We start from the raw sequence: 72,089 nt of genomic DNA on the forward strand, positions 1-72,089 counted from the left end.
CTACCTATGTTCTCCTCTAGGACTTCAATGGTGTCACGTTTTATATTTAGGTCTTTTATCCACCTTGAATTTATTTTTGTATGTGGTGTAAGTTGGTGCTCAAGTTTCATTTTTTTGCACGTGGCTGTCCAGTTCTCCCAACACCATTTGTTGAAGAGGCTATTTTTACTCCATTTTATGTTGCTGCCTCCTTTGTCAAATATTAATTGGCCATAGAGACTTGGGCTTATTTCTGGGCTCTCTGTTCTGTTCCATTGGTCTATGTGCCTGTTTTTATGCCAGTACCAGGCTGTTTTGATTACAGTGGCCTTGTAGTATAGTTTAGTGTCGGGTATTGTTATCCCTCCTGTTTTACTCTTCTTTTTCAAAATTGCAGCAGCTATTCAGAGTCGTATATAATTGCATATAAATTTTTGAAGTGTTTGTTCTATGTCTGTGAAATATGTCATTGGTACTTTAATAGGAATTGCATTGAATGAGTAAATTGCTTTGGGTAGTATGGACATTTTGAAGATATTAATTCTTCCAATCCATGAACACGGTATATGTTTCCATTTGTTTGTGTCTTCCTTGACTTCTCTCTTCAGTGTTGTGTAGTTTTCTGAATACAGGTCTTTTACCTCTTTGGTTAGGTTTATTCCTAGATATTTTATTTTTCTTTTTGCTATTTCAAGTGGGATTTTTTTTTCTTGATCTCTGTTTCTGCTGTTTCATTGTTGGTGTACAGAAATGCCTTTGATTTCTGGATATTGACTTTGTATCCCGCTGTTTTGCCAAATTCATTGATTAGGTCAAGCAGTGTTTTCGTAGAGTCCATAGGATTTTCTGTGTATACTATCATGTCATCTGCAAACAGTGACAGTTTTGTTTCCTCCTTTCCGATTTGAATGCCTTTTATTTCTTTTTCTTGATGATTGCTGTGGCTAAAACTTCCAGTAGTATATTGAATAGAAGTGGTGAAAGTGGACAACCTTGTCTTGTTCCTGATCTTAGTGGAAAAGAGTTTAATTTTTGCCCATTGAGAATGATGTTGGCTGTAGGTCTCTCATATATGGCCTTTATTATGTTGAGGAATGGTCCCTCTATTCCCACTTTGCTAAGTGTTTTTATCATGAATGGGTGCTGCACCTTATCAAACACTTTTTCTGCATCAATTTATATGATCATGTGGTTTTTGTCTTTGCTTTTGTTTATGTGATGTATTACATTTATTGATTTGCGAATATTGAACCATCCTTGCATCCCTGGAATGAATCCCACTTGGTCATGGTGTATGATCTTTTTAATGTATTGTTGGATGTGGTTTGCCAGCATTTTGTTGAGGATTTTAGCGTCAATGTTCATCAGTGATATTGGCCTGAAGTTTTGTTTCTTTGTTGTGTCTTTATCTGGTTTTGGAATTAGAATGATGATGGCCTCATAAAAAGAGTTTGGGAGACTCCCATATTTTTGGATTTTTTGGAATAGTCTGTTAAGGATAGGGGTTAGCTCTTCCTTAAATGCTTTGTAGAATTCTCCTGTGAAACCATCTGGTCCCGGGCTTTGTGTGTTGGGAGTTTTTTGATGACTGCTTCAATTTCTTTTGTTGTTATTGGTCTGTTCAGGCTTTCTGCTTCTTTTTCATTGGGTTTTGGAAGATTATGTTTTTCTATAAAGTTGCCCATTTCACCTAGGTTTTCAAATTTCTTGGCATACAGCTCTTTGTAGTAATTTCTTACAATGCTTTGTATTTCTGTGGTATCTGTTGTAATCTCTCCTCTTTCATTTCTGATTGTGTTTATTTGGGTCTTCTCTCTTTTTTTCTTGATGAGTCTGCTTAAAGGCTTGTCCATTTTGTTTATCTTTTCAAAGAACCAGCTCTTGGATTCATTGATCCTTAGAATTGTGCTTTTAGTCTCTATGTCATTTAATTCTGCTCTGATCTTGGTTATTTTCTTCCTTCTGCTTGTTCTGGGCTGCCTTTGTTATTGTTCCTCGAGTTCTTGTAGACGTAGGGTTAGATTGTTTGTTTGGAATGTTTCTAAGCTTTTTAGGTGGGCCTCTTTCACTCTGAACTTCCCTCTCAGGACTGCCTTGGGTGTGTCCCATAAGTTTTGGGTTGTTGTGAGTTTGTTTTCATTTGTTTCCGGAAACCTTCTGATTTCTTCCCTAGTATCATTCTTGACCCATTCATTGTTTAATAGCATGCTATTTAATCTCCATGATTTTGAGTGTTTTTGGTTTTTTTCCTTGGGGTTGGTTTCTAGCTTCAGTCCCTTGTGGTCTGAGAAAATGCCTGGTATGATTTCAATTTTCTTGAAACTCTTGAGGCTTGTTTTGTGTCCTATCATGTGGTCTATCTTTGAGAATGTTCCATGTACATTTGAAAAGAATGTATATTTAGCTTCTTTTGGATGGAGGGCTCTGTATATATCAGTAAAGTCTATTTCATGAAGAGTATTGTTCAATGCCACAATATCTTTGTTGATATTTTGTTTGGAAGATCTGTCCATTTTTGCTAGTGGGGTGTTGAAATCTCCCACTATAATTGTGTTGCTGTCCATATCTTTCTTGAAGCCCTCTAAGATTTTCCTTATGTATTTGGGTGCTCCTATGTTGGGTGCATATATATTTACAATATTTATATCTTCTTGATGGATTCTTCCCTTGAGTATTATGAAGTGACCTTCTGGGTCTCTCCTGTGGACCTTTTTTGGAAGTCTATTTTGTCTGATATGAGTATTGCTACCCTGGCTTTTTTTTTCCTGTCCATTTGCTTGGAAGATTTGTTTCCAGCCCTCCACTTTCAGCCTGTGAAGGTCTTTTATCCTGAGGTGGGTCTCTTGTAGACAGCAGATATGTGGGTCATTTTTTCTTATCCATTCAGCTATTCTATGTCTTTTGATTGGAGCATCTAATCCATTTATGTGTAATGTTATCATTGATAGGTACTTATTCATTGTCTTTTATGTACGTGTGTTCCTCTCTCTCTCTCTCTTTTCCCTCCCTTCCTTAAAGCAGTGCTTTTAGAATCTCTTGCAGAGCTGGTTTGTGGAGGTGTATTCTTTTAGACTTCTTTTGTCTGGGAAGCTTCTTATTTGGCCTTCTACCTTGATCGAGAGCCTTGCTGGATAAAGTAGCCCTGGTTGCAGACCTCTGGTTCTCATTACCTGGAGTATGTCTTGCCATTCTCTTCTGGCTTGAAGTGTTTCCATTGAGAAGTCAGCTGTTTGCCTTATTGGGGCTCCCTTGTATGTTACTTCCTTTTTCTCCCTTGCTGCCTTTAAGATTCTCTCTTTGTCTTGAAATTTTGCCATTTTAATTATGAAGTGTCTTGAGTTGGGCCTGTTTGGGTTCCTCTTGATTGGGACTCTCTGTGTTTCCTGGATTTGTGTGACTTTTTCTCTCATCAAATTAGGGAAGTTCTTCATTATTTGTTCAACTAGGTTTTCGATCCCTTGCTCTTTTTCTTCTCCTTCTGGTATCCCTATTATATGGATATAATTACGTTTCCTATTGTGTTGCATTTCTCTTAATCCCTCTTCATTCTTTCTGAGCCTCTTTTCCTTTTCTTGCTCTTTCTGGATGCTGTTTTCTACTTTGTCCTCCAGCTCACTAATCTGATCTTCTGCTTCATCGATCCTGCTTTTCATTCCTTCTACTGTGTTCTTCAGTTGAGAGATTGTATTCTTCATTTCCTCTTGACCTTTGTTGAGAGTTTCTATTTCCTTTTTCGTGTTTATGTAGTTTGCAGTGAGATTGATGTAGTTTCCCTCTAATTTTTGTTAGCTCATTGTGAGTTCATTGAACTTCCTGGTAATCATTGTTTTGAAGTCACTATCTGATAGTTGAGTTGCCTCTATTTCATTTAGCATTTTTCCTGAGGCTTCCTCGTTTCTCTTCAATTGGGGGTTGTTTCTTTGTTTTTTCATTGTTCGTGGGTTTCTTCTTTTTTCTTCTTGTTTGTTAATTTGATCTGTTCTGATTCCCTGTAATTATGGTGTGAACTTCTGTGGTCGAATATTTGTGAGATTCAGTGGTGCAATCTCCTTCGTGTATCCTGGTGTTCACAGCTTCCCCCTACTCTTTTTTGTGATCAGTTGGAGGAGTAAGGCAAAATGGTTTAAAACAGCAAGACAGTATACTATGATATTTACATTAGCAGCCAGTAGAGAAGAGATGGGTTATCCTTTGGCTCCTTATAGTGTTAACCGAGATCCTCCACCCCACTATCCACATTTTAGAAAGGATGTAAAGAAGGTAATACTCTTATTGGGGATGAGAGGATTGTTAGTTGGATCTAGAAAGCTGTGAGGCTGTGGGAGGTCAGATTCTAAGGTAGGGTTGGACTAAAGATTAGTATATAGGAGTAGTGAGTAAAAGAATAGAGACAACCCCCACAATAGTATAGTTCAGAAAGTTGCAAAGTGGGCTGAGATCAGGTAGGGGTATTGAGAAGCATTTCCAATTGTATAGACTAGGTCTTACTAGCAGCAATAGTAAAGTGACAGTCTCGTGGCAGAATCGATGAGGTCTAGATAACAAGAATAAAGAGTATAGAACCTTGAGAGGTGTATTAATGGAACACAGATGAAGGATAGTAACTTATCAACACCTTGTGACTGAGATACCAGGGGGAACCTATCAAATGACAGTATAACCAGCCAAGCAAAGAAGATTATACAGAAAGAAAAAGAATACCAAAATATTATTAAAATAAAAAATGTCAGAAAAGTGAGAAAAAGGTAACACAAATTTACAGTAACTTGCAAGATTAAAAAAAAAAGAAAGAAATGCAGAAGATGTAGTGCAGGAGAGATAAATTTGGAGTGGAAAGAATAATATTAGGCTGAATGGAAGAGAAACATAAGGGATTGCAAGATAAAAATAATAAGAATTGAAAAATAAAATGTCACATAAAACAGAAGATAAAATCAATCATCCAACAACAGCCACAAAAACAAAACAAAACAAAATTTAAAAAACAAACAAACAAAAAAACCCCCTCTTGTTGGTTTCTAACTGGCCAGACCAGTTTTTCTGATCTTGCTGGCTTCAGCTGGCTGAGGGACCTTTGAAATGCTTCTCTCTCTACCAGCCGGATCTCAGCAAGTCTGTTAGGTACCCTGGGTGCTCCCGAACACACTGGCTCTCTTGATCTCACTTTCACGTTCTTCCGGACTCCGGGGTCCTGCAGGGTTCCAGCTCTATGATCTCAGGAGGCACCTGCGACGTTTTGGAATTCACTGCGCCCTCCCTGGGGATCTAAAAGGGTGCGCCCCTCCCCCAAACTTTTGATATTTGGGGTCTAGAATCGCCCTAAGCTCCTCGCTGTGACCCTTCCGGGATCAAAACGCGCGAGAGTCAGTCATCCTGATGTTGCACAAGCCAAGCAGTTTCCAGCTCTGTGTTCCCCACCGAACCGCACACCAACCGGGTGTTGGCTCCTTTCCCTGCTCCCCTGGTTGGGCTGGCTGGAAATCTCTGAGCCACCACGGTAGGAATGTAGGAATGCACCAGGTGCCACGTCCCTCCCGGGATCGCAGTGCACGATTCAGGCCTTCCTATGGGGCGTGAGCGGAGCGTGGCCTGGTTCTGTACTCTCCACTGATATCCACTTCCACTGGGCTAGGGGGCAGGTGCCCTTCCAGGCTCCCCCTGGTCCTGTCGGCTAGAGTCCCTCACTCCTCCCAGGTCTCTGGACGGGTGTTCATAGTCCCTGGGCGACTTTTTCCCAGTCCAACTGGCCAGTCTGTTCCTTTTAGCAATGCGTTCTCCCCTGGAGTTGCTCACCCCCATATTCGGGGGAGGGAGCAGCGACTTCCCTCTCCTGGGCACCCTGGGGCAGATCACGGAGCACCAGGTGGGCCTGGGGTCTGCACACCCCTAAACCCCACGCTGATCCCTGGGCCCCTTTTGTCCTGTAGCCGTCTCCTTACCGTCTGGTTTTCTGGCGAGTGCAATAATTTTTGATGTCCTGCTTTCAAAAGTGATTCGGTAACCTGTCCCACTTGCTGTTTCTCCACCGATCCGCGAGTATCCCCCCTCTTCACAGAAGCCGAGAAAAACGCTGCCTAGAGTAAAGCCCCCATCTTCCCTCCCACTTTTTCCAGATGATTTTTCTATAATTTAGTTGTAATTCCAGTCTGGTCCTTGGAGGAGGTTAGTGTAGCTTGCGCCTACTCTGATGCCAGCTTGGGTCCTTGTCTTAATATATTCTGCTCATCCATATTTTCTTTCACTTTAGAATCTGTTTCTATTAAATGTTCCCAGTTATGAATCATATTTTTCCACTTTTTTGCATGCCTGGTAATATTTGATTGGTTATTGAACATTGTGAGTTTTATATTGTTGTTTACTGGATTTTGTTGTATCCTTAAAATAGAGATGTGCTTTGTCTGGTGATTGGCTAAGTTACTTGGAATCCATTGGCTCCTTTAGAAATTACTTTAATGATGGAATGTTCTGTAATTTGTGCTGTTCAAAATGGTAGCTACCACTCAAGAGCAGCTCTTGAGCACTTTCTCAAGAGCTGTGTTTAGGTGATGGCCACCATATTGGACACTGCAGCTTTAGAGGCTTGTTTTCAAGCTTTTTAATTTTTAAGTAATCCTTTATTTTAAGATTTATTTACTGCACTATTAAGGTGATGCCCTTCTGAAGAGTCTACCTCATGTCCTGTGTCTTAGGAGTCATTTTCATTCTGATTAGTGGGAGATGAACTATTCCCAACTTTGTGTAATCTCTTAGACTTGTTCTGTCTATGCATTTCTTGTGATTCTTTCCCTCACATTGGTGGTTTCTGCTTAAACATATGTTTATCACTACTCAGCAAAAGACTTGAGGGGACCCCTCTGAAAATTTCCAGAACTTTCCTTCTCCTTAGTGCCCTCCTTCCCAGTATTTTGCCCTGAAAATTCTGATTTTTTTTGGCTTCTCCAAACTCTAATCTCTATAGCCACAAAGCCAGACCACTGGGCTCTGTTTGGTTCTCCCTTGCTGTAGTGTGCTTGGCAATTGCCTCCAGACAAAGCTAGTAAGTTATAGGATTTATCTTGTTTGTTTTCCTTCCATTTGGGATCCCAGTCCTATACTGCCCATTGATCAATGTCTGAAATCTGCCTTTTAATGCAGAAAAATTCTTGTTACTAAGAGGGAAGGCAGAAGAAGCATGCTTTCACAATGTGTAGTTTAGTCAGCTATAATGGTTAATTTAAGTGTTTCATAAAAGCTCATTCATGAAATATGATAAAATTATTCTAAAGCAGATTCCTATTTATACCAAGTTCCTATGAAAAACCCTAAAGACTTTTTATTTAAATTAAAATGGCCAAATTGAATGGGCCCACTGAAATCACCTTGGAAGAATACATTTCTTTTGGTTTGCTAGAGTGGCAGAGAGAAGAGAATTGCATTGAGAGTTACTTTGACACATCTGCAGGGCCATCAACATTGGGCTCAGATTTACATAGAAAAACCATTTTTCTTATCATCTTCTGCCAACAGCCTGGAGGAATCAGGTTAGATTCAATATGTTGTGAGCATTTTTTTTCGTGGGGTATAGCATATGGCTTCTTCATTCCTTCCTCCTGGTTTCTTGTGTATTGTATTCTGCCTACCCCCTCTCACTGTCTTGCAGAGTACAAGAGGAAAAGTCCTCTCCCTGAGCTGGGTTAGCTGGTGAGGTAAACAAAGATAGAATGCTCTGGGAATACAGTGTGGTCAGCATTCCTTTAACAAAGTGCTTACCTGGGGTCAACAAGTTTTAAGTTGAAGCCTCAAGAACATGTGCAAAGGAAGCTTTTGGTACTTTCAGAGACGTGAAAAATTTCTTAGTGGCTGATTTGATTTCCCAAGGCCCTTTGGAGTCCCTCTGTTTCAAAACTCATAGAGAACTTGAGATGTGAAGATATCAAGCAGTATCTCCTCTAGAATTTTCTAAACCTCCTTCACGCTTGATAATATTTAAGTCCTACTTACAGAGTTAAACCTGGATATATGGACACTTTAGACAATGATACTATGTATTGTTTAGAGGTATTTTTTTCTGTAATAATATTTATTTGTTCATGTATGAAACTAAAATTAGACAGTTTCATTGGATTAAGGGGAAATGAGAAGACAGAATATAGGCTTAATTTACCCTCCTTGTCCTGAAGAAGAGTACTCTTTTTTTTTTTTAGATTTATTTATTTATTTATTTTAGAGAGATGAGAAGGGAGGGAGAAAGAGAGAGAGAGAGAGAAGCACATGTGTATGTGTTTGAGAGGCACATCAATTAGCTGCCTCTGGCATGTCCCCAACTGGGGGCCTGGTCTGCAACTCAGGTTTGTGTCCTGACCAAGAATTGAATCTGTGACATTTTGGTTCACAGGCCAGCACTCAATCCACTGAACCACATAGCCAGGGTCTGATGTAGAGCACTCTTGATTTTTATTTGGTGATTTGAGTTAAAACCTTATTGTACTAGCCTGGCCTTCCCATTTGGCAGCTGAGGTGATGCAGCACTTAAGAAAGCTGTACTCTGATGCCAGACTGTCCACTGTCAGTAAACACACAAGTTAGGTGTACTCACCACCTTCGGTTAATACAATTTGTCTAATGTCCTTATCATTTCATAATCACAAAATAAAATAATAATTTGGTCCCAATTTGGGTTTTGGATGTTGTTGTGAGTGCTGGGTCAGCCTTTGGGCCTCCTTTTGTTGGCAGGTATAGAATTTCCCATTAAAGAACATTAGTTAAGTGTAAATTCTGATTTATGAGTTACATTGTGGGACATCTGCTCTTGGGCCATGGGCCCCTGAGACCCCATGTGTGGGGCCATAGAGCAGCACCTGCTTGGGCTTGGACTGGGTTGACTCATATACATTATGTCAACAGCTAGTTTGGAAAGTAAAGAAATAAGATCAAAATGACATTGGTTGCTCTTTTAAATGATTCTTTTTACTGGCTTCAACACTTCAATTTAAAATAAGAATTCCACTGAATGTAATGATATTTAACTATTGCCTATCTTTGACTTGGCACTGTGTTAGCACTGGGGATGCAGCAATAATGCAGACAGGATAGATTCCTCCCTCCCAAACTGACTATTGAATAGAAAAGCAGTTAAACAGGCCGTTATCTATACACTGTGATTGAGGAAGTGCATATGCTGGTGCTTGGAAAGTGAGGTGCACAGTCAGAAGTTGGAGTATTGGGGCTGACCTCCTAGAGGATGTGGTGTCTAAGGTGGGTGACCTTAGGGTGACACAGAAATTAGATGAGAGAAGGTGAGGGTTTAGGGAAAGGGTGAAAGTGAAGAGAAAATGGAAATGGGAGAAAGAGAAGGCAGTGGTCTCCTGCTGGTACATAATAAACTACTCTGAAATTTAGTGCCTTAACACAATCATTTATTGCCTCTTACAGTTTTGTGGGTCAGGAATCTGGGAGTAACTGGTGAGGTGGTTTTCGTTCAGGCAGGAGCTGGAACAGTAGGGCTGAGATCTCTTTCTATATTTTCTCAGGTCTTTTCCAGGCCATCTCCACATGGGCCAGTGTTGGCTTCTTTACAGCAGAGTGACCCAGGTTATGTGGACTGTGCTGTGGCAGTTGGGGACTTGAAGGGAGTGCATTTCAGGAGCTGGTGGAAGTGACATGGTGTTTTCTGACCTGGCCTCAGAAATGTGCACTGAGTCCATTCTGTTGGGCACAAACCAGTGGAAGAGGGGACAGTTCCCCCTATCTCCTGTGCAAAAGGCTGAGACTAGTCCCTTAGGTCAAGACAAAGACACTCAGTATAGCTGAAGTCCGAGGGAGCTATAGGAATAGGAAGGTGATGAGACCATTGAGGACTAAGGACCCAGCATGTGGCAGCCATGCATGCTCTCCTCTGAAGCATGACTCTTTGAAAAAGTGAGCAGGATAGTCTAGAACATTCTGGGTCAAAGTGGAGCATTATTCTGAGTCTTGGGTTACCTTCAGGGAGGTGTGGTTTGGAAAGGGGTCATAGTAAAAGTAGAGACAATGAGAGGGCAGCAGTTGGGGTGAGGGATGAAGATGGTGTGCAGGTGAATGACGCATTGATAGACTCCTGTAGGTTGAATTGATAGGTTTGGGGTCTGACTGAATTGGGGTAAAGGATTGTGAGCAGTGGTGTTGGTGCCAGGGACTGTGGCTTGGGCCACTAAGGGGTGGCAACTAAGCATGGGAGACAGGAAGGAGACAACCTAGTTTGGGTACAACCCTAGAGTTTCCTCTTCCTCCATTTTTATCTGTGGGATCAGGCATAGTTTCCCTGCCATTGTGAGAAGTGGATCTGAGCAGGCCCATGTGGCCCACGATCCCAAATCCTGACTTATGCTGTCCCCTGTGTCCTTGTCTACAGGAGAAGGTAGAGCCCAGTCTGCTCCTCCCCACAGAGGCACTGTTTCCTTTAAACACCAAAGCTGTGCTGGAGTCTCTGGGTGAATGGGATGTTTGTGCTGCTCAAGAGGCTTTTTTTTTGGGGGGGGGGGGGTCTGTTTTAAAAATTGTGGCAAAAATACACATCATAAAATACACCATTCTAACCATTTTTAAGTATACATTAAGTATGTTCACCATCATCCATCTCTAGACTTTTTCGATCTTCCCCAATTGAAACTCTGTACCCACTAAACATCAACTCCTGATACACCCTTCCCACAGCCCCTGTCAATCACCATTCTATTTTTTTTCTCTATGACTTTGATTACTCGTATCTCATAAAAGTGGAATCATGCAGTATTTGTCCTTTTGTGACTGGCTTATCGCACTAAGCATAATGTCCTCAAGGATCATCCATGCTGTAGCATATGTTAGAATTTCCTTCCTTTTTAAGACTGAACAATATTCCATTTTATGTAAACAGATATACTTTGTTTATCCACTCTTCTGTTGACTGTTAGTTGATTTGCTTCCACTTTTTATTTGGCTATTGTGAATAGTGCCACTATGAACATGAGTGTACAAAGATCTGTTTGAGTTTCTGCTTTCAGTTCTTTTGTCTATCTAACTGAGTGGAATTTCTGGATCTAATGGTAATTCTATGTTTAACATTTTAAGGAACCATCACACTGTCTTCTACAGCAGCTCCACCATTTTGCATTCCCACCAGCAATATACAAGGATTAAAATTTCTCCACATACTTGCCCACACTTGTTTTCTAGGTTTTTAATAGTGGCCATCCTAATGGCTATAAGGTGATACCTCTTTGTGGTTTTTATTTGTATTTCCCTAATGACTAGTCATGTTGAACATTGGTCAAAAGGTTTCCATCATAAGGTATCTACCTTCTGGGAGATCAGCACATGTGGCAGTGGAGATATAGTAAACTTGTAGATCAAGACAGCTGGGGAGGTGCATTCATTGGATCACCTAGTTAGATGGAAGGCCTTTGGGTATACTCCTAACACAGGTATACAACAGACTACCAGTGCAAGGAAGGGCAGAGACAGGGCCTCTAATTATGGCAACATTTGTTGTGAGTCTTTGCTAGCAGACCATTTGCTTGATTCTTTACTTGGCTTGCTGACACTTTCAGTTTTGATCAGTAGGGAAGAATGGGCTGGTGAAAGTATAAGAATATTGAATGACTGATCAAGTAATCTAGTGTTTGTAAAAATTAAAAAAGAGCACATCAGCCTAAAATTTTCTATATTCAGAGGAAAATATAGACTGATGTAGAATACACCATCTATGTCATCTGAGAGACATTAATATGAGGGGCATGAGACTGCTCAAAGGAGAGCAAGGAGCGCCTGCCTATGAGCTCTGAAAGGATGAAAATGAGAGATAGGAGTCAGGGCTGGGACCCAGGAGGTAGACCAATGACATGGAAGGACCTGGAAAAATGGTGTCAGTGTGATAGAATGATCTAGGGCTTGAAAACGATGCTGGAACAGTAAAAATATTTTAAAAACTAAGCTTCATTTGGACAAACAATGAACACAGAAAGGTTGGCTCTAGTTGGAGATGGTGGCGGGTGTAGCTCTTTAGTCCTTCAACACTTACTTGCGTAGTTGGAGCACTAGCTTTACCACGTGAGAAGGGAGCCTTATTCTGCACAGTGTCCGTCCTCCTCCATGTGAGAAATATCAGTCCATGGCCTCCTTTGAGAGCTTCAGGCTGTGCCTGGGCCTGATACTGAGCAAGGCTGGCGGACTTGCTGGGCAGTCCTCAAGCCTGTCTGTGCTTTTTCTCATTCACAACTTTCCACCTGAAGAAGGTGACTCTTCTGCCTTCTCCCTGTCCACAGGCAAACCCAGATGTGCTCTTCCTCTACTGGGCAGAACTCTGGGTGTGGGCAGTGTATTGCCATGTGAGTTGGGCCCATGTGCAGGCAAGTTGCTATGGATGGTGTTTATGAATCTGGGTGATCAGAGTCTCTGGGGAGCTTTCCTATCTTTGGCTGCTCTTTCCCCACATTTGGAAGGTCTGATGAGGTGAATTAGAAGCAGGGCATGGACTGTCTTGTTAACAAGTGCCCAGGCATTTGTAAAACCCAGGTAAGCTTGGGCATCTTGTCAGGAGATGTGAGGGAGAGAACCACCACCAGGTTCAGGTCTCATCCTGGACCCACCCAGAGTCCTCATGACAGGGAGAAACTCTGCTTAGATGGCTCTGCTGGGGTGCTACTGAAGACATGTAAGCAGGTGGTAACAGGCTCTGGTGATGTGGTCTGCAGCTTTCCCTGCTCACCTTGTACTTTATATGTGAATAGTGTGGAAGGTCCACACAAGACAATGGTGTCTAATATCATGGTGTGATCTGGGCCAAAATGCTTTTGACATGAATACAATTCAGATTTTCCCAGAGCTCCTCTTTTATAAGCAAATGTGTTACTCATGTTTCACTCATGGGTCTTCCTTGTTTAGACTTTTGGATCCATGACATTGGCATAGAAGAGCACTACATGTAGACTAAGGTCTAAAAAGATGTAGTTAGGCCCCTTTGACGTCTTAGGAAAAGGGTCATCAGTTTCTATTGCACCTTTCCAGTGATGGGGAGCTTAGCTTTCCCAGGCCATTATCACCATGTGGAGACAGTTGTGGTCATTAGAAATGCCTTTCTTACAGTGAGTGTGACTCTACCACTCAGATGTGTGTCTCTTTTCTTGCCCATGGCAATGTTGTAGACACATAAAGACATGAATGCACCTCCCCTAAATCCTTTACTTTCTAGGCCAAACAGGCTACTAGCACTTCTCAAAGTTTAATGTGCAGATGAGTTACTGGAGAATCTTGTGAAAATGCAGATTGAAATTCTGGTTCTCTAACAAGGTCCCTGGTAATGTGAAGGCCATTGGTTCATGAACCACACTTACAAAAGCCTGGGCTGAGGGTTAGGAGTATCCAATAGTGAGGGAGGCCTGAGTTCCTAGCTTGGCCCCTCACTTAGTGACTGTGTGACCTTGGGATAATATGAGGCTAAAGAGAGCACCTCCCATAGGGTTGTTGTGAGGACAGAGGCCAGGCTCAAAACACCCTGCTCAGTGGTGACCTCTTGGTCATTTCCCACTGAAGAGCCCCAGTACCTTTGATCATTACCCTGGGATACTCTGTTTACGTGCCCCGCTCCAGGAGATATTTGGAAGAGTTATAACATAGTAAAGGGTTAGTACACTAAACAGAAGATGCATGGCTTTGACCTACAATTTCCACAAACAATATTTTCACAGTTCTCACCACTACCTTATTGAGCACAATGGTAGAAGTGCTGATTTTTCTAGGCACTATTAATTCAGAAGCTAAGGGACATATCAATAAAGGTCTATCCTGAGAGGTTACACTGGCTTCATTTTTGTGCTGATTAGAAATGCTAAAAAATCTAGCTAAACTGATACACTTTGATATGGTAAGACAATCTATTAGTATTTACCAAATGTCATAATTTTTGATACATAGATTAAAGCTGGGGCACTTCTGGTTTCTTCATAAGCTGATTCACTTCTTTGTGTTTCCTAACTCATCTTTGGTACCATCTGCCGTACAAAGCCCCCTTTCCTTCCAGGCTGTATTATGTGCTTCTTAGACCAGCCTATTAAATGACTTACCACATGGGACTGTAATGGATTTTCTTCTTTGTTAGATTTTAATTCCCTGGGTGCAGAGACCAGGTCTTATTATCATGGTATATCTTCAGTGCCTGGTAAAGTGCCTGGCACAGATCAGGGACTCTGAAAATGCTTGTAAGAGAAAGAAGAGAGGATTATTTGCAAATAAGTTGGTCTCCACTGACTTTTGTCCCCTGAAGGTAAAATTATCTGCTTCTTAGGAATGTAGAGACATAACACTTCACCATAAGTGAGAGACCTTCCTTTTAGCTGTCTTATTGGGGAGCCAGGTGTCCTTACTTCCTGATACGAATAGATGTTGCATTCCACCAGATGCCCTTCTCCTCTTTTGCATCCACAGGGGTTAAGAGAATTGAGAAGTTGACCTTGATTTTCAAATGCCTACCTTTATGTTTTCAGTTCCATCAATAGCCTTGCTCACATTGCTCTTAAGACAGAAGATTACTGCTTCCTCAAGTGTAAGTTTCCCTTATGTAAAGTGTATTTTGCCTTGTGGGGACATGGTTATTTTTAACTGAGGGATATTTCTTTTGTCAAAGAAATTATCTTCTTTGACCTTGAGAATTTTAAAATGAGATATTACTTTTCTTATTTAAGTAAGATGAAAACAGGCAAAGAGGACACTTGGCGATTTGGTGGCGGAGCTGCGATAACAACTTTGTTCTCTTTATTTGCACCCTGATGCGTGGGTGTGACTTGTCGGATCCAGGCTTCACGGGCAATGGCATGTCTACCTGTGCTCTGACTCATCATTTAGCTGACTCATCAGGTGTAGACAGAGCTTATGGCACCAGGCCAGGGGATTTGTGTGGTATTTTCACAATGAAATTAAGGTGTGACCACACTTGTTGAGATAAGAAACAGGTATAAAATCCTTAATCCAAATCACAAACTTGGAAAATGCTCAAGTGCTTGTGTTTGTGTGGTTCAGGGACTTGCTGAGCTGGGTGCCTCTCCATCTTCCCAGCCTGGAAACAGCATCTGTGCAAAACAGCCCCTCTCCAAAGACCAAACCAAACTGAAACAAAGCCCCAAACCCACTCAAGGACAACACAGTTTGTGTGGTCCCATCCACAGCTGCCCTTTTAAACAAAAAAGAAGGCGCTTTTGTCCCTATCTCTCCCAAATCACAAGAATGATGGGGCTTCAGAGGAAGCCCCCAGTGACAAGGCATGAGGACTGGCCTATCTTCCTTCCCAGAATGGTTGCTCACAGTGGGCCTCTCCTCACACACCTGCACTGCTCTTGGAGGTGCAGAGATAGTTATTATACTTTGTTCTCTTGAGTTGATTCAGACACTTTCCTCCAAATTCCCAAATGCAACTCCCTTTGAGCATAGAACATAGCTATTGGTCACCAAATTGGCATAACCAAGGCCTGACTCAAGTACCAGGTTATCCTCAATGGCTGTCTTGGGTCCTTCTCATCTTTGCCTCCTAGCAGCAGTGGAGATCCTGGCCCCAAGAAGGCATGGGCAGGGGTGGAAGGGTCAAGGAAGGTCACTGGGACTGCAGGGGATGCCAGAGCTGCTGATCTGTTTATATGTGAAGATTCTGCATGGCCTGCAGGCCAAGATGGAAGCTCTGGAGGGCATGTGACCCTTTATTCACCAGCTGAGACCCATCACTATCCACAGAAGAGACAGAAGTCCAGTGATAGAATCACGTCTATAAACTTGTTTCACTTTTTAAAAGGTAGCCTTTTCTTTATCAGGAAACAGCTTTCAGGGGAAAGTTTTCTCAGTAGAGAAAACCCATTCTTTCAGATAACATTTCTGCCATATTGCCTTATGTCAGTCCTCAGCCACTTCCACTTGAGCTGAGTTGGTAATGGCTGTTATCTCAGAGTAATAGGGTGAAGTCATCCTTGGTGCCATGTCTGACCCCGAGGGGTTGTGCTGGGTAGTCTGTTTGACCTGCAGGGTTCAGCGCAGTGTTTCTGGGGGCCTTAGCCTGCCTTTGAGAAGGAGTGGGCCAGGTGTTGGAGCTGCATAACCCTGATGAGTCAGGATGGATCCACCTTAATGGCAGGGCCAGAGGAGAAAGACAGGGAGGAAAGGAAGAGAAGGGAAAAGGAGTGGAGCAGATCTGGAGGCCAGGAAGGGGCTTGGAAGGTCCAGGTCATGCCAGCAGTGCCCTTCCAGGGAGGGGAGTTGTAGGGGTGCCCTTGAGGTGGCATGTTGTCAGGATCTTCACTTCCTTTGAGGCTTTAAGGATCTTAAATGCTAAGTATGTGGTGTGTGTATGTGAGCATAGCAATTGATTGTTCTGGGGGAGGGGGAACTAAGCTTTTCTGGGTTTATTGTGGAGGTGTTAGTCTGCTGTAATTCTCAAGAAATTCCTTCTGTGGCAAAGTCCTCTAGATCATTGGTAGAGATGATGCCCAGGCTTACAGCATCTGCCCCTTCCTCCCCTGGCATCTGGGGAGGCTCACTGGCAGCCTGGCCTGGAGTGCGCTGGGTGAGGTTGCCACGAGGCCCAGGGGTTGGCTGAGGGTCAGCATTGTGGGTAGTCTGGGGCCCAGGGCAGTCTGCGTCAGAGGTACCAGGACCCTGCCTAAGGAAGGTGGGGGCAGAGAGCTGAGAGGAGCAGCGCAGTGGCATCCAGGCAGTTGCAGGCAGGGGTCGGATTCTGGGGTACAGTATGTAGGGGGTAGTAAGCACATCCGGCAGGGGTGACTCGGGGGACCCCTCCTCAGAAGATGGGATGGGAACCTTGATATATTTGCCTGTCTCTGGGTCATAGAAGGTTTTGATTTTCACCTGAAGTGGCAGATCGAAGACAAAGTACTCTCCGGATTGGGGGTCTTGGAGGACCTTCTGGCTGGCAGGGTAAGGAAGTAGGGGCATGAAGGACTGGGGCTCCCCAGGCTGCCTCCCAACTGGCTCTGAGAAAGTGGACACTGAGTGTCGGTGCAGAGAAGGGGGCAGGGCACGGATCACAGGGAACCTGGGCAGTAGCCTCTCTCCAGGGGACCAGGGCCTGTGCTCTGAATCTTCCAGGCAGGGCTTTTCCTCCTGGGGTTTGCCATGCATTTCCTGTGGCTGGTCAGTCTTTCTCCTCTTGCTTGCCAGCTTCTTTGCCCTCCTCAGGGCCTTTTCTGTTTTGGGTGGGACTGCTGGTGGCTTGGTTGCCATTCTTTCTAGGTGAGCAGAAGGCTCTGCTTTTTCAAGGAAGACTGCTGAGCTGGTGGCTGAGTCTAGCAATGAACCTCTAGGAGAGAGTGTCCTGAGGTTTTCTGCTGATGGCTCAATCTGAGGGTCGGAACTTACTTTCCATGTGAAAGCATGTGTCAGGTCCTCCCTGTGGGCAACCCTGGCAGAGCTGCGGTTGGCCCAGGGGCTGGCACGGGAAGACTCCCCTGGCATCAGGCCCAGTTCACTGGGGTCCTGGGAAGCATCATCCCAAACACTGCTGGTGGCAGGGGAGTATGTGCTGCTCTCCTCTAGAGAGCTGGTGTTGGGGGAAGTTGCCATCTCACCAGGGGCCAGTCTTTTCCCTGGGGGACCTGCTTTGGGTGTAGACAAAAAGTGGCCTTTGAAATCTTGTGTCTGTTCTTCCCAAGAGGTCCCCAGCTGCTGTGGGGGTGGCTGGTCTTGTAAGTCACTTTCAGGCAAAGAGATCATGGGGATGCACCTTGGAGCCTCCAGCTTCCCCTGGTTTGTGGAATTGCTCTTGCCATCAATCACCACAACTTTCCATGTGGTATCTGGGGGTGGCTTCAGTCCTTCACCCTCTGCTGCAAGTAGAATAGATGAGGCATTTCCCTTTGTCTCCTTCCTGGCCACACTGGACACCCACCTGTTTTCCTCTGTGCCCTTGTAGGCCACACGCTTTAAGTGTGGGCCCTTCATGCAGACAGTGGGTGTCAGGGTGCTGGACATTTCCTGGCTCCTGGGGGCACAAAGACCAGCATCATCTCCCAAGCCTGGCCTTGACAATTCCTCTTCTTTGTGACCACTGCCCAGTGGTTCCTCTGAGGACAAGGTCCTCAGAAGGGGCAGCATGATAGGTTTTATCACAGGGGTAGCCCTGAGGGTGTTGTCTTTGATTGCAAACAGTATGTGCTTGTTTAAAGTGGAAGATGGTGAGGGGATAAGGTCTTTGGGATATGAGAGGGCTGCATCTTTACTTCCCCCAATCCAAGTGCCTCTGAAACTAGCTTCCTCCCTCAATAGCTTCCTGGATCTCCCTCCTGACACACTTTCCTCCTCTCCTTGCAATGCACCTTCCTTGCTCTGCTCCTCCATGCATGTTTGCCTATTACTGAGGGCACAGTACTGTAGCTCATCTTTGCCCAGCACTTTCTCTTTCTCATCCTTCTGACTGTCACTTGTACTCATATCATTCCTCCTGTCTTCCCACTGGCTCTCGGTAAACCACATTTTTTGCTGATCCTCAAATGAGGCAAAGGACTGATCTGAAGAGCTGGTGCTGAATTTGGCCTTACTTTTCAAGCCTGGAATAAAATCAGACTGGCTGTCACTGTAAAACACATCTTCCTCCTCAGGAGAAAGGGGCCCTGGGGAGAATTTCTGGCTGAAATTTGGATTTCGAAGTCCTTCCTCTCTCTCAGATTCTGTCTCTTGAGAGACAGACCTTGAAAACCCATTCTCTAGGCTGGCAGTCTTCAGTTGCTCCTCAGGCCTCTCTACCTCAGGCTCTCTGCTGCAAAGCTTCAGGGACAGGCAGTGTTCCCTGGAGTCTGGACACCAGCTGGACCTGGCAGCACCCAAATCTGAATCATCTTTGATGGCATCCTTCTCATAGCTGTCCTGGTTGGCAGCCTCCCCATCGACACAGAAGGGGGCTTTGGTGATAGCTGGAGGTGAGCTAAGGGTTAGATAATTGTCTACAGAGGTTCCATCAGGATCAGTTTTAGGGTCCTTCTGGGTACTGACGTTCACTAGAGAAGGGTCAGCTGGTCTCTCCTTAGAAAGCTCCTGTGGGGAGCTTTCCTCAAGCCCATTGGGAAGAATGCCATTGATCACAGGTTCTTGCTTGTCTCTGGTTTTCTCATCGAGGCCTTTTAAGAGAGGTGAGGGACTGCTGTATGTGCTCTTAACACGCTTACGCACATCCTTGAGGTTGAACAGCAGGCTAGGGGCTTTGGATTTGTAGCTATCCTGAGTGGGACACTCACTGGGCTCCTTCTCTTGATATCCATTCTGTTGCCCTGGGGGTAATGGGATTATCTCCACTGGTGGGCTGTTGGATGAATCCAGGACATGTTTGGTGGATATGATAGGGGTCAGAAGCTTACTGATGTTAAAAGGAGGATTGTAACAGTCATTGGGGTCCACAGCATTGTCAAGAACATCATTTTCTGGAAATTGCCCTTGGGGGTTGTGCTTTGTATACAAGGCTGGGCCTCTCCTGTTGTTCTGCTTCTCTTCTGAAGCATCTTGTGCACCTTCTTTCCCTCCTTTGAGAGTCTTTGGTTTTCTCCATGGAGGCTGGGTTGACTTCACCTGGTCAGGTTTTGAGTTGGAAGCTTTTTCTTCCATAAGGAATGCTTGAACTCCTGGGTCCCTAGATCTCCAGGGTTCAGATGTAGAGAGAGCTCCTGCTGTCAGCCTGTTCTTTTCTTGACCACAGTCAGCATGGAGTTGGCAGGGAGAGACTTTGTGCTCAGGGGCCTGGGACTCTCTTAACAAGGGTGTGTCCTCATAATGTTTGGGTGATTTGTTTGCAGGGATAGCCTCAGTAGGATCCTTTCTCTCCAGCAGCCTTGGTTGGTGGGTGCTCCATGACTTGAAAGCACTGTTTTCACTGTGAAGGAAAGTGCCTTTGCGAGTCCACTCCTTGCTTCTTCCAGGTTCTCCCATGACTGGTTTCTGAGGTGGAGAGGGGAACTTGGACTCCAATGAGTTATCTATGTTTTCAGGTGTTGGGAGGAAGCTACTAGAGCCCTGACAGGCCATTTCAGGACTTTTGGGGGACCCCTGCCCTCCATGCTTTCTACAGGGCTGGTGGCTATTCTGATGGGTGCTGGAGACTTCTGCAGGTACCCTTCTCACAGTCAAAAAGGCAGAATCAAAGCAGAAGTTGACACCACTCTCTGGAAGAGGAGCAAATTGGGGGGGATTTTTGATAGTTGGAGGCTTGTTGGTAGGAGGCCTGCTATTACATTGTTGGCTCTCAGTCCTGTCAAAAGATTTAATTAATGAGGACACTTTGGAAATAGGCTTGTTGCTGTTCCTCAGTCCAGAAATGGGCACCTCCAGCCTTCTCTGGGCTGGTGTCAGTGTGGGGCTGCTTTTGGGATACTTTTCCTCGCCTTGTACATATTTAGGTAGCTGTTGGAACGTGGCTGCCCAGCCTGCATGCTCTGTGCCTTGTGATGGTAACTGGCTCCAAATGCCACTTTTTCTGTGGGTGTGGCTCACTGTTCCCTGGTGAAAATTCCCAAACACCTGGCGGCTGATATCTGGGGACAGGGCCAGGTCAGAGTCACTGAAAGATGTATCTTCTGAGATGCACAAACTCCGAAATGCCCGGTCCGTGAGGCTACTCACCTCCCTGTCTGCATCATCCAGCACACTGCCAATGCTCGACGAGTCACTGAACCCATCCATGTACTTCTTGTTCCCTTGCATTGTCTGATGGCTAGGAAGCCTGTCCCTGCTCAGTCAATGAGCACCTCTAGGTAATGATTCTGGGGGGGTTAAATGTAGCCCTTTCCCCACAAAATTAGAGCTTCCCGTTGATCCAATGCAGTTGCAGAGTGGGATTTTTTCTCTCTGTGAAAGCAAGAAGAGCAGGATATGAACAAGATATCTGACTTAGTGGCTCCATATAAGAATTACATGCTGGTCCAGGTGGGTAATGGTGCTTGTGATGGTTAATTTCATGTGTCAGCTTGGCTGGGCCCTGGTGTCCCATTTTTGCTCAAATGCCAGTCTAGATGTTGCTTTGACAGATATATTTTTTAGACATAATTAACATTTAAATCAATAGACTTTGTGTAAAGTAGATTACCTTCCTCAATGTGGGTGGATCGTGTCCAAAAGACCAAGAACCCCTGAGAAAGGGAGAATTCTACCTTCAGTTTTTGGACTGAAGCTGCAACATCAGCTCTTTGTGTGCCCAGCCTAATTGTCTGCACTACAGGTATTGGCCTTGCCAACCCCACAATTGCATGAACCAGTTCCTTAAAATAAATCTCTCCCTAATGACATTTTGGCCAATGACTGACTGCATGTATGATGGTGGTTCCACAATATTAAAATGGAGCTCAAAAAATTCCTATCACTTAGTGATGTCATAGCCATCATAATGTTGTAATACAATGTATTACTCATGTTTGTGGTGATGTAGGTGTAAACAAACCTGTTGCATTGCTAGTCATATGAAAATATAACACATATAATTATGTACAGTATATAATACTTGATAATGATAGTAAATGGCTGTTACTGGTTTACAGTTACTATACTTTTTATTGTTATTTTGAAGTACTTTCTACATATAAAAAAGTTTGCTGTTAAATAGTATGCCATGTTATACCAGCAGGTACCTCATACATCCATGTTTATCAAGTCTCTTGATTGCATTGTTTTCTTTTGTGCTTGATTTAATTTTGTGTTGTTTTGTATAGTGACATATTGTATAGGCTCGTAGCCTAGGAGCAATAGGCTATATCATATGGCCTAAGTGTGTAGTAGACTGTACCATCTAGGGTTGGGTAAGTGCACTTAATGATGTTCATACAATGACAAAATTGCCTAAGGGCCCAGTTCTCAGAATGTATCCCCATCATTAAGTGGCACATGACTGTGTATGTACACATTTTATGGTTTCTGTTTCTTTGGAGGACCCTGACTAATATAGTGCCTAAAGTTCAGGTATGTCATTTATGCAGAGATATCTTCTCTGGCATTCTTTGGGGGTATCCTTCCTCACTCTCTCGCTCACAGTGGCTGGTTTATTTTCTTCATTATACTGAGCACAATCTAAAATTAAATTTACTTCTTTGTTGCCTATCCCATCATTTGACTATAAGAACCAGGAGCTTAGGAGCCATTAAGCTGTGTGTTCCTGGATTGCCCTTGTCCCACAGCCACAAAAGAGGGCACAGTCCTCCAGAACCTACCTTTCCTGGACTCCCTCACTCTCTGCTTTGCTCTTGGATGTGGCCAATGGAAGGTGCCAGTAGGATCCTGGAGAGAAGGGCAGCCTGCTTGCCCTTGCTCCTGGGACTGCAGGATGATGACTCAACTATTTTTGAGTGACTTCACATCCTGCAATCTCCCTAATTCTGCCTAAACTTTTGTCATAGCCCCTTTATTACATTCTATCTTTTTACGTTTAAAATCACAGTGAAATATACACTACATAAAATTTACCATCTTAGCCATTTTAAGTGTACAGTTCAGTAGTTTTAAGTCTATTCATATTGTTGTACAAAAATTACCACCATCCACCTCTTTTTTAGCTTGCAAAACTAAACTCTATACCAATTAAACAATAACTCCCTGTCCTCTTTCTGCCAGCCCCTGAAACCACCATTCTACTTTCTGCCTGTATGAGTTTGACTATTCTACATATCTCGTATGAGTGGAATCATAACGTATTTTCTCTTTGCAATTGGTTTATTTCACTGTGCATAATGCCCTCAAGGTTCATTCATGTTGTAGCATTTGTCAGAATTTCCTTCGTTTTTAAGGCTGAATAATATTTCATTGTATGTAAGTACCGCATTTTGCTTACCCATCCATCTGTCAATGGTCCCTTAGGTTGCTCCCACCTTTTGCCTATTGTGAATAGTGCTGCTATAAATATTGATGTCCAAATATCTGTTCCAGATCTTGTTTTTAATTCTCTCAGGCTCAAACCCAGATGTAGAATTTTTGGGCCATATGGCAATTCTATTTTTAATTTTTGAAGAAACCATCATATAGTTTTCCATAGCAGCTGTATCATTTTACATTCCACCAGAGTGCACAAAGGTTCCAATTTCTCCAAATCCTTGACAGTACTTACTATTTTCTGTCTTTTGATATAACCATCTTAATGGGTTTGAGGTGGTACATTAATTTCTTTTTGGATCCTGTCTGAGGATGCTGCTTTGTCCTGGTATGCTGACCACCACAACCTTCAATGCCTAGAATAGGCTTGGCTTGGAGCAGGGAATAAGTAAATTAGTAGATAAAAATAGACAAAAATAGCAAGTTTAGAACCTAGAGTGGGCCTGAGTGGTGGGCATTTGGGACAGCAATCATGTGGCAGGTGCTGTGTCTTCAGCTGACAGGTGGAGCACTTTGAGGTGGCGGCCTGTTCACATCAGCAACAGGCAGAGCAATAATACAGTCATGGCTTTAGGGGATGGGAGGCAGGGCCCACGTGGCAGGAGTCCCAATTCAGTCCTTGCTCCACACTTGGGAATGTGAACTAGGTGCCCTCACAGGCTCAGTGCTACTGTGCTAGCAGTGCTGTGTTTCAGTTTTGCAGGTCAGCTGTCCTTGGAGTTTGTTGTTTACTGTCACTCGACCATAGCACTCCGATGAGTTTCCAATTGGATTTGTGGACCGACCGACTTGCTTTACAAATGAAAGAAATGAGCAGAGGCTGCTAGATAAAAGGACCCAGAGTTCTGGCAAACAGAATGAGGTGACAACAAATCACTGACCTACCCTAGGAAAGCCTCTATCACATACTCCTTAGTCCTGCCTTGAAGGTCAGGGCTGCTTGCTCTCTAGAAGGCACAGTGCCTGCTTTTTAGAAGGCTGTGTTGAAAAGAAACAGCATCTGCCTCAGACCTTGCTGGCTGGCTAATTTCACTCCCTCCCGCATTTTCTCTCAACCACTCATGTTCTTAGGATCCTGTGCAACCAGTGTGGCCAGGCTGTGGTGAAACTCTGGTATAGGGATGGAAGTATTGGGATACCTAGGAAAATCCATGCATTCTGATCAGAGGAGTGATTTCTACTGTCCCCTCTCTGTTGGCACTTTTCCTCCCGCTTTGATGCAGGCACCTAAACAGAACTGAGTGTATTTTTGGCATGGGTTTCTGTAACAGAGTGCCACACAATGAGTGGCTAAAATAGCAGAAGTGTATTCTCTCACAGTTCTGCAGTCTGGATGTCCCAAATTGAGGTATCAGCAGGAGGGCTTCCCTCTGAGGGCTGTGAGGGAAGGATTTACTCCAGACCTCTCTCCTTGGCTTATAGATGCACCATCTTCTCCCTGTGTCTCTTCACATGATCTTCCTCTGAGTTTATCTCATGTCCTCTTAATGAGGTCCTCTTAAATTTCTCCTCTTAATGAGGACATAAGTCCTATTGGATTACAGCCCACCCTACTGACCTCATCTTAACTATTTACACTGACCCTATTTCCAAAGATTACATTCTGAGCTACTGGGGATTAGGACTTTACCATATAAATTTTGGGGGGATACAACTCAACTCATGACACTGAGGCATTCACTATGCAACTTGAGGGATGATCAATGACTACTAAGGCCAATTGACTGAAGATGGCAATGTGGACAGAAGAGCTTTCCTTGGTCCTCAATAGCACAGCTGAGCTGTGAGTCCATGCTACAGCCATCTCTCTCTGGAATTTGTGTTATTGCAGTGGGGTGGGGGAACCTTAGTGTCTTCAGACAATGTAAGTTAAATTTTAGGCCTCTTGTGGTCCTACCAATATAGGTCCTTCCAGGTGTCTTCTGGTGTTCTGAATGCTGAGGTTTTGATCCTGGGAAATCATTGAAGTCAGCAATACTGGGATTTCTACACTTCTACATTCAGATGAAAATAAGACAGTTGGAGATCTAAATTTAGAATCTTAGAACATAGTAAATACTTTCTCCAATGAAATATCTCCTACTGTTAGCAGATATTTATTTCTTTTGAATACTCAGCTTCTATCCCTTTTCTCTGAGTAAAAACACTCTATACCTTTTGGAGAAATTTCTCTCTATATAGGATTCAGTTTTCGTGAGGTTAAAAGTCAAGTTGCCAGCCAAGACTACCTTGAGCCAAATGCAGATGTGAGACCCAGATTAGGCCAAACTTTCATTTGTCCTTGAGTGAAGCAAAGCTAGAAACATGCTCAGGCATCCTTTGCAGTGTCAGAGCTCCCTCTTTGCCCTATTCCCACCTGGAATTTCAACCTTCATCTTGACTCTACAAGGGCTACAGTTTCCTTTGAATATTTACCAATTTTTGCTTAATTTGTCTAGCATCTGTTTCTGTCTTGTGTGATCAAAGAACCCTACAATTCCAGACAGTAATGAAGGATGTTCACTGATATTTGGAGACTTGGAAAATCACCACATTCCTTCTGCTTCAGGAAAAAGAGAGACCTCCCTATTTGTAAATTTATTCAAATAATTTCTTCAATTCTGATTTGATTTACCTGGGTTCAGTTGGGATAGTTGTTAGGTTGGTCTCATCATCCCTTTCCCATCCCCCAGCCCCCCATAAACAACTAAAGGTGTTTCCAGATGCTGGCTCTTGAGTTGGTGGTTCTATACCTGTTATAGCAGCAAGGGCTGTTGGTACCTACCTTGCTGGGTTTTAGGACCTGTAGTTTTAAAACTTCTTTTCATGCTTATGCTTTCTGTCATTACTGCCCATCTAGAAAAAAAGAGGAAAAATAATTTCAGTGAAATCCAACTGACATGTTAGACAAAAGCTGAACATGTTCTTAAATACTGACTTTAAATATCAGAAACACACTGGCCTTCTTTTTTTTTAAATCAACACTTAAACCCAACAAAATTCCAAACATAGTCATTTTCAGTGAAAACCAATATGGGGCCAATTTTTTTAAAAGATTTTATTTATTTATTTTTAGAGAGAGGGGAAGGTAGAGAGAAGGAGAGGGAGGGAAATATCAATGTATGGTTGCCTCTCATGTGGCCCCCACTGGGAACCTGGCCTGCAACCCAGGCATGTGCCCTGATTAGGAATCAAACTGGTGACCCTTTGGTTCGCAGCCCACGTTCAATGCACTGAGCTCCACCAGCCAGGTGGGGCCAATTTTCATTCCTTCCAATATTTCTTAATTTGTCTATGGTCCAAGAAATCTCCAAGAACCTGCTTTAAGCCTTTAAAATTTCTAATATGATTGGCCCAGTTGAGAAATGTTTTTGCTAGTCATATCTGACCAGAGGCCCTTTTCTTTCCATGTGAATTAGTAACTCTGGTTTTGCAATAAAGGGAATAAGAGCAGCTGAATTTAAATCCATATGTCTAGCAGTAGCACCATGTTCAATTTATTGTTGGCAGGAGGCTTGTCTATTTCGACAGCTAAAATAACCAAAAAGCTGCCCAAGAGAATTTTAAGAGTTCTGAGAATAAAGTATAAAGTCATTAAATCCACTACACACATTTTAAAGGCAGATCACAAGACCTCACTTATCTTGCAGTTCCTGAATATTCTAGTCCACAGTAGTTCATTAACAGTATTCACAATCATAATAGTATTCACAATCATAAGTACATTTCATTTGAGACTCACAAAGTTGCTTTGTGTCACCACCATCCAGTTGACCTGCCCTGACTCCCAGGCTCTCCTTCATGTTCCCATGGCAGCTGGGTTTACTTTTTCAGTAGATTATATGTTGTAAATATATATATATATCATATGTCTAGAAATTGATGATTGCTTCTTTCTCTCAAATAGAAAAAAAATTCTTTAAATCCAGAAAGTGTCCCTTATGTGCCTCTGTGTACCAAACACACTCATACAGAAGACAAATAAATATGAGTGATGATACTTTGAAATGGATATCGTCATTATGAGTTTTTCTAAAGGGCAAAAAAGGCACAGAAAAGAAGGAGTAAGGAAGAAGAAAAAATTCTACTAAGAAGGACCTCTGGCCTTGGGTCTTCAGGCCACCTGAAAAATTCAGAGTGACCAGTTTGTGTCACTGAATAGTGAGTCGACTCCACTTCCTGCAGATCCACAGAGGTATAATTTAGGGATGAGAATGATATTAATCCATGTCTAACATTATGAGGATGAGACAGGTACAGAAAGATGTAGTGACTTTTATTTGTGAACATTTAGGGGACCTACTGTGCTTGGGTTCATGAACTCACTGTCATTTCTGCTGGCATGCATTTTTCAGAGGTAAGCATAGAACTGTCTTCTTGTTCACTGCTTTGGGTCATTTGAAGGAAGCCAACTGAATTGGTGAAAATCTGGCTCATAGAGCTCTTCTCAGGTAAAAGGGTGTGGTTACCCTCAAGAGATATACATTAGCAAAAATTGCATATTGCTGAGTCATGTTATATAAAAAAGGTCTGGAATTTGTCCTAACCTGTACATAGAAACAAAAATTAATATTGAACCATGGCATGGTAAGTTCCTATTCACATCTTTGGCCTTCAGAATAGTTTGTTCTTAAATGCTTCCTAACTCCTCCTTATCTCCTATTATTTCCTTAACTCATTTTGCTCTACCTTTAGTTCCCCCTACCCCACTGGATCTGCTAACAAGTAATCTTTGCTCTTCATCTGACTTAGCTTCTAAGCTGCAATCATGACTATTGGCTACTGTCTTCTTGAGAAGCTCTCCTACCTTGACCTGTGGGATACACAGTCTTCTCCCTGCCCCACCTGAATGTTCATGCTCTTATATTCCTTTCCTAGATGGTTGGATTTCCTCCACTCTCAGCCCCAGGACCACTTCTCTTCCCCACCTGTGGTCTCCATAGGGACAGTTTCATCCACACCTGTGGTCACAGGGAACAGTCACACTGATGGCATGTGCAGCCAAGCCACTGGTCTGGGCTCCAGGACAGATCTCACACTACCCACTGGAGAACTGCACACCTATGTCTCACAGCTCCACAAACTCACATCTAAAATAGAAGCCATGACCTTCCCACAAGCCATTTCTCTTTCAGGATTCTAGGAATTTATGACTTCTCCTTCTCCTTCTCTTTGTCTCCTCCATCTGATCCATCTGTCTCTCTCCATTGCCAGGGTCATCTATTTGAATCAAAATATGTCAAACAAAGTAAATCTGAGCGAGCGGCCCCATAAATCAGCTTTTTCTCACAATGAGCAATGAAATATCTTCTTTATAGTCACTACTAAATTCTACCTTCTACAATGTCTCCTCACATAATGCTCTTTTTCCATGTTATATTGCATGATGCTGTTGAACTGTCATGGACTGGAATATACTGCATTTTACAGAAACAATGTTCTCTCTCTCCCTCTCCTACCCCTTTACAAATGCCTCTGCATGGCCCTCAACATGACCTTGAGGAGGGTGAAGCTGGATGTCTCCCCACATTCTTCCTCCCTCTAGGCCTATGGTACACTGGATGAGGAAACTATATGCCCAGGTGGGTCCTTGGAGTGGTAGTTCCTCTGCCTGAAATGTCTCTCTCTGTTCCCTGGTCACAAACAACTGACCACTTTCTCTTTAGTTTTACTATTCCTTGTAGATTTTTTTAAAAAGTCACCTGTATTGCATTACTGCACTTTGTCTGCTGTGAATCTATCTTTCCAAGAAGGCTTTGATTTCCTGGAAGTGAGGTGTCCAGTCTTGATTATCTTTGACTGACAGGTTGCCTGGTGTGTGGTAGTCATTGGTCAATGTTTTCAGATTCCTTTGCTGAGTGCACTTCTTGGGCCCCAAGGATGTGATGACAGAGGTTTGGGACAAGTGCACAGTGTGCAAATGGAGGGCTACAAGCTCTGCTGCCCCATGTTGTCTTTGTCTTCCTTGGGGCTCCCAGCCAGCAGCTGGCCCAGGCTTGAGAGTTCACACAGCCACAGTTCTGTTGGCCTGCCCCAGGCTGTGAGGACAGGAAGTGGCAAGGAGAAGAGACTTGTCCATGTTTCCCTCTAGGGACCCCAATCTAGATCTCCATGTACAGCCACTCATCCAAGCCCCATGACTGAGGAAGTGTGACAGGCCCACAGAACCAGAGTCCTAATTGGTGACCCTAGGAGGCCCCAGCTTCAGCACAATAATCATCCATGTGGATGTGAACTCTCAGCTTAATTTCTGAGATGGCAACAGAGCTTCAGAGACATGAAGAGAATATTCCATGTCAACAAACTTTTTTAGTATAAGAGGTCTGTCTGGAAAAAGTCCCATCATTGTTAATAAAACAAGAAAGGTATGCATGACATGGATGTAACCCAGCAGCCAAGGAGAGTGGACTGGAATGCACATGCATGAACAATGACTTCACTGTGCTAGTCTGTGGGGGTGGTAGATGCCCTTGAGTGGGCATGTTCACTGTGTGGCCATTGCATTCAAAATGATTGAGCAAGTAGAGCAACAAATCTGCATTGGATTTTGTATTAAGCTTGAACATTCCTCCACAGAAACTATTTGGATGATTAAGAAGGCTGAAGCCATGGGCTTCTGGTGATTGGCAGCTTCATCACAACAATGTACCCACTGATGCATCATGTCTCATGCAGAATTTTTCAGCAAGACATCATATTACCAGGTATCTCAGACCCTCTACAGCCAAGACTTGGTGCCCTGTGACTTCTGGCTTTTTCAAAAACTAAAATCACCTTTGAAAGGGAAGAAATTTCAGACCATTGATGAGATTCAGGAAAATATGATGGGGCAGCTGATGGTGATTGGGAGTACTGTGTGAGGTTCTAGGGTGCATACTTTGAAGGACACAGAGGAGTCATTGTACTATATGCAATGTTTCTTGTATTTTCTTCAATAGATATCTTTATTTTTCATATTTGTACGGATGGATACTTTCTGGGCAGACCTATGTCCCCTGGAATATTTGAATATACTTTTTATTAGTCAAAGTTATCTTTAAAATTAATTATCACATACTTAAACTAAAAATGCAAACTCATTGTTTATAGAGTGCATACTGTACTCTATAAAGGGATGACTTATGTTAGCACATCACCCTGCTATTCAGGATATACTTCAGCATCTATTATCTTGTTAAATTTTCATGACCCCTATGAGGTGGTGTGACTAGGCCTTATTGTCACCATTTTTAGGTGGAGAAATATAAGCAAAGAAAGGTACAGAATATTGCTCAGTGTTACACAGCATTCAAAGAAGAGAATTGGGACTGGAATTCACTTAACCACCCTGCACCTTCTTCAAGGTAAAACTCTGACCCTCTGGTCATGGGCTAAGGTGCATGAGGGTGTGTCTTGGGCTCATAAACTGGAGTTCAAGTGGAATTGAGGATAGGTGAGGATAGGTGGATGAAAGGAGGACTTTCATTTCTATTCATGGCCCAGCAATTTTCTCAGCTCATATCTTCACAACCATAGGAACGAAACTGATGATTAGGCTGGTTAAGTACAGGGCCTGTCTTGCTTGGGGAGGTGTGTGTGTGGGTTCCAGGTGGCTGGCATAGAGCTGGAAAGGACTCTCTGGTACTCTCTAGGAGGTGGTTCAATTCTCCTCTTGGTTGACCTGTCTCTGCACAGGAAGCTATTGGAGTTTGCTTTGCTGCTGGGTTTGACCACTTGCCTGTAGTGTGGTTTTGAGCCCAAGCTCTTTGGGTGAATTTAATTACCTTAATTGAATGTTTTCACTTACCAGTAAGGAGAAAGCAGGAAGCCAGTTGAAATACAGGGGTTGGCTTTATCACACCCAAAAGGCCCTAACAAATTGGAATTGATTTCTCTTACTCCCCTTTCTGGGTGGTTTTTTGAATCATTGACTCAGGCATGCCTAGAGGAGGTTTCCACTGAAGTGAACTGTGACAGATGGCCCATTCCAGCTGGTGAATGTGCAGAGGTCCCACATGTAGGCTCTGCCATCCACCCACACCCCACCTTGGGCCTCACCTTGTGCCCTGTTGGTCAGTCTTGGGTCAAGCTCTCGACCTCTCTGTGCAGTTGCCAACAGCACTCCTGCTTGATGTTTCAGAGGTAAAGTCCTTGTCTATGTCCTACATTTTATGAGGTGAACAATAAAAAGGCAAATTGACTTTCTTAGTTGGGGTCTTTCAGGAGAGAGTAGCAGATATGTATCGAGTGTCTAAGGAGTGGCAGGTCTCAGGCCCACTGTTGCACGTGCCTGTGCTCATTCCTTCCTTCCCCATCTTATAGCTCAGGAAACAGGCTACATGTGCAAGGGCCCTCCAAGCCTTGGTGCACATATGAAGGTAGGATTTCCCACGGAATGTGGCTGAAGAAAACAGTTTGCCTGGGCTTGCAGGGCCCATGGAGCTGGCTGTGAGTTGTTGTCACAGTGACTGTGGATGTTCTGCTGCCCTTGGGAGAGGGCTCAGGAATAGGGCTTAGACCAGCCTCATTCCCATGTCTGGACTGGGCCATAGTCTGGTCTGCTGTGTCAGGATGGGATGTTTCCTCAGGAGCCTCTGAACATTGCCCAGACCTGGGGCTGTGTCTGCAGTTAGAGGCCAGGAAACCAGCACAAGAAAGGCTGGGTCTTGTCTGATTGTTGTGGCTAGAACTTCCAGTACTATATTGAATAGAAGTGGTGAAAGTGGACATCCTTGTCTTGTTCCTGTTCTTAGTGGAAAAGATTTTAATTTTTGCCCATTGAGTATAATGTTGGCTGTAGGTTTCTCATATATGGCCTTTATTATGTTGAGGAATGGTCCCTCTATTTCCACTTTACTGAGTGTTTTTATCATAAATGGGTGCTGTACCTTATCAAATGCTTTTTCTGCATTTATTGATATGATCATGTGGTTTTTGTCTTTGCTTTTGTTTATGTGATGTATTACATTTACTGATTTGCGAATATTGTACCATCCTTGCATCCCTGGAATGAATCCCACTTGGTCATGGTGTATGATCTTCTTAATGTACTGTTGGATGCGGTTTGCACCCCGATGTTCATAGCAGCACAATTTACAATAGCTAGGTGCTGGAAGCAACCTAGATGCCCATCAGTAAATGAATGGATCAAAAAACTATGGTACATTTACACAATGGAATTCTATGCAGCAGAAAGAAAGAAGGAGCTCATACCCTTTGCAACAGCATGGATGGAGCTGGAAAGCATTATGCTAAGTGAAACAAGCCAGGCAGTGAAAGACAAATACCACATGATATCACCTTTAACAGGAATCTAAACAACAAAACAAAAAAAACTAGCAAAATATAACCAAAGACACTGAAATAGGGGATAGTCTGACAGTGACCAGAGCGGAGAGAAGAGGGAATTTCAGGGGGGAATGGGTAGGGTTTACAGGAACAAATTTGGAGGACACATGGACAAAAACTAGGGGTGGGGGGTAATGGGGGGGAAGGGGGGAGGGTTGGGTGGGTGGGCTGGAATGGGAGTAGGGGGGAGAAAACTGTACTTGAACAATGATTAAAATAAAAAAAAAAGAAAAAAAGAAAAAAAAAGAAAAGAAAGGCTGGGTCTGCTTCAACTGAGTGCTCCTCAGGACAGGACAGTGCTAGCACCTGGCATCACACACCTCAGGGGAACCCAGTTGCAGGAGAAAAGGGGATAAGTAAGGCATGGAGACATGGGGTGGGGGCACTGAGCAATGCTCACAACTGGCTCTCTGGGGCAAAAGCCCTGTTTTGTAGCATTGGTGAATTTCCTGCGACTGACTTGGCGTCTAGGACTGAATGAGATGAGGTGTGCACAGAGGGCCCCCATGAGGTGTACTTGTAGTTGTGCTGATAACAATATTTGGGCAGTGGTCTCATCCATTGCTGGTGGTCAGGCATTGCAGGGGTCAGGTCTTTGAGCTCCTGGTGGCCAGATGGACTGGAGTATCACTATCTCTGGATGCTTCCATCTACCAGAAGGAGCTTAGGCCTAGCACTGTTTAGCTTTTTGGCCCTGTTCTACCAGGAGCATATATTTTTCCATATATACATAGTTTATTTTTCCATATATACATAGGGCATTCATTTGTTAAACAAACAAATGAATGAATAAAAGAAACCCTATTTCCTGAGGATCTGACATAAGATATAGGCATTTAATATACTACAATACTGTTGGTTCATATTTATTATTATATAATTAATACTTGCAACAATCTGTGAGAAAAAAATTGCTCTTGTTATTTACCCAGAAGGACTTGGATGGAGTTTAGAGTTTAATACCTGGTGGTATGGGGCTTGAACCTGGTGCTGCTGGACAGGGAGAGGGTTCCTGCAACCTGCATTTGTAGAGGCTCCTCTGGGAGCTTCTGAATGTCTGCTGCAGGTTGAGAACCTCTGCTCAGCAACACCCCACCCCTGGCCACCCTGCAGCCCCTGCATTCCTGGTTCTCACCCTCAGGTCTCCTTGGAGATCATCTTAAAAATGACAGCCACAAAATATTCTGTTTCTCATGTCCCATTATATTTGGGAGCCCACAAACAGGGTACAAAGGCCTCATATGCCTGCCCTGCCCCTACTGACAGGCAAATGGCTCTCTAGTTAAAATGTATGAAATCATATAGATTTTGGACAAGTCACTCAGTTTGTCTGAGCCTTAATTCTGTTTTTTGTAAGCTGGGGCTGATGAGAAGACAAATCCAGTAACCTGGTATTCACAGAAACCCATGTAGATTATCAAGTTGTGTTGCAGGAATGATTAGCTGATGGCCTTGACTCTACCTTAGAGAGCCTTGCCCAGAGAAAAGCTCCTTCAGAGGCTTTCAGAGAAAAAGGCACTTGACTTTTTTGGGAGTGAGGCAACCATCTTTTCTCTAGTACTTGGGGAAGAACACCTTTTGAAAGCAGCTTTGGGGTGTCCCAGGCTTGGACAGAGATAGGTTTCAGGAGGGCTCCTAGGACCACCGGAGGACAGCAGGGTTACAGAGTTCTCCTCATGATCTGTGGACCCATTTCTCCATCTGTAAACTGGCATGTGGGGCTGGTTGGCAAAGGCAAAGAAACAGAGCTGAAGAGTCATCACTGAGCATCAGCACCCTGCTTAGTACTGCCAGACACTCATTCTATTTATCCAGCTCCTTATATCCACAATCTTGTTCAGTGGTCATAACCCCTGGCAAGTTAAGTGGAGCTTATGTTAAAGGAATATGAGGTGGAGAAATTGACAATCAGAGAAGTTAAGGAATTTACTCAAAATCACACAGTGGAGTGGGGATTAGACCTGGGGCCCTGGGCTCCATGCCTGTGCCTTCCCCACTCAGACAAGGCAGAGATGGGCATTAGGGGCATGGAAGGGCATTGTGTGCATGGAAGGACATCAGGTGCTGGCAGTTCTTCCTCTGCAGTAATGCCCCTGCAGGGTATGGGAGTGTAGCAACCTTTCTCTCAGCACTTCTCTTCATCTCCCATGGCCTGCCTCTTCCCAACAGGAGCATTTGCTTTAGTAAAGCCAGAGAAGGCATTTGTTAGACCTGGCTATCTTGTGGGGAATCTCCTGGAAGGTACTCTTCCTTGTCCCTGGATGGCCAGGAAGGTAAGAGTATCTGGGATAGGGGAGAGCCACAACCTTCCTCCCCCACCCCCACACACACACCAGTCAGAGCCTGGCTGTCTCTGGCCTCTTTGGTTCTCTGGAGTCTGGTTGGTCAAGGACAGCTGCCCTTTCTCCAACCAGTGTCACAGTGGTGAGTCCAGCTCTGCCAGGGAAGGAAAGAGAGAACTTCTCTGCCATGAGAGGCATGGCCATGGCACAGAGGAACATCCTGCCTTCTTCATGGAGTCCCTCATGGAATGCTTTACATGGGCAAGAAAAAGAACTCAGACATGGCTACTCAAGTCATCCTTCTAAAAATTAAAACTGTTGCTCTTTTAATAGATAAAGTTATTTAAAGCAGTGGCTCGAGTTGATATGAAAGATCAGTTTCTTGAAGAGCTCCCACAGTGTCAAAACCTTGTCCCCCTTTCCTTCCTGAAGGTAGTATCCTTGCTTCTCAGAAGGCCCTGGGGGCTTGTTAGGCAGCATGCTGGGTTCTACCCTAGAGACACCACTCAGGAGGTTGGGGTGGTTGTGGTGCTGGGGATACAGTGTGGGAACCACACTTGAAGCACCCTGCCCTGTGCTTTGAGTGATGGGAGGCTGTTCCACTTTCTGGGAGATTGTATTGATAGATCACAGACTCTTTGGGCCACTTGGATCTCGTGGTTGTCAACCACTGTGGTTTACACTGTGTTTGCCTTGTTCTGGGCCTGCTCTAGGCAGGCCATGCATATGTGGGGCACAGAGATGAATCAGAAATTTGGCCTACTCCAAGAGATGATTGTCTCTAAAGGCAGACCAGGCAGAGGTCAGTGCATGCTGCAGGGTCAAGGATGAAAGGAGAGAGGTCTTACCAGTCAAGGCATGCTAAAAGGCAGCTGTGAGAGAGCTTTAGCTGCTGGTCTGTGCACAGCCAGACAGCTGGGTCCAGCCTAAGCACTGAGTGAGGGTGGTGGAAAGAGCAGGAGTTTAGAATCAGACCAGTGCTCCCATTTCCTACCCCTGTTCCACCTCAACAAATTACTTCACCTCTCTGAGCTCCTGCTTGTTCATGTTCATCTGCAACAATACCAACTTCCATGAGTGGGTGAGGGGTGGAGGTAAAGAATTGTCAGGAGTCTAAAAGAGAATGAAGATGGAGGCATAGGTAGACACCCTGTGCCTCTATGCACAACCAAAATAGGGACAACAACAATTTAGAAACAGAATAACAACCTGAACTAACAGAAAACTGAACTGTATGGAAGTCAGATAACCAAGGAGTTAAAATAGACACATTCATCCAGACCCATAGGAAGGGTGGAGTCAGGCAGCTGGGGCAGAGAGGGGTCGTGGCACAAAAAGTGGTAGCACTGGGCAAATAAGGCATCCTAGGCATGAAAGACTGCAGTGAGCAGACCCTGGGCACACAGGCGGTGGCTTGCAGACCCTGGGCGTGGAGTGGCAAGGGGCAGACCCAGCAAGGCAGTGATTGTGAAGCAAGGCACTACCTGCAACCCAGAGTCCCAGTGCTGGGAAATAGAGCCTAGGGGCACTGATTGAAAACACCTGTGGGAGTTGTGGTGCCAGGAGAGGCTCCCAGCTTTACAGAAGAGTTCGCTGGAGAGACCCACAGGGTCCTAGAATGTGCACAAGCCCACCCACATGGGAATCAGCACCAGAAGGGCCCAGTTTGCTTGGGGAAAGCAGCAGAAGGGACTGAAATCTGACAGAGAACAGAGCAAGCGCCATTGTTTCCTCTCGAACCCCACCCCCACATACAGCATCACAACCCAGTGACTGGGTTGCTTCACCCTGGTGAACATATAAGGCTCCACCCCTCATATGAAACAGGTGTGACAAGACAAAAAAATGGCCCAAACTGAAGAACAGATAAGAGCCCCACAGAAATACAACTAAGCAACCAAGAGATAGCCAACCTATCAGATGCACAGTTCAAAGCACTGGTGATCATGATATTCACAGAATTGGTTGATTTTGATCGCAAACTAGATGAAAAAATGAAGGCTATGCTAAGTGAAATCAAGGAAAACGCACAGGGAACCAATAGTGATGGGAAGAAAACTGGGACTCAAATCAATGGAGTGGACCAGAAGGAAGAAAGAAACAATCAAACAGAAAAGAATGAAGACACAAGAATTCAAAAAAAATGAGGAGAGCCTTAGGAACCTCCAGGACAACTTTAAATGTTCCAACATCTGAATTATAGGGGTACCAGAAAGAGAAGAGGAAGAGCAACAAGTGGAAAAGTTATTTGAACAAATAACAAAGGAGAACTTCCCCAATCTGGCAAAGGAAATAGACTTCCAGGAAGTCCAGGAAGCTCAGAGAGTCTCAAAGAAGTCAGACCCAAGGAAGAACACACCAAGGAACATCATAATGACATTAACCAAGGTAAAAATGAAGGAGAGAATCCTAGAAGCAGCAAGATATAAGGAAACAGTAACCTACAGAGGAGTTCCAATCAGACTGTCAGCTGATTTCTCAAAAGAGACCTTACAGGCAAGAAGGGGCTGGAAAGAAGTATTCCAAGTCATGAAAGGCAAGGACCTATATCCAAGATTGCTCTATCTAGCAAAGCTTTCATTTAGAATGGAAGGGCAGACAAAATGCTTCCCAGATAAGGTCAAATTAAAGGAGTTCGTCATCACCAGGCCCTTATTATATGAAATGTTAAAGGGATTCATCTAAGAAAAATAAGATTAAAAATATGAACAGTAAAATGACAGCAAACTCACAATTATTAACAACTACACCTAAAACAAAAATGAAAACAAACTAAGCAAACAACTAGAACGGGAACAGAACCACAGAAATGGAGATCACATGGAGGGTTAGCAACAGGGGAGTGGGAGGAGGAGAGAGGGGGTAGAAAGTATGAAGGATAAGTAGCATAGATAGTAGGTACAAAATAGACAGGGGGAGGGCAAGAATAGTATAGGAAATGTAGAAGCTAAAGAACTTATGACACATGGACATGAACTAAAGGGGGAGAATATGGGTGGGAGAGGGTGTGCAGGGTGGAAGGGAATAAAAGGGGGGGATAATAGGACAACTGTAATAGCATAATCAATAAAATATATTTAATAAAAGGGCCTAGAAGAGACCTACACAGAGTAAGTATTTGATGAGTGGATGCTTCTACCACTAGATACCTTGGGTTTTTAAAGCAGACAGTGCAGGGAAGGAATCCCATATCTACCAAGTCAGTACGAACATGCCAGCAGGATCGCCAAATGCTTTAAATGAGCTCATGTGTAAAAAGCACATAGTGGTGCTCACTGAATGCTGTCATGCATCATTGCTAATTCCCAGACAGGTCAGTATAACATTGTGTGAAGGGCATGGACTAAAGCCAGATTCCCTTGAGTGTGGTTCCTGGCTGTACTGGCTAAGAGTGGCCCTCAGTACATTACAAAACCTCTTTGAGTTTTGGTTTTCTCATCTGTAAAATGAAACTACTAAGAGTACCTGACTTGTGGGGTCACTATGAGGACCCAGTGATTCATGTCTATGAAGTGGTAGGCCTTTAGTGACTACCCATAAAAGTCACTGTTGTCCCCACAATGCAGCCTGCTTTACTCAGGGCCAGGGTCTTGAGAGATGACTTTTCCTTTCCCCAAAATAAGAGGGGTGAGGCAGTGACTGACTAGAGCATCCAAAGGGCTCTCCTGTCCTTGGAACGCTCGCCATGTTTGTCCTCTCTGCTGGTTTCCTGCACTGGCAAACTAGCCAGGTCTTGGTCTTAGAAAAGATCTCAGTTGCCCTATGGTGACATTGGTGCTTGTATGGCATCCCCTTGAATAGTGGGTCCGCACCTCTTTGGCCGTCATCTGAAGCAATTTGGAGAAACTTTGCATGCTCAGTTGAGATTTAAGATTAAGGTTGGGTAAATTTAAATTACATAAAATTAGGTACAGTTTTAGCATCCTTTCTTTTCCTCAGGGGGGGCTAGGGGACAGAGCAGGGTGTTCTAGCTAATGTGGGTGTACGTCGAGGTGTCCAGACACTGCCATGTTGTCAAGTAGTGGGAACATTACTTTTCCTCCACCCCAAGCACTGAAGGGGCCCAGATCCATCACTCTCACAAAAGGGCAGATAGTAATGATGTGTTAATGTCCAGTGGTCAATGTCAGGATGGGCTCAGTCCTCCATGGTACCAGTTACTCTCCCACTGAGTAATAAGCATGATCAGCTGAACCCTAAAACACTGGGATTTATCTTCAGTGACCTCTGGAAGAAAAAGCCCCCAAGTTGGAGTTCAAGCAGAAGAGAAAATAATGGACAAATATGGCAGTTTTATTTCTATCATGTGCCTGGCACTTTTTACGTTTGTGCATTTAATGCACAAAGGACACTTTGTCCCCCTGGTTGGCAGCCAACACTTTTGGTATCCCCATTTTACAGGGGGGCAAGAAGAGGCACAGGGGCTTGCTGAGAAGGGCAGAGCTGGCCTGTGAACCCAGATCTGCATGGTCCTGAAGACCCTACTGGGTGCCCCCAAGGTCCTCCTGGGAGCAGTGTGGACTCTCTGAAGCTCTGAAGGGATGGGCCTGTCTAGGCACATGCAGCTTTTCTAAGGGAGGTTTTGACTACTGGTGAGTGGACTAGCCTTCTTTGTAGAGATTCAGTTTGATGCTGATGTGAGCTATAGGTTTATGAGGCAATTAGGAAAAGATGTGAGCTCTGAACTCAGGCCCCAAATTTACATCTCAGCCCCTTAGTAGCTGTACCTCCTGGGGCAACCTCTCTAAGCTGCAGTGCCTGCCATGTGAAGGGAAACCCAAGACCTACCATGCTGGGTAACCTTGAGAACAGAACCAAGTAATGTACATAAGCATTTTGCATATGGGAACAATACAACCAGCAATTGCCCTAATGAAAATGTTGGACACACCAAGGGCAAGAAATGGCTCAGAGTTCTGACTCCTTAAACTCTGTGGCCTTTAGGCATGACCTGCCTCAGAGAGGGGCAGACAGGTCAAGGTGAGGAGATGAGCTGGTGGTGATGCATGTAGAGGGGTTGCTCCAGGACAGGGCAAGTTGAGACAGCTCCATGGTGGCCTGGCTGTTGCAGTTGGGGCTCAGTAGTATGAGGCCTGCAACCAGCCTCCAGACTCAGCAGAGTGTGGGCAGCACACTGGTTACCCAAGCAAATCTCAGTTTTCTCTCCTCCTGGCCTTCCTTAAGCTTCAGGTGAAAGCTTTAAGATGGGAGATGGCTAAGATAAAGTCCCACCCTTAGCTTAGCCTTATAGTCCCTCAGCAGCTGAGTCCTGTTCTGGAAGGGGTCCTCAAGGAAAGAAGTCCCCACCTGAGATAAGGGAACAATGTGCAGGCTGAAGAGGTCCCTGGGAGGCTCTGGGCTCTTACTGATACCATGCACCAGTGTCTCCATAGGATCTGGAAGCCCTTTCAGGCCTGGCCACCTGGGCTGAGCCTTGAGGGAAGACCATGCAGAGAATGGAAGTTATGAGGGAGGCCTCTTCTCACTTTCACATGTTGTGGTCCAGAGGGGACCCTTTCTCATTTTTACAAAGAAAGGGAGGTCTGTCTGTCAAGTGCTGGGGAGAAAGCTACTAATACTGGTTGACTGGCTCTTTGGGCCCTCTTGTTGTCTGATTCCCAAGCACTTCAGCTCTATTCTCAAATTTTGTGAGGCTGATGACACAGATTTCCAAGGGAATGCACTTGGCAGCAAATGGCCTTCAGTCTTCCACCTGAGAACTGAGGTTGGCAGAGAAACTGCTCTGCCTCCACGTTGTCACAGAAGGCCATGCATTACTCACACATGCAGCCCCTTCAGAGAATGTTCCAGAAGGATGGCAGTGTCCTAGAGTGGGGATGATGCATCTCAGTAGTGCTTTACATGCTCCATTTTTGAGTTTTGATCCATCTGTCTTGATCTTGTCCCCCTCTCTTCATCCACCCTCACCAACTTGAGTCATGCAACCACTGGGAAACAAGTAGTAACTAAGAGGTGTTTTGGGGTTTCCCAGCTAGGTAAATGAAATATAAGATTGAGTTGTAGGGCTATGCAACTACAACTGTAGGGGCTGGATTTGGTGAAATGTGGTTTAAACCCACAAATGGAAGAAAAACCAATACCCATCGCAGCCTGCGGGGAAGTGTTGCATTGTGTGTCTCCATGAGGGCCACTTTCTGTTAAAGCCCTTTTCATCTCTAGTAACCCTGGACAGATGGAGTGAAATCCCAAGAGACAACAAGGAAGAGAGCCTGCCTCTGGCTCCATTGGTCAGCAGGTTTCGGTGCTGAGATTTCTGGCATAGTCTGGAGGAGCAGGGCTATTTCCAGATGTGGGGCTTCCCCTTTCTATAAGGGTCTCCAGGGCTTCCTTAGGGTCAGAAACAAAGAAATGGAAAATAACAAGACACTTCTGAGGGCCTGTGACACCCTCTGACCTTCCCTGTCTCCTCCACATACTGCTGTCCTCTGGTTTCCAGAGAATCCAAGCCCCTTTGTTATCAGTACCCAGCATTCCACCAGCCCCTTTCCTCCCAGTGGGCACAGTTGTTCTCATGCCAATGATTTTCTGGTCACCAGAGAGCAGGCACAATTGTTCCCCTCCCAAAGACTCAGGGGCAGACACATGCTAGACTCAGGTCACCTGGAGATGTCTATTTATAAACCATCCTGATAAGCATAATCGGCCCTGCTTAGCCCAGGCCATACTCCACAGCAAAGCTAACTTTCCCCTAGTGGCAAACCAAATATTTCCTGTAACAGTTAGACTGGAAAAACTGGCCAGGGAGAGGTAGGGTGCTCCAGAGCCAGCCACTGGTCATGAAGGGTCTGTTTCAACTGCTAGAACTCTCATTGTGTAAATGTGTGTGTGTGTGTGTGTGTGTGTGTGTGTACCAAAGTGGTGCATCTATGGGAATGTTACATGGCAGGGGTCAGGAAACTTTTTCTGTAAAAGGCTGAAAATTAAAATATTTGTTTTTACTGGCTATAGGGTCTAGGCTATTGCAGCCTTAGAAAATATGTAAATGAGTGACTGTGGCTGTATGCCAATAAAACTTTATTTACAAAATCAGGCACTCAGTCCATAGCTGTGGTTTACCAACCACTGTTGTAAAGGGAACTCAAAAACTGGAAAGTTGGACCTCATTTACCACAAACACTTGTTTAATCTCCTCTCTGGGATTTCTATATTTAAGAACTTTAAAAAATACTTCAAATAAACTTTATTATAATTGGGTTAGATATATTGAAGAAATGGTCCACAATTTAGTTAAAAATAGTCATTATTTTCTAGAACAGTTTTAGGTTTACAGCAAAATTGAGCCATTGGGTAAAAAACACAAAAGTTTCCCATATACTCCCTACTCCCATATGCATAGCCTCCTCCATTATCAACAGCCACACATATATTTTAAAGTCTTAATAATTTTTAAAGGCTATCTAGCTTTTTCTATATATTCAATATTGTTCCTCTCAATGATCAATTCTTCTACAATAAAAAATAAAGATATGATTTTAGGTTTGGTGCAAACTGCTATGTGGGAGTCTGCTTGGAGATGCCCAGGGTGTGGGGTGTGGGGGAACACGCAATCCAGTGGGGCCCCTGTGATGAGGATACTCATGCTCTCAGAGTCCACAGCCAGAACATAAATGACTAAGTGTCCTTTGTTACAGCTGATAGGATCCTGCCCGCCCCCCCCTCGTGCTACAGGATACAACATAGTCTCCTGACATAGAACTTGTGACCATGGGGTCGCCCTCACTTGGCAGCACACTGACTTGGGCACATCCACAGGCATGTGCCCACTCATCCATGTGAGGGCAGAGTGCCTTGACAGAGACACGTGAGGAAAAAGTCATACCAGGCTATAACATGTACTCTGTGTAGCATACACCTCATGGTCCACACAGCTGTGTCACACCCATGGTGCACCCAGCACATTGAGAAATGCACCCCTCAATATGCCCCTCAGCATTCCCACCTCCCTGCACAGTGCCCTGACCCAGAACTTCATCCCCAATTCTGCTGGCTCAAAGCAAAAGCCCTGCTGTGGGAGCTTGCGCCTCCCTGCCCACACTGAAAAACCAGAGTCGGTGTCCTACCTTCCACTCCCTGTGAGTTCTGCCGCTTGCTCTTCAGGCCTCCCCAGCAATGAGAGAGAGCCCTGACTTTTCCAGCAAATCAGTTCTGCCCAGCAGCCAAAACTGTCCCTTGTCAGCTGGGCTGCCTAAAGATGAGATTCCAGATCCAAACTTCTTCTTTTCCCCAAACCTGCCCACCTGAGGAAAGTCAGTGACCAGAAACTGGCCAGACACTGGAAGTCAGTGGAGTATACCTAAATAGAGACCCAGCTGGGGAAACCAAATGGTGTTCTTGGTGGGGAAGAGGCAAACATTGAGCACTGCAACACCCGCGTGGTGTCAAGTAACAGTCAGATTAAACAAACAGCCTCAGCAGCTATTTTTACATCCAGATCAGCCATGGGTAATAGATAACTTGGGGAGTGAGAAATTGCTTTCTGCTTCACTGGATCCTAACCATGATTCCAGTTTCAACCCAGAATGAGTTCAAAAGCTATTATAGCATCTAGATTCAAATAAAAATATCTCAGGGTGCAAAGTAAAACATTTGTTTAGGGAAACAGTAAAAACATGATAGTATTCGCCTGAGACCTAGCACCCGGAGGCCTGCTGATGTCCCAGAGCAGAAATAGCCCCTTTCATCATCTGCACAGAAGACTGTAGCCTGCATTCCTCGAGTAAGGAGCGGTACTCAGTTGTGCATTTGGAGCAAAATAACATGCCCAGCTGCAGGCTGGAGGAAGGCCAGGCTGGGGTTTCACGGTAAGAGTTGAAGAAGAATATGAAATAAAATCAGGACAAGGCAAGGCAAGCTCCAACTTTGTGAGGCTGGCTATGGCAGTCCTAGTTGTTTGCAAGGTCCAAGTGCCACCGGGCAGGTTGTGTTCTACCAGGTGAGAGTTCCCCTGTCCATCTCTGGGAGGGGCTGGCCCATTGGTTATTTTCTGTCTTGCCCTAGGGTCATCTACTCCCTAGACTGCCTGCAGAACCCCTGACATCTTTCAACCTTCATGTCTTTGCTCATGTGGTGCCATTTCCTGAGTGTCCTTCTCACCCTTCTCAAGTTAGCCCTGTTAAAGTCTGCTTACCACCAGTATTTAAACAAGAGTGTTTTTTCTTTCTTTCCAAGAGCCCTTTCTCACACTCCCTTATCCCACAGCCTGGGAAAGCCAAGGTGCCCAGTCCTTGCTGGGTACCCCACTCTGTGCAGTGCTTAAAGCCCTAGGAAGTCTGCATTACACTGTATCTCTGTGTCTATTTGCAGACTGTCCCTCCTGCCCCTGTGGGCTCCTCATGGCCAGCAATCTCTGTCCAAGCCACAACTCTGTGCCAGGCACCACCTTGAGCCTTGAACCTATTGGTGGCCAGGGTCACAGGACCTGGGTGAATGCATTTCAGTTACAACAGAGTCATAGAAGAACCCCTTGTTGCCCCACAGATGAAGGGATCAGACCCTAGCCAGCAAAAGCATCTAGCCCCTCCTCCTCCTGGGAGACTCGTAACTTGCCTTTTGCTCTGAGGACTTACGACCACCGGCTCACTGGTAAGTAGTCAGAATTAGTCTGAGGGAGGCCCAGAGTAAACCCCTTGACTTTATCCACTCTATCTACCTCCCTTGTTTGTCAAAACTAACACTAGTCAACATGGCAGATGAAAAGAATCAACTTGAGCTCTAAGCCAGCATTAAGAAAACAAAACAGAACACAGGGTTTGGAGCCCTGCCCCCTTGGATTTTTAGCTATTTGACACTAGCTAAACCACTTAACCTCTATATGCCTCAGTTTACTTACCTCTAAGATAGACAGATTGCCTATAACCTATGGGGTTGAAGTTCAAATGAGTTCATGTATACTGATATGCTCATATATTACAAAGCTGCTCAAATGTCTGTTGTCTGTTTTTTTCTCATGATTTTTGCCACATCTTCAACAATTTTTATCATTGCCTGCTTACTATTTTTATGTAAAGAGAAATTTTAAAAACAGAGCTTTATGGCAAACAATAATACCTGCTAAATTATGGATTTGATGTTCTAGTTATATTTTTCCCCATCATACATGGTAACAAATTTATAGCCAGTTCATATGTTATGTGCATTTGACCCAAATATTTTGTTCAGACTTCAGGAAATGTTGCACCACCAAATCTAATTTTTGGAGGAGTTTGTTCTGGGGTGCATGCAGTAACATGAGCTGAACCTGTTCAGCAGGGTCCCTGATTTTCTGACTTGCTTTCTCCCACTCCTCAGTGCATTTCTCCCCAGCTTACTTTTAATTCTTCACAGGTGGAGAGCATGACCTCATGTCTGGTTTAGGATCCTGGAAGTGGTAAGCTTTGCTGTGCAGCAGGAGCTGATGGTGTTTGCTTGAAGCAGCTGATGAAGAAAAGAAAACCATGAGGATGACCTGGGGAAAATTCAGGAGGCAGGGCAGTGGCCAGCAGCCTTGTCAATGGCATCAGCGGGAAGGGTTAGAAGAGAACAATAAAACACAATTGACCTGGCAAGAGTCTGTCCTGGGAGCAGGAGTTCTCAGAGTGTGGCTCAGGGTGCCATCCCACCAGCCTGACCATAGCTGATTGTGGCTGAATCTGGTATCTCGCCAGTATGCCTCCACCTGCCCTGTGCCATGGAACCCATGTATGGTTGGGTCATGGTGGGCACACTGGTGTCGACCACTCTAGCAGGAAACAGAACCCTAGAACTCAGCCACAGCTCCAGACTGGGAACTCAGTGTCTGCATGAGCCTGAGCTGGCATCTTCCCAAGGGACGGGCCCAGGCAAAGTGATCACTCTCTTCCAGTCCAGGAGCTGTGAGCTGTGTGGAAAGAATGTGAATGAAGACACAATTCTAAATGTAGAATCACAGAGGCTATGTGAGCCGGCTCTCTAGTCATCCAGAAAAACATTGTACATTCTGCAAGAGCATAAATAAAGCTGTCCTCAGGTGGCGTGCTATGTCTTCTCATCCTTGCAGTGACTTCACTGGCTCTAACTCCCACCAGAACTTCTGGAATGTTGTGGGAGCTGCCCACCTGCCTAGCTGTGTGGATGAAAATGGCTTGGCTCTTGATTGGACATTCCTGATGCTCACTAACTTAATTTTGCAGCAAATTTACTCTTCTGCGTTTGTATTAGTTACAACTGTTCAAAAGTTGATAATAACAGCAATGCAGAATGGATCCCTCAAGCCAATTTCTGGCTCTGGGTGTTTGAAGCTTACATCCCTGTAAATATCATAAGGCACCTCCCCCGATTCTTCCACTTTATGACATGGTTCTCTGGACTGCTTATTAGGAGGTCTCAGGAGACTTGTCTTCACTAATGTGAGCCTTCTTTAGAAGTTTCTTCCATAAACTTCAGGAGGTTGGTGCATTTCCTGAGCTTAATAATAATAATAAGAATATTCAATAATAACAACAATGTTAGCTAACACATATAAAACCTTTCCTCTGCACCCTGCACCATCTTGAGCTTTTATGTAAATTAACTCTCACATGACACATTCTTTGTCTTGGGCCTGGCACCATTTAGTTCTATCCCTACAATACTACCTGTCAGGGAGCTAGGGAAAGATGAGATAAGAGAAGCAATATTGCCTAAGCACCTGTTATGTGCTGGGCACTATCTGTACTTTTTTCACCAAATCCTCACAAATCCTTGTGTGATGGCTGCTTATGCCTCTCCATTACAGATGAGGAAACTGAGGCTTGCAGAGGTCCTGGATATCACACAGCTAAAGGTGGCACTGAGGATATAGGCCAGGGTTTGTCTGCCTGCCTGTCTAGCCTGTAGTCTCTATTGCAGCCACCCCACCCCTGCTCTGCCCCACTGGCAGCTAACCACTCTCCTAGCTCAAGTCCAAGGAACATGGCCTCCTTTCACTCACCTGTTCTCTTTGCCTCTCTTTGGCGAGACACCAGAGTCAGGCCTGGGCACCTCCTTAGCTACTGATTTGTTATGGGAATAGAGGGGGTTCTGTACCTCAGTGTTGGAACAGTGAAACTGTGTTCTCAGGCTGATGATAAGATGGGGTATCACTGAAGGAAGGTGCTTCTGAAGTTCAGACCCCATTGGGTCACTCACCTGCTGAGCAACTGGACTTGTCCTTCCCACAGATTTCCTGACTAGGAAGCTTGGGTTGACCACTTTGTTGCATGAAAATGTGGACCCAGTGCCCAGCTCAGAGGGTCTGGTTTTGTGGGGGAGGGTGGATCCCTATTTGCAGCTCATGCTAGAAAATAGCCCGCTAGACCAGGTCACTGTGGCTGGATAAGCTGGGCTAGCTTCACCCTCCCACTGTTGATACAGATTATTTACTGGAGATACTCCTCAAGACTGGCTTCCTCCTCAAGTTTATTCAACAAAAACTCTATCTCAGGCACCTCCTATCATCCTTACTGCATCATGGAGGCAGATTTACAGGCAAGGTAATTGAAGCATGAGTTAAATAAATAACCTAAGATCAAGGAGCTAGGAGAAAATAAGTTTGGAGCTTGGATTTTTAGGGATACTGGCACTCAACCCAGGCAGGAGGTATGTTCCCATCCTACCCTGCTGTCTTTCTGAGGTCTTGCCTTCCAGAACCCTTGGATATAGGTCATGGGCACCAGGCAGACCTAGCTGTCTATTTCCACTGCTTATCTGTATGATGCTTGGCAGAACCACATAGAACTTCATGGGGCACAGCCAGGAAAGTTTGTCTAGCTGAGAGGCTAAGATCACAGATCTGGGCCTTGGAGATATAAGGTTTGCATTCCCAGACTTACTACACAGCTGTGTGAGATTTGGTGTTTGACTTCAGTTTTCCAAACTTTATTTTTGTACTTCCTTCAAATGACTGTTATAAGTGTTAAATGAGATGATGCAAACAGCAATAGAAGCTCCACATAGATTGGTACAATAGGCCAATGAAACTATTTTGTTATAACTTTGATTGCCTTGGCCATATTAGCATAGGGGAGGAGGGCAACAGCAGGTCTGTAGTGACAGAAAAACCTGGGAGTTTTGGGTGAGGAGGGAGTGAGCAGAGGATCAAGAAGCTGGTCCTCTTCATGGTAGAGTACATGCAGCTGCTGAGAGGGATGAGGAGCATTTCTCTATCCTTGCAGGGAGTCATGTGTACATTTACATGTATTTGATTGTATTAAAAAACAATAGAACAATCAATTAAAAAACAGAAACAGTTACCTATGGGAACAGCAGAGCACAGATGTGGTGATAGGTTAAGAATTTGACTTCTCTGAGTCTACTTGGTCTGGTAGATTTGATGTGGAGCCACGTAAGCACCTTACAGAATTATAAAACTAAATAAAAAATAATTTAAAAAGAAGGCCTTAAAAATTGAGAGTATAATTTTACAGAAAGGGGTTATTTAAAAGGACTTTAAAATGTATTAATTTGACTTGACATCTATCAGGAACATATATTCTAACACAAAGTTAACTGTAAATTGAAACCTCAAACTGTTCTCAGAAATAGATATAGATATTGAAAATTATTATGTTAATTTCATTGGAAAGCAAGACTTTTTTAGTGTTAAAGAAATGCAAATATAAAATTAAAATAGTAAGTAAAAACCTGTTTCTTGCATATTTGAATATCAATGTACTTATATTTTAATATCAATGTAAAATAAAATCAAATATAAAAAACAAAGATAAGATATGCTTTATCTAAAAAAAAAAGTATTTCCTACTGAAAAGTTCTCGAAACAATAACCAATATAATAGTGATGAACCTCCTTTGCACCTAGATTCTGTTTCTAAATTCAATTTCTCATTAAAAAGAATGAACATTTCCTGATCTGGAGCAGAAAATGTATAAGAAGAATTTAGAATCCCTTTTCACACCAAAGGCAGGCAGACTAAGAAAAACTCCTAGAATAAAAAACCAAAGAACTAAGGAATCAACTTGAAGAGTTTGCTATCAGGGAAAGATGGAACAATATGCACATCAGTAAGAATGAAAACCATGATGAGTTAAAACACATGGAACATGTTTAAACCCATGAGTTCATAATGGTGTTGAACTCCTCTCCCCCTAAACCAATGGAAACAGCCTTTCATGGTCTGCTTAGAGAATGTAGGGAGTAGCTTCTTCTGAAAAGTGGAGCAGGGTTGAGTATCTCACCTGGCTTTCCTATATGGACTGTATCAAGGAACTAAGTGATAGATAAAGAAGAATTCCTCTAATACAGAAGGAGAGGTAGAACTAGAATATTATTATTTTTTAATCCCCTGACAAAATAATGAATCAAGGCATGATCACCAATGGACCTCTTGGGAAAATATCCATTGCCCATGAAATATTCTTTTTTCAATAATATATTTTTATTCATTATCTCTGTCTTTTTTAAGATTTTATTTATTTATTTTTAGAGAGGGAAGGGAGGGAGAAAGAGAGATAGAGAGAGAGAGAGAGAGAGAGAGAGAGAGAGAGAAACATCAATGTGTGGTTGCTGGGGGCTGTGGCCTGCAACCCAGGCATGTGACCTGACTAGGAATTGAACCTGCGACACTTTGGTTCGCAGCCTGCACTCAATCCACTGATTTATGTCAGCCAGGGTGCCCATGAAATATTGTTGCCAAAAAACAAACACCTAAATCAGAATGAGCTTTTAACCCTGGATTTTACTACCAGATTATATGAATAACAGGGGAAGAGGAAACTGACACCATGAGGACAGAATCAATGAAATCTGGAGTGCAGAAACTACAGGACAAGGGAACAATTTCTTTAACAAATAAGCCATTGGAATAGAGTCAGGAGGAACTGATTGATTTAAAGACACTAAAGAAGCACATCAATAAAATGTCATTTATTGATTCTCTTTGCATCCTGATTCCAACAAATTGTCTATGGTAAACATTTATAAAACAACTTGGGAAATTTGAACACTGCCTGGGTATTTGATGATGTTCAGGAGTTACTGCTTATGTTTTAGGTGTGATAATAACACATTGAAAAAAGAAGCTTTGTTCATTGGAAAGACCTACACTACTATCAATGAATGAAATAATATGCTATCTAGGACTTCTAAGTAATGCAGTATATGGGGAAAAGGTTGGAATATATGAAACAAGGTTTTTAATGTTGGGCATTTGTTACACTATCTTATGAACTTTTGAACAGATTTGAAATGTTCCATAATTAAAAAGCAAAAAAAAAAAAAAAACCCAGAAAATTCCCCGAGGCATGAAAGAGAGAAAAAGAGGATGAGAGTGGGCTGAGGGGAAGGTGGGAGCTCCAGGGGAAGAGAGAGACAGAGAAAGTCAGAGAAACCTCTGTGGGAGCCAGGGTGAGAACTAAGGCTGTCCTTGGGGCCCTGGGCCAGAAGAGATGGAACTTGGGCCTGCCTGGCCCATCCAGTAGATTCCAGTCTGATAACCTCACTTAGGGTTATTTGATATGAAGTGGCTTCAAAGAGGCCAATATCTCCACAAATATTGGCAGGTACACAAAACATCAGAAACAAATGTCTAATTTCAGAGGTTAGTTGATTAAGGCTATGCTTAACAATTAAAAAATTAAAATAGAAGAAAATATCTATAGTAGATTGTTAAATAACCAAGTAAAATGGAGTTCATGTACTGATGTAAAAATGTGCATATTCATGGCAAGAAAAAATGTAAAACTGTAGTTTTGTTTAAAAAAGTCTTAAATATATCACCAAACATTAGGTAAAACGATACATAAACTGAACAGACAATTTTTGTAAGCAGTTTATGTGTGCGTGTATGTGTTGATTTTTCCCTAAAAAAAGATAATTCATTTTTCATTGAAATTATTTGTGGCAGTATGAAGAAAAGCTGTTCTTATTTTGACAAGATATTACGGTTGGACTAACTTGCAGGGAAAACTGAGTCCAGAGTTTTAGTGGCATACTTCCCATTCCCTCACCTTTACACCCTGCTGGAGCTAGGCAAAGGTGAGTGGCTAATTTAACCTATGATGTCAACACCCTGGAATGGATGTATGGGATAGTGGGGCTAAAAATACACCAATGTAGGAAGTTTCTCCAGAAAACCCAGAGATGTCTACTTTCTCCCTTGGGCTAGGCATCACTACCTAGCGACCAATGCCTATCAACTGTGTCAGAGGCAAAAGCTGCTTCTTGGAACCTTGACCCCCCAAGGTGTCTTTACAGACATTGTCTTTGCTTCTGAGGGGCAGCCAACTAGGGCCCTAGGATGGAAGCTGGTGTTTACCATCACAGATAGGCTGCCCAATTTATGGACCTTTAATCCCATCAGAGCTCTGGTTTCCTCTTGGGAAGCAGGATGTCAAGACCCCCTTTCTGAATATTAGCTCCACTAGAGGAGGTTCAGTCTTATTCTCTCCTCCAATTTTAGAGCACAGAGCGGGACAGAGACATCCACAGTGGGACTGGGACTGGCTCACGTGCCTTTCAAAGTTGGACTAGTCAGTGCATTCTCAGATGAATAGCTTTACAAGTCGCCTTGTCCCAGGTTTGCTCTCTCACATCCAAGTCTCAGCTGCCCATGAAAAGCTCTGCTTCTAGAGGCTTCCAGAGGCCACAATTCAGGGATCTGTGAGATTTTCACTTGACTTCCCAAGTGTCTGCTAGTTGCCATTCCATTGGCATGAAAGGTGCTGTCTGGTCTACAGAGGGCTCTTCATCACTTTAGGGGACATTAGTTCTAGGGAAACCCTTTGAGGAGGGCTCAGCAGCCTCATCACTAGCTCCCTTCCTTTCCAGCAGAGGGGGCAGGGTCTTGGGGACTTACAGAAATCACATGACTGACCATCCAGCAGATAACAGAGCTGGTGCCAGACTGTCTCTAGGTGCCCAGCAATTGGACAAGGACTTTCTGACTCTTTCCTGGCCTTCATGGAGGGACCAGTACATGTTTTGCTTATACTTCCCTGGATCTGAGCTCCAGTCCATAGGCCCACTTAGTGCAGCACATAACGAGATGTGGACCAAAAGGCTTTAGGCGAGTTTTCTTCTAAAAATTTGGATTGGTTAACAGCATTTAAAAATCAGGAGATTTTGCAACAAAAACAGCATTTCTGCCTCTTTTTCATGGAAAACTGGGATACCACTGGGTGGCATTCCTGAATGGGGGCAGGAGTGTTAGGTAAGGCTACCCCTTCAGCTCACTGCCAGCTAATTTCACTATTTATATAAGTGGCCAAGACTAAAAACTTTGATATTTGAAAATTCATTCTGAGCAGGGGTGGTTTAAGGTGTGTTAAAGAGGGATAGTTGGTCACAACAAAGCTAACCTATCTCAATGTCTTCCCTAAAGCCAGCTGGGGGGCCAAACCCTGAATACCCAGCCCTGCCACCCTCCTTGCCACTGGACACTCTCAAACACTTGGAGAACTGGGTGCCATGTTGAGTTGAATTAAGCCTTGGAGAAGACATAAACCAGGAGGTGTTCTGCTGGCATTAATACTAAACAAGGCTTAGCTTCAGAAACATTTACCTGCTGTGAGCAGATATGTCTTCATGAAATATGAAATCTGCCCAAATTTATTAAAATCTCCTGCATAGTAGTAGGAACTCAAACTGAGCATGTCTCCATTAGAGCCTCATTATTATTATTATGACATTATTTATTTATATCCTACCCTAAGACAGACATGATGTAATCCAGTAATTAAGATTGTTATGATTGAATATTTATTAAGCACCTACAATAAGCTAGTCACTGATCCACATAAAATGAGCCTTTACCCTCAAGAGCTCCTGCCTTGATGCCATGCAGAGCTCAGTGCCTCTCAGGGGAAGCAGGGGGAGTTTAATGGATTTTGTCTTCCCTGAGTAAACCTGAGAAATGACACTGATCAAAAATTGAACCCAGTTTAGTGTCGCTGTTCAATCTGAATAAAATGAAGACAATTTATCCCTGGTTTAGAAAAGAGATGGGTGAGCAGAGGGGTTGTGCCTGCAAAATGCCTCTCATGAGGAGCCAGACCTCCCAGAAGCCAGTGGTGGACAAGGGCATGAATTCCTCCCGGACCCCAGGGAAGAGGCATGGGCAGCTTGATCTGCTTTGTAAACTTATCCTCAGACCCAGAAGAGTGGTTCTTTTGCACTTCTCATAAAATTAGCCCTGCTGTGACATGTCACAAGCCAGCATTTGCTGGGTGCCTACTGTGTGCCAGGGCTGGTACACACAGAGGTGCCACACATGGCCTTAGGCCTCCCTGAGCCAGCTGCCCAGACAAGACCCCACAGGGAGCTTTCTCCATTTGCCTCTGTTCAATGGCTCCAAACACCTGTGACTAGTTTCGTTGCTTCTCCTCTTTGATCGTTCCTTTTTGTCTTCCTTCTTTGTCACAGTGGGCTGCTTCTACCTTAAAGGACCTACTGGGCCATGAACTCACCAAGATCGAGTCTGTACTCTAGGGCCCCTTCTCCTTTCTGCACCAGTGTGTGGCAACTCTGTACAGTGAAAGAGCAAACAAGTGAATGAAAGCACCAAGGGGTCAATGGATGAAACACAATCATGAATGTGTGCCTGGCATTGATACATGAACTTCTGTGACAAGCTTTCTTCAGTTACAATCTTTCCCAAGCAGAATATTTCTGTTTTGAAAGAAAGTGGAATGTCCCCTGGGTTCTCTGGTGCCTTTGGTAGGAAATGTTTTGAAAACTGACACATGCATGCCACACTTCTCTTAGCACTAGCCCTGACTCCTACATTTGGTTCAGATAAAATCTGCTTTGTCATGAAGGGGGCCCTATTAATTTCCACAAGGTATCAGTTTTTATTAATATTGTAATTTTTAAAAGTTGTGGTGAAGTACATATTGCATAAAATGTACCATCTTAACATTTTTAAGTGTAAAATTCCATAGCATTAAGTGCATTCACCTTCATGAACTTTTTCTTCTTGCCAAACTGAAACTCTGTGCACATTAAACAGTAACACCCCATCCTTCTTCCCTGGTTTCTTGTGGGAGGCCACTCTGTGTGGCGTGGGCCCAGCTCCCACTGGGAAATACATAGGACCCACACCCCTGGATAGGTTTTCCCATGGGGAATCAGGCCTGCAATGTACTTAGGCTGCTATGAGTCTTGCTTTTTGCTAAAACTCTCTCACCCTGAATTGAGGACATTTAATGCAAAGCAACTTCCTAAAAACCATGCTAAACCTTCCAAGGATGAGTGTAACAGGTCCAACTACTGTTGCCTTTTCATTTGCAAATATCCCTCTTCTGTGATGTGATTACCAGCATCCTCTCCTTTGTTTTCTGTATAAGGTGACCACCTAAAGCAAGCCTGTGCATAGTTAATGAGGACCTTCTTGTAATGTGCCCAGTAAGACAATAAAAGCTCATTGGAGTGAGGACCAAGGCTTTTGCTCCCCTTGAGAGATAAGCCATTCCGTCCCTTTTCCTCCACCAGATTCGGTAATCTATGTGAATGTCTCATTTCATGCATAATGATGTGGACCCCGCAAGTCGGAGTCTGCAACAGTTTCTGGCAACCGACATTCCACTTTCAATCTCTATGAATTTGACTAGCGGAATCATGTAGTATTTGTCTTTTTATGACTGGCTTATTGAACTTCATATAATATCCTCAAGGTTCATCCATGTTGCATCATGTGTCAGAATTTCTTTTTTGAGGATTAATAATATTCCATTTTATGCATATACCACATTTTGTGTATTTATTCATCCATCAGTGGGCACTTGGGCTGCTTCCACCTTTTGGCTATCATGAATAGTACTTCTATGAACATGGTTGTACAAATATCTGTTTGAGATCTTGCTTTCAATTCTTTTGGGTATATATGGAGAGCGGAATTGCTGAGTCATAAGCCAATTTATTTTGAACTTTTTGAGGAACTGCCATGCTGTTTTCTGCAGCAATTGCACCAATTTATGTTCCTACCTACAGTGCTTAAGGGCTCCAATTTTCCTACATCCTAACCAAAACTTATTCTTTTCTATTTTTCCTTTTTATTGAATTTACTGGGGGTGACACTGGTTAACAAAACTACACAGGTTTTAGGTGCACAGTTCCACAACACATCATCTGTACAGTGTATTGTGTGTTCACCACCCCATGTCAATTCTCTTTCCATCACCATTTATTTCCCCCATATGCTCCTCCACCTTTCCCCACTCCCCTCCTTCTGGAAATCACCAGACTGTTACTCATGTTCATGAGTTTTTTCTTATTTTTTCCCTCTTTTTTTGCTCAATCCTTCCACTCCCCAACCTGGCCTGCAACCACTCCCCACTCAGCAGCTCTCAGCCTACTCTCTATGAGTCTGTCTCTATTTTCCTTGTTAGTTCATTTTGTTTATTATATTACACATATGAGCAAAATCATATGGTATTTTGTCTTTCTCTGAATGGTTTATTTCACTTAGCATCATGCTTACCTGTGCTGTTGCAGATGGTAAGTTTTCTTTCTTTTTTACAGCCAGGTAGTGTTCCACTGTGTAAACATACCACAGCTTTTTTATCCACCCATAAGCTGTTCTTTTCTTTTATTTATTTTTTTTAAAAAGTGGCCATACTATTGGATATGAGGTGGTATCTCATGTGGTTTTGATTTATATTTCCTTAATGATTAGTACTGTTGAGCATCTTTTAGAAAATACTAGTTTTTAAAGAGGTGTGCAAACATCATTCAATGTGTTTTCATGTTAAATGGAAGTCTTTGTATTGAACATGCCATATGGTTTGTAACTATGTTTGTGGATGGGCATGCAGACAGAGGGTGAGACCCTAGGAAGGTGTGTAGCTGCAGGGTTGCCAGCTATGCCACCTCTTTCCTTCAATGCACAGCCTGCTGTGACTACCTGTAGAGTATTAAACATTGCAATGCTGTGTCCAACTCCTTATATTTCTGATTTAGTCCATTTGGAGTAATGCTTTGCTATACATAAGAGAGGATTACTAAGCTTCCCACAGAAATCTACTGTGCAGACAAATCTGGGAATCACTGCTTCAAGCTGTGCTATTGTTTCCTTGATTCAGGGAAACTTTGGGGCTAGAAATGGGTCATAGCAGCCTATGTGAGTGGGTGAGCACCCTGGTTTAGACAGGTTCCTCCTAGTGCTGGTGATGAGCACCACACTGAGATCCACTACAGGCCTTCTTTCCTCTTTGACACTTGCTCTGATGCCATCAGAAATACCCAAAGTCTGGGTTCCAGGCCTTATAAAGTACTCATGACTAGGCTGGAGGATACCTCCTCCTTGAAGAAAAGATGATTACACTTATTGTCCATGCCTTCTCTTAAAGGAGACATGGATCATTTGCTTTCACCTAAAATTTTTGCAATCAAGAACTAGTGGTTAAGCTGCAATGTTTCCCAACCATCTCTGATGGTATGACTGGTCTGGAGGCTTGTTCCAACACAGATCACCAGGCCTCTCTCTTGGAACTTCTAATTTGATAAGTCTAGGTTAGAGCCCAAGAATTTGTTTTGTTTTGTTTTTGAACAAGCACCCCAGATGATACTTGGCTGGAGTTAAGCAACACAGTCCTGAAGTGTGAGGGGTAGGGATAAGGGCAGCATCTTCCCTTGTGTGTAGGCCCTACCCTGCATCATGATAACTCCTCTCACTGTTGGTCACTTCACTCTTAGCCAGATGTTCTTCAAGCCCAGTCCCTAGACAGCTGCACCAGGATCTTGGGGCTTTTTAGAAATGCATATTCTCAGCTTTAGTGAATGAGATACTAGGGGTGAGTCCAGAAAATCCGTGTTTATAAGGCTTCCAGAGGATTCTCTTGCAACCTCTGGTCTTAACAAAGCATCTTCACCTTTCACAAGCAGGAAACCAAGGCCTGGAGGGACAACATGACTTTTCCAAAGTCAGGCAGCGCATGAGGGCAGGGCTGGGTCCAGGGTTCCCCTCCCCAACTTCACATGAACTTCTTCCTTAGAGGGTATAGTGGGATGTAAAGACAGGGCTTGGATCCACAGTGTTCAGGAAGTTCTTATCCCTGATTCTAACTTCACTGAAAGGGATGTGGGAAGCCAAGAATGGAAGGAATAAAACATATGCCACATGGATATGCTTTTCACATAAATTAGAGAATATTTTGCCAGTAAATACATAAACAATCCCTATCTAAAGACAACCCTCTCCCTTAAACAAACAACCCTAACCATTAAGGTCTAGGGTTCTAAATTACACTAAAGGAAGGAAAAAAAGGCATATCAAATTAGGCAAGTCAGACACACAAATATGCTGTTTCCGCCCATAGCATGAGAGAGAACTAGTCACCACATAATAAGACTGCCAAAAATCATAGTTTTAATTTGGAGCAAGATCAAGCCATCAGACCCAGGCTACACCCTTAGAGATCATTTTAAAAGATATTGCCAGGTCAGCCCAGAGTAAAGAAGAAACATCCAGAGTGGCTGGGCTTGAGAGAGGAGCAAAATGTCCAGGAAGGGCTGTGACTTCAGGGAATGTTTTCTGCCTCTTGAAATAACCATTGGCAACCTTGTAAACCCCTCTTGAACCCTCTGCATAAAAAGGGATAGTGACCATCACAAAAGCAGTCTTAAGGGGGAAATTCATAGTAGTACAGGCCTACCTTAAGAAATAAGGAAAATCTCAAAGAAAAAAATCCAACTTTACACCTAAAGAAGTTAGGTGAAAAAAAGCAAATAAAGCCAAAGTGAGTAGAAGAAAGGGAATAATAAAGATCAGAGGGAAACAAACAAAACAGAATCTTAAAAAGTACAAAAGATCAATGAAGCCAAGAGCTCATTTTTTTGAAAAGATAAACAAGATTGATGAACATTTAATTAGACTCATCACAAAAAAGAGAGATCCAAATAAATAAAATCAGAAATGAAAGAAGTGACAACTGACACCATAGAAATACAAAGGATTATAAGAAAATACTACGGACAATTATATGCCAACAAATTGAACCATCTGGAAGAAATAGATAAATTCATAGAAACATACAATCTTCCAAGACAATAAAAAAAGAGAAAATCTGAACGAACAGAACAATGACAACTAACAAAACCTATTCAGTAATCAAAAATTTCCAACAAACCAGATGGCTTCATGGGTGAATTTTACCAAACATTGGAAGAATTAACACCTATTCGCTTCAAACTAGTCCAAAAAATTCAACAGGAGGAAAGATTCCCAAGTTCATTTTATAGGGTCAACATTATCATGATTCCAAAACTAGAGAAAGACAGTAAAATAAGGAAAATTATAGGCCAATATCCCTGATGAACATAGATGCTAAAATCCTGAATAAAATATTAGCAAACCAGATTCAGCAATACATTAGAAAGATCATACACCATAGTCAAGTGGGATTTATACCTGGGATGCAAAGGTGGTTGCATAAATAACCATAAATCAATTACACCACATAAAAAAAATGAAATCATATGATCATATCAATAGATGCAGAAAACATTTGACAAATCCAGTGCCTATTTATGATAAAACAATTCTCAGTGAAATGGGGATACAGAGAACATACATCAACATAATAAAGGCTGTATATGACAAATCCACAGCTAACATCATATTCAATGGGGAAAAATTGAAAATGTTTTTCTTAAGGTTGGGAATAAGACAAGGATGTCCACTTTCACCAATTTCATTTAACATAGTACTGGAAGTCCTAGCCACAACAATTAGATAAAAATAAACAGCATCCAAATTTGCAAAAAGGAGTAAAACTGTCATTATTTGCAGGTGAAATGACTGTATATAGAGAACATGAATGATTACACCAAAAAACTATTAGAAATGGTAAATTCAGTAAAAGAGCAGGACACAAAATAAATATTTAAGAACTTGTATTTTTACAATCCAATAATGAATTGGAAACTAAGAAAACAATCCCATTCACAATTGCATAAAAAATACATAGGAATAACATTTAAAAAGGAGGTAAAAGACCTGTACTTGGAAAATTTAAGACATTAAAGAACAAAATTAAAGAAGATACAAATAAATAAAAGCATGTACTATTCTCGTGGATAGGAATAATTAACACTGTTAAAATGTCCATACTACCCAAATAAATGATTATCTCAATGTAATTCCTATTAAACTAGCAATGGTGTTTTTCACAGAACTAGAACATATTATACAAAAATTTATATGAAACCATGAAAGACCCCTAATAGCCAGAACTATCTTGAGAAAAAAGAACAAAATTGTAGATATCATGCTACCTGATACCAAATTATAGTAAAAAGCTATATAGTAATCAAAACAGTCTGGTACTGGCATAAAAACAGACACATACATCAATGAAACAAAATAGAGAACCCAATAATAAACATGTGCCTACATCATCATTAATCTATGACAAAGGTGGCGATAACATACAATATGGTAAAGACAGTCTATTCAATAAATGGTGTTGGGAAAACTGGATGGATATAGGCAAAAAAAAATGAAAGTAGAGTACCTTCTTATACCATATACTAAAATAAACTCAAAATGGATTAAAGACATAAATTTTAGACTCAAAACCATAAAACCCTTAGAAGAAAACATAGGCAGTACAATTTTGGATATTTCTCTTAGCAGTATTTTTTTTTCTGATATATTGCCTCAGCCAAGAGAAACAAAAGTAAAATAAACAAATTGGACTATATCAAACTAAAAAGTTTTCACACAGTAAAGGAAATCATCAACAAAATGAAGACAACCCACTGAATGGGAGAACATGACACATGACACATCTGATTAGGGGTTAATACCCAAAATTCATAGAGTACTCAGACAACTCAGCACCTCAAAACAAAAAACTCATTTAAATAGTGGGTACAGGAACTAAATAAATACTTCTCAAATGAGGGCACACAGATGGCCAATAGACGTATGAAAAGATGTTCAACATTACTAATCATCAGAGAAATACAAACTTAAATCACAATGAGATATCAACTCACACCTATCAGAATGGCTATCATCAGTAAATCAACAAACATCAAGTGTTGGTGAAGTTGTGGAGAAAAGGGAACTCTTGTGCACTGTTGGTGAAAATGCAGATTGGTGTAGACACTGTGGGAAACAGTATGGAGGTTCCTCAAAAAATTAAAAATGAAACTGCCTTATGACCCAACAATTCCACTTCTGGTCATGTATTTGAACAAACCTAAAACACTAATTTGAAACACTATATGCAACCCTCTGCTCATTGTAATGCTATTTGCAATAACCAAGACATGGAAGCAACACAAGTGCCCATCAGTAGATGGGTGGATAAAAAAGTGGTGATACATACTATGGAATATTACTTGGCCATAAAAAGGATGAGATTTTACCATTTGTGGTAGCCTGATGGACACAGAGGGTGTTATGCTAAGTGAAATAAGTCAGACAGAGAAAGACAAATATCACATGGTTTTACTTATACTTGAAATCTAAATAACAAAGTAAACAAACAAGCAAAACAGAAATAGGCTCATAGATACAGAGAACAGGGCAGTAGCCAGAGGGGCAAGGGTTGGGGGGCTGGGTGAAAAAGGTGAAGACATTAAGAAGTACAAATCGGTAGTTACAAAATAATCACAGGGATATAAAGTACAGCATAGGGACATAGTCAGAACAATTGTGATGACTATGTGTGGTGTCAGTGGGTATTTGAAATATCTGGGATTACTGTGTAAAGTATGTAATTGTCTAATGGCTATTCTATACACCTGAAAATAATACAAAGTAATATTGAATGTAAACTATAATTGAAAAATAAAATTAAAAAATAAAATTGTGGGAAGAAATGTTGAAAAGTGGGGCAATTGTGAGGCAGTAGGGGAAAATAGCTGGTATCTGTCTTTAAAGTCTAGCTTGGTCTCTTACTATATATATGGATGCGGGAACTAGATTTATTTACCTCTACCTCTGTGGCCTTATTTATAAGTGGGGGTAATAATACTGGCCTGGCAGTTTTTGTACAGATTAAGTAAAACAATGAATATTCAACCCTTATCTCAATGCTTCATTCGATCTTGGCACTCATTGAGAAGCAGCTCAGATATGAGCATGATATGTTATCTGTTATCCTTGACAGAGGCCTCCTGTGCAGACCCTGCCTCTTTTGGTTGTCAATGCCACCACATTAAGCAACAGAAAGCAGAGCCAGGACAGCTCCTTTTCTTTAGTAAATGTACTGGGCCAAAAGTCAGCGCTGTCACCCCCCATTCTTTCCTCTCCCATTCTTTCCTGCAGAAAGACATAAATAGCTCAGTTTTCCATCTATTTTAAATCTCAACAGAGTGCTTGTTGCCCCTGTTTCTGCAGCATTATTTGCTCCTAATTCACCCCTAAGTTTTGTCTTTTTAAGTTTCATTATATGGTCCCATTCCTAAAAATTTTCCATGTGCATTTGCAATATAGTCATTTATGTGGTGGTGGTGGTGATAGCAATGTGTATAGGTATGTGTGAGTGGGTATGTGCATGCATGTGTGAGTATGTATGTCTGGGTGCATGTGTGTGTCACAGGAAGGTTTGTGGGTCAAAAAGATAGCAAGGAGCTGATTTCTGCTGTTTGGGGAGTTAGTTTTCTAAGGATCTTACCCTCAATTCTTTGTAGGTGTTATTATGTGCAACATAAAAATAAAATATACTTTTAAAATGTCTCATATTTTGGAAGTACTTCCATATTGAGAGTTCATTATATATTCAAGTGATCCTTAATAGGGTCATAGACCAACCTCATGGAAAGGTCCTGGGATTCATCTTATCTCCACATTCTATACCTAGGGAAACACAGGCCCTGGGGGAAGGAGCCTGGTCCAGGTTGTGTGATGTGTGGATGGCAAACCCAAGTCCTGGCAGTTGCATGAAACTGACACTTAGAATCTATTGGGGGTGGGCTGAAAAGGGTGAAAGGATTAAGCAAAGAAAAAAAAAAAGAAAGACTCATGGACACAGACCACAGCATGGTGATTGCCAGAGGGCAAGGGGACTAAGGGAGATGGAAGAGGGTACAAGGGGATAAATGGTGATGGAAGGAGACTTGGGGTGGTGAACACACAATACAACATATAGACAATGTATAGTAGAATTGAGACCTGTATAATTTTACTAACCAGTGTCACCCCAATAAATTCAGTGAAAGGATAGATAGATAGATAGATAGATAGATAGATAGATAGATAGATAGATATTTAAGCCCACTCCCAAAAGGAAGAAGAATCTGTTAGACACTGAAACAGGCTAGATATTAACAATTCTTCCTGTGGGGTGAGGTAATGTATGAGAAACTCCACCATCACTGACCAGAAGAACCCACTTATAATTTAAAATTACTAAGAGTCTGAAAATGGGCCTCAAATTTATCTACTCATTCAATATACCTGTGCCCTTCTGGTTCTAGGTACTGGAGACTCGGAGATGTCCACCCAGTCTTGGCCTCCACCCAAGCTCAGCACTCTGCCCCCTGCTGGCGGAAGGCCAATATGCAGGTCTTGTTCTCCACAGGCCTTGGAGGGAGTGTGTGTGTTTGAGGAAGTGGGGATAAAGCTAGAGAATCTCTGTCCAGCCTGCCAGTGCACAGGTAGGATCTTATCTCAAAGTCAAAAGGAACACTTTCCTAAGGTACAGGGAGCTAGAGAGTTAGTTCAGAAGGCTTCCCTAAGGAAGGCAGCTTGAATTCGATGTTTTGGGGAGGGCTGAGGGGTTGAGAAAGCATTAACATAGTCTCCCCTCTCTGGGGGAAAATATGTTGACAGGGAACATGAGGCCACAAATTTAAAATGGTGAGGAAATCCAACAGCTGGTGAAATGGAAAGTTGTGTTGGGAAGCAAAAGGGCCAAGAATACATCTGCGTTCTTCATTTGGAATAAGGGGTTCTTTCTTTTTTTTCTCTTTCCTTTTTGACTCCCCTCTCCTTCCCTTCCTCCCTCTCTTTCTGTGTTCTTTCTTTTCTTCCTTCCTAATAAAATGTATTGTTTCATTATAGACAATTTGATATTTTGAGGGGGAAATAAAAAACAGTAGGGGAACCCCCAGATATATTGCTAATGGAGGAGGCTATGCTTGTGTGGGATGTTGGGGACGGCATATGGAGAATCTTCTGCTCAGTTTTGCTATGAACCTAAAGCTACTCTAAAAACTAAAGTCTGTTAATTAAAAAAAAAAGCTCCCACCTATTAGTCCCATTCGCTCATTTTTTAAATTAACATAGTTGTGATCATACCATCTAGACAATTTTATAAACTTGTTTTGTTATTAAATATGATAAAAACATTTCCACATTGTTATAAATTCTTCTAAAATAATATTTTAATGGCTTATTACTATTCCATATTATGCAATTTCAATGTTTTTGGCACCTTAGAAAATGCTACTACAATGATGTTTATAGGTCAGACTTATTTTTATTTAGACTTATTACCTTAAAATATGTTTGCAGATGTGCATTTACTGGATCAAAGAGATGCACATTATTAAAGTCCGTAGGAGTACATCTTTCCCAATGTATCCAACTGCCACCAACAATGGGTAAGCCTGCCCATTTTGTTATAGGGTGCAGCCAAGAGGGAGGACCCCAAATGGGCATTTGAAATGGGTCCAGAACTCAAGGTGTCCATGAGATTTTAGGATGTCCTCACCCCCCGCCAGGGTGTGGGTTGGGAGAAGGGACAAATGGAGCAGGACCATTGAGAGCTGTTTTGCATTAGCAACAGCTTTGCAGCTAACCTCTGGCATGGTCATTTAACATAGTTATAACCTTTGACTGGTTGCATAGATATGTTAAATAGCTATGACCAGCTCTGAGCCAGGGGAATGGAAGTACCTTCCTCACCAAGACTAACTGGGGGCAGGTCCCCTGAGTTATAGCACCTGCGTGGGAGCTTGGAGATGATTGGCTCCATGACATGGGCCACGCCTGCCCAGATTCATGATGGCAGTCCAGTAAACCTGGAAGGATATGAGTTCTGGCATGTGTAGCCGATTGTAGGAGGAGTTGGAAATGGGGCTTCAGAGGAAGATTGGTGTGGGGATTTAAACCCAGACATGGCAGCCATTGAGGAGAGAACCATGTGGCTGTGGCAGTGCAGAGAGGATCACAGCTATTGAGAAGGGGAAGAACCATGTGTCTTTACCAGAGTGAGGACTCCCGCAACCCTGTGAGAGAGAATCACCATGCGGCTTTAGCAGAGAACCACCACTCAGCTTTGGCAGAGTGGTGACCCTCTCCCCCCCCCCCTTGCAGCCATTGCGCAGAGGGAGAAGTATGCGGTTTTGGCTGAGTGGGGGCTCCCGTGGCCCTGGGAGAGAGGACCATGTGCCTTTGCCAGAGTGGGGATCCCCACAGTTTTAGAAGGGGGAACCACTGCCCGGTTTTAGCAGAGATCCCAGCGACAAAGCTGAGGGTGCCAGGAACCCAGGGAGGTCTCCCAGTCAAGATGGAGTACTGACTGGGAATAACCAGAGGACTGCCTGAGCCATGGACTTCTATTTCCTTTCCTGAGATAGGGTACTCTGGACTGGGCAAAGGGGGAAGGAAGGACTGTGTGTGTTTGTGGGTGTTTTAAGGGACTTTAGGATTTTTGATGAAGACATTAGGTCACTACTTTAAGTTTGTATAGCATTAAATAAACATTTCCTTTCCTTTTCATGAATCTCAGGCATTGAGAGACGTGTTTCCTCTGGCGGCGGACATAACAGACCTGGGGGCTTCTTTCAGTAATAGTATATCGTCCCAAGCCCCCACCTTGTTTGTTTTGTAACAATTTGACTACATCTTTGGCAGCATTGGTTATTTCTTCTTTATAGCTCTTTGCTACTGTGAACTGTGGAAAATGTGGCTTCAAGTCCATGGTAACATCCCTCATAATGACTGAAACCATGGTGCAGAGTGCCATTGTGGTATCTGTGGCACAGGACAAATGGAGTGGGCAGGAATGTTCCCAGCACACTCAGGATGGGGCAGTCTTCCTGTTAACAGGGAGGACCAGAGAGAGGGAACAAGCTCAGACCCTGAGCTACTCTTGAAAGACAGTTTAAGGGCATGACTAGGCCTTGTTATGTAATACAGGGTAGATTCATGGTGGAGCCCTGAATTTGAATCTCTTTCCTGCTAAGTTCCTGGCTATGTGTTCTTGGGCTAGATGTTATCTTTTGAGTCTCTGTTTCCTTTAATGCCCTGAGGCAGAATTTTTTTTGGAAATGAGAGGAATGACTGTCAGCAGGACAACTTCAAGTCAGACTCCTTCCCTTCTCCCCTGTACTTCATTCTCAACCCCCCAGCAGCTAGGTCATGGCCTTCAAGGATGATGCAGCCCAAAAGCAGAGTTCTGTTAGCAGGAAAGGATAGCTGACCTCAATGGTGGGCCCTGCTTGCTTTCTAGAAGCTCTGGCCACCTCTGCCCAAGCTGTGCAAGGCTTACCATAAATTTGGGCATGACCATACCCTTCAGTGCTTTGCAGGGTGAGCATCTGGAGGCCAGCCTTCCATCATTGTTCTTCCTCATCTTTGGGATGAAATCATGAAATGCAGTCTGGTAATTGCTCAGGAAAATAAGGCTCTTTGAAAATCCAGTTCTAAAAGTGCTTTTAGCAGCCTGTGCAGTGCTGCTGACATGTCTCCAGCCAATTTTGTGACACTTCAAAGAGCAGAGGCTAGATTGCTTCTAGGAAATTAGCACTCCCTCCACCCCTACCTAGACTTTTTTGAACCATATAACACTGGTCAAATCCAGAGTGGGAAATATTGATGTATCTGCAACACAAACATTGCCGAAACCCAAGGTTGAGACCTTGGCCTCGCTTTCTCTGAGTGTTGTGTTTCATTTCTTTATCTGTAAAATGGGGATGATTGACTAACTCCTACCTTATGGGAGTATGACAATTGAGAGAAAGGGAGAGAAAGGCACAGCATTTATACTGTAACAGGGTGCAGCCAAGAAAGGGGCCTCAAGTAGGAATTTAAAATGGGGTCCAGAACTCAAGGTGTCTAGGAAATATTAGGATGTCCTCACCCTTTCCCTGCACAGGTGTGGGTTAGGGGAAGGCACATGGAGCAGGGCCATTGAGAGCTGTTTTGTATAGCAACAGCTTTGCAGCTAACATCTGGCATGATCATTTAATATATCTATAACCTTTAACTGGTTACACAGATATGTTAAATAGCTGTGGCCATGCTCTGAGCCAGGGGAATGGAAGTAACTGCCCCAAGACTAACTGGGGGGCAGGTCCCCCGACTTATAGCACCTGCATGGGAGCTTGGAGATGATTGGCTCCATGACATGGGGTCACACCTGCCCAAACTTACGATGCCAGCCCAGTAAAGCTGGAAGGATATGAGAGTGCTGGCAAGTATAGCCAGTTGTGGGAGGAGTCAGAAATGGGGCTGCAGAGGAAGACTGGCTTGGGGATTTAAACCCAGATGCAGCAGCCATTGGAGGGAGAGGACCACATGGCTGGGACCCTGGCAGGGGGAGAACCAGGTGGTTTTGGCAGAGTGGAGACTCCCACAGCCCTATGAGAGAGAATCACCATGTGGCTTTAGCAGTGAGCAGCCACTCGGCTTTGGCAGAGTAATAGCCCCCCTCCCTGCAGCCCTGAGAGGGAGAACCATGCGGTTTTGGCTGAGTGGAGACTCCTGCAGCCATTGTGCAGAGAGGACCATGCAGCTTTGCCAGAGTGGGGACTCCTATGGCCCTGTGAGAGAGAATCACCATGTGGCTTTAGCAGAGAATCATCACTCAGTTTTGGCAGAGTGGCAACCACCCTTCCTCACAGCCATTGGAGAGAGGACCATGCAGCTGGGGCCTGGGCAGAGAGAACCACACGATTTTGCCAGAGTGGGGACCCCTGCAGATTTAGAAGGTGGAACCCCCACCCAGCTTTAGCAGAGGTCCCGGTGACACAGCTGATGGTGCCAGGAGCTGAGGGAGGCCTACCAGCCAAGACAGATTGCTGGGGAAGAACTGGGGGCTGCCTGAGCTGTGGACTTCTATTTCTTTTTCTGAGATATGGTACCCAAGACTGGGCAAAGGGGGAAGGAAGGACTGTGTGTGTTTGTGGGTGTTTTAAGGGACTTTGGGATTTTGATGAAGACATTAGGTTACTACTTTAAGTCTGTATAGCATTACATAAACATTGCCTTTCCTTTTCACGAATCTCTGACATTGAGAGATGTCTTTCCTATAAGGCAGCAGACATAATGAACGTGGGGGGTTCCTTTCTGTAATAGTATATTGCCCTCAGCCCCCCTTTTGTTCTGTAACAATACTGCTACATACTTTTTGTTATATTTTATTTGATCTTATTGAAAACTCCATGAGGTAGGGAGCATCATTATCTGGGATTGGATCCCTCTTGCTGCACAGCCCAGGTTCCCTTCTCAGCACCTGTGCACCATGTGAAGATGCCCTCTTCTATTGTAAGCAGCAGAGATGAGGAATCAAAGTCTTGCTTTGTGACCCATAGCCAACAAACTTCTTCACTCTTTTGTGATGGAATTCCTCCTCTGTAAATGGAGCTAATTGGTGTTAGGCTCCTCCTCCAAGTCAAAAGCACTTGGAAAATGACAAAACCTCCCTAACATTGGAAAGAAAAGTGTTTGGAAAGTGGGTACTTCCTCAAGCATTCATCAGGGCTGTACAGCTGGGATGGTGTGGGTTGCAGTTTTTCTTTGGTACCTCCCTTTTGCTCCTCAACCTGTGGCTCTGCTCCTGATAACACCGTAGGTCAAGCATGTAGCTAAAATATAGCCAGGACTGTCAGCAGTGCTGTCCCGGGTTTTCTAGCTTAGTGTCAGGCTGTGACTTCACAGATGAGACCATTTATGAGGTACAGATTTTGTTTTCAAGAGTCTCACTCTTCTCCCTACTTCAATTTAAGCACAGGGAGAGACCCCACAGAGCCAACTGGACTGATGGTGGGGAGTTGGGTATGGCTGGAGAGAGACTGGCTCTGCAGATTCAAGCATAACAATGCATTGATCCTCAAGGTCAAAGTCTCTGGCTCCTTTGTTCTATGGCCTTGGAAACACTGCTGTCTCACCAGAGCTGTAGAGCCATTCATAGGGCCAGTGAGTCACCATCTCACTACACGCAGCATGGAAACTTGTCAATCATTGAATCTGTTTGAGCTATAGTGGCTGCATGTGTAAGAAGGAATAATGGTAACTTCATGCTCACAACTATGGTGAATAAAAGAAAGTGAGGGTGTGGGATTGGTATGTATTGAGTTTGTTGTGAGGAATGTGTTTTGCCATCTTTCTATCAGCCCTGCCATCCTTATAGCCAGGTCAGCCCAGGCAAAATGTTCTGAGTATCTCTATGTACTGGGACTTGAGGCTCAGTAAAATGATGAATCAAGAATGCACAGACAGTAAGCAATAGAGACATGTGTTTAATGATGCCAAAGTCGCCACAACCCCTGTATGATACTCCATCCTCCCTTCTCACCAAGTGGTGATCATTTGTATTGTTCTTGGGTTTATTGGTCTGAAACTTCTTAAGGAGGAAACCAACTGAGGGCAAAGGGGTATAGCTGGATCTGGGCAGGGAAGAGGGAGGGGCTTAGCAGGACTTACCCCTGATAGAGTGGGTTGAGGGTCCAGGGCCGCTGCACTACCCCACCTGAAAACTCTAGGAGCATTGTTCTGTACCAGTGGCAACCCTGGATTTGTGTAGTTCATATCCTGTGCAGCTGAATGTAGTAGCTCATCTAGGGCCACTTGCCCCAAGGCCACCTTGGAGGTACAGAGACCCCAACAATATCTTGGAGCCTTTTTGGAGGTTTCTACAGAACAGAAGGGCTATCATTCAAGTGGACTCACCCAGATGCACATATCCCATGGCTGTTCTAATTGCTACCTGGTAAGGAAGGCTTGTGAGTTCAGATGAAAGTCATACATGGCCAAACTTGTCAGCATCACATGCTTGCAGAATAGGAGAGAGGTACACAAGATGATTAACATGGACCTAGAAGCTTCCAGGGCCTGTTCCTTTATTTTATATTGAAACCACCCCAGCATATCTTTGCATGAATCATTGGGCCAGTTTCATGGTCATAAAGGCCTACACTTCTGAATATAGTATGACATGCTACCTTTGAGCCCTGAAATTAACTGCCTTATGCATGTAGGTGCATGCATGTGCTAGGTGTTGGTACATGTGTAAAAGCATCTGCAGCTCCTTTGTGGACTGTGAGAGAGTTAGAATAAAGAGGATGGCATTTGGGCCTTCTTGGCAGAGGAGATAGTGGTTCAGCTGGAGGTTGATGTAAGGGAGGAGAAGAGTATTTTCTCAGGACTGCAGAGCTTAATCAGTCACCTTGCACCTGGGAACGAGGTCTGGAACCGGGGTACCATAATTTACTACACCTTCCAGAGAAAGATACTGAGGCTCCAGGTCACATCAGTGCTCTATAACAGGGCAAGAGCCCTACGCCCTGCTTATGTGGCATGTAGCATGCCTCTTGCTTTTACCTCTTTGGCTCCCATATGGCCATCCATTGTGTTAATTGGGTGCTTCACAGTGTTTGAAACCTGGGTTTTGTGCTTGAATATATTGCCACATTAATAACGAGAACATTTCAGGCAGTGTCAAAATAGTAAATTAGGGTACGATGGGCCATATATTCAGGAAAGAGAGCTGAAGTACCATTTTATTACATGTGCCATGGAATTAAAGGCTTAATTTTCTTTTAAAAGATGGTGATGCATCATTTCCTGCAGTCAGGTAAAAACAGCAGGAATGATTTATCCTTCATTCCATTTAAAAATAGGAAACCGAAACCCTGGAATCTCGCTCTCTGTTATTTATCTCTGTCTGGAGGGCACTTGAGAGTTTGATCTATCTTTCTGACTTGAAGGACACAGCCAAGTCCTGGGTGAGGTCAGGAAAGGGAGGCCAGGACAGAGTGGTGGCTGTCTTTATGGTTTAGGGGTATGTGGCTTCCGGAGCAAGATGCAGAAGACAGCCATCTCTCAGGCTTAGCCATAAGCTGGCTCTGTGATTGCCTCTTGGTGCCTGGTTTTCTTACCTCCAAAATGGAATAATGGCAGAGCTGCTCATGGGATCTCATGAGACGATAGGTAGAAAGGAAGTGGGCCCTCCAGAGACCCTTGCACAATTATGTGATATTTGCTGAAATAAATTTTTAGAACACCTTTTTAATTTTCTAATAATAAAAGTAATATTCATTGAGAAAAAAAATTGGAAAATATAGAAAATAACAAGGGAGAAAATAAAGAACATGATTTCACATTGCCCAGAGATGATCAATGTTATTTTCCTTTTTGGGGCATACTTTTAAAAACAAAATTAGATTCATATACATTTACAATTTAGTATTCCGGTACTATGTTTTCATGGCTTGATTTTATAATCGAACATCTCTCTCATCACTAAAAATTGTCCACAGACTTTTTACATGGCTGCATACCAGTCCTTTGTGTAAATGCATGTAACCTGTACTGACCCCTAGTGTTAGATCTTTATACTCTTTCTTTTATGAATACTTCTTACCTTTTGTAACTTGTAACTGTTTTATAGGTGACTGACTATACAAGTGACTGTGGCTGTTCTAAAATGTTATCACCAACTGAAGGGTTTAAAATAACAGAAGTTTATTTTTTTACAGTCCTGAAGGCTTGAGTCCAAGATCAAGGTGTCAGCAAGCTGAGCTGCATTCAAAGGCTTTGCTGGAGAAACTTCCTTGCCTCTCACAGTGCTGCTGGCTCCAAGTGTTCCTTGGATTGTGGCCACATCACTCCAATCTCTACTTCTGTCTCCACATGGACTTCTCATCTCTGAGTGCCTCTAAAAGGACACTTTGTTACTGGTCTTATGGCTCAGCTGGATAATTAGAATGATCTCTTTGTTTTTAGATCCTTAATTACATCTGTGAAGACTCTTTTTCCAGATAAGGCTGTATTCACAGGTTCTGGGGGTTAGAATGTCAACATATATTTTTTGGAAACTAGGGCTCAAAGAAGTCCAGGGTTCCAAGGCTTCAGGTAGTGATTCTGGGATGCTAACTTAGGCATTTGGCCTAAATATATTTAATTTATTTGAACATTTTTTATATACATGGGAATCATCCTTTAGAATTTTTGTCTTAATGAACTCTTTGTTGGATGACACTGGCTCTCTACTGTGTGTCCTTCCCAGGCCCAGTCACTCTTGGCGGCAGGCTCTCTGGACCTCAACCTCAGATCTGTCCCTACTAGCAGGGTGAGGCCTGCCTGTCTACCTGTCCACCCTCCAACCCAGCTGCAGTCTCTCCAGCCCTCCTGTGGGGCTCTAAACTTTAGCATTATTCTAACAGGAGCCAATACTCGTAGTATGGCAGGCACAAACACCATCCGTACCCCTCCCAGGGACTCCTACTGTTTATTCCATCAGAGGCCTCGGGTGTCAACAATGCCACCTGGATCCAGGCCACCTCCTCCGATCTAGCCTTGACTTCTCTGGGTTTCTTTTCTTTCTCAGGAGACCCCTGAGCAAGTCTGCCCAAGAGGCCTTCTCTCCAAGATCTATGGGACACAACACTCACAGCAACCTCCCAGAAACTTGGCCTTCTCATGTTACCAGAGCTGCGGATAGGCTAAAGTGAGGTTTCTAACAGCTCTGTTACCCTGTCCACTGCTTTGCAAATCTGATTCACACAGGAGAAGAGACTGGATGGACATGGAGCTGGGCAAGGTGCTTCTGAAGGCCTGGCTAACTCACTTGCCCTCATTTCCTATTGTGGGCTAGAGTGTTGGCCATTGTATTCATCCAGGTTATTCTCAGCTCACATTGATTTTTGTCTACCAAATCCTTCCTCTACCCCTTTGTCATGTCAGTAATATGACATGTCAGAGGGAGACGGTTTGATCCAGAAGCTCTGAGGCCTGAGTTTCTGGTCCCTGACAGAGCACTGTGGAGCCCCTGTGCCCACAGAAGCTGGGTACTTTCAGTTTCAATACAGAAGGTGGCTGTGATGACCCAGTGGGTAGTATGGGGGAAAGCTCTCAACCTTGGGCAGCAGCAAAGTCATGGAGATGGGGGTTTGTTTTCTTTCTTTCTTTTTTAAATCCTTACTTGCAACTTGACAGATAGAGAGAGAAACATAGATGAGAGTGAGAAACATCAATCGGTTGCATCCTGTAGGCGTTCCCACTGGGAATCAAACCTGCAACCTTTTGGTGTATGGGATGATGCTCCAAACAACTGAGCAACCTGTCTAGGGCTGGGACTTTTTTAAACATGGATCTGGTTGGGGCCAGAGAAGGTGCTTCTTTAGCCAATTCGCAGATGATGCTGGTGCTGGGACTCTGGCCCATGCTGGGAGGATGACAGCCTGCTCAGAGTGGGTCCTCAAATCTTATTGTGGCTGTTAGAGGAATAACTTTATAGAACTAGAGAACAAAAAACAAAAATTAATAAACATCTATAAAATATGGTTTTGAATTATAATTGTAACAGTATGTACATTCTTAAATATTTTGGACAAAAATAGTATGACAATAAAGTTGCTTTTCCCTCTTGTGTAATATATTCCACACAGTTTAAAGAAATTTATAAGCACATATTAAAGAGAATCTCTAAGTTTAAAGAATAATGTGGTGATATGGAATGCTCAATCATATTCCCTGGAATAAACAAAACAAAGAAATAAGCAAACATAAAGTCAGCAAAGAGAGCAACTAAAACCACACATAACCCAGGTAATGCTGGTGCTGG

At 43.4% G+C, this 72,089-nt stretch overlaps 1 protein-coding gene across 1 annotated transcript; it reads right to left on the reverse strand.

Moving 5' to 3' along the window:
- Positions 1 to 11,151: 11,151 nt before the first annotated feature.
- Positions 11,152 to 42,754, reverse strand: C5H10orf71 (chromosome 5 C10orf71 homolog). Its single transcript, XM_036026698.1, has 3 exons — positions 42,476 to 42,754; positions 25,571 to 25,641; positions 11,152 to 20,799 (listed from the first exon to the last, which is right to left on the reverse strand). The coding sequence occupies exon 3, from the start codon at positions 20,653 to 20,655 to the stop codon at positions 16,387 to 16,389; it is 4,269 nt and encodes a 1,422-aa protein (XP_035882591.1). The 5' UTR covers positions 20,656 to 20,799; positions 25,571 to 25,641; positions 42,476 to 42,754; the 3' UTR covers positions 11,152 to 16,386.
- Between the last annotated feature and the right edge of the window lie 29,335 nt (positions 42,755 to 72,089).

The sequence above is a fragment of the Phyllostomus discolor genome, chromosome 5 (genome assembly GCF_004126475.2).
Source record: "Phyllostomus discolor isolate MPI-MPIP mPhyDis1 chromosome 5, mPhyDis1.pri.v3, whole genome shotgun sequence".
Classification (NCBI taxonomy): Eukaryota; Metazoa; Chordata; class Mammalia; order Chiroptera; family Phyllostomidae; genus Phyllostomus; species Phyllostomus discolor.

Bases quoted from the DNA above. Each gene is read 5' to 3' on its own strand.
- C5H10orf71 (XM_036026698.1), bottom strand. From the start codon at position 20,655: ATGCAAGGGAACAAGAAGTACATGGATGGGTTCAGTGACTCGTCGAGC.